Genomic DNA, 72,089 nt, shown 5'->3' with positions numbered 1-72,089 from the left:
AAAAGTCTGACTTTTTAAAGAAAAATTGACTGTTTTTGTGATTTTAGGATAATTTCCCAAGACGAAAAGGATACTTTAGCCAGGAAATATAGCACTGTTGAGAAAATATCTCAAGACTTTTATGTCAGCATGTTTAATTCTTGAAATGGCCTTAATGTTTAGTTTGAGGTTAGGACAAGGGTAAGTTATCTATAGGTCAAGTAGATTGTTTGCTTTTTAGTTGTGGAAACTTAAACTCTGATCCACAGAGACCAGTAATGAGCTGCTGTAGACAGGGAAAGTTCTTAGTTTCCTGTGCTCCAAAATCCCTCATTTTGAGTAAGCAAAATTTTTGAAATGTGTCTACAATGGAAGAAACTTTGGGCCACATTTTCCCCCTCCCCGAGATCATCCATGCAGGGGACAAGAAGCTCAGACTGCACAGATCAGCTTGCATAGTTTGCTAGGAATTTTTCCATAGGGGACCAGTTTTCTGCCATCCAACATCCCTGCACAAATAACCAGGGGCTCCACTGCCTTATCTCCTGTATCCACAGGTGACAGTAACTTAAAGGACTTACCGATTCGCCAGAGTCCTGAGCAGGGGGCATGGCCTCAGCTGGAAGAGACATGGCATCAACCGGAAGAGGCGAGGCCTTTAAATACCCAGGCCCTTTAAATCAAGATTTAAAGGCCCAGGGGCTCTGGCTGCAGCTGGGAGCCCCGAGGCCTTTAAATCACCCCCGGAGCTACCAGCTGCAGAGGTGACTGGGAGCCTCAGGGCTCGGGAGATTTAAAGGTCCCAGGGCTCCAGCCGCCACTACCACAGCAGAGCCCCGGCCCTTTAAATCACTTACAGAGCCCTGCGGGGATCCTCGGGCCCTTTAAAGTGCCACCCTAGCCCTGCTGCTGGAGCCCCGGGGTAGTGGCGGCAGGGCTCCGTGACTGATTTAAAGGGACTGGGGCTCCCCACAGCAGCTGGAGCCCTGGGCCCTTTAAATCTCCAGCCTGGAGAAGCTGGTCTGGTCCGGCATGGCGTACTGGCTCGTGCTGGTATGCCGGACCGGACCGGCTTGCTTTCACCTCTGCCTGTATCCGTCTACAAGGCAAGAATTTCCACTGATTTCAGTGGAAGTTAGATATGGTCCCTGATATATAACCAATATCTCACAAACTGTTGCAGTTATACCAAATTCTTGCTTTTGAGATGAGAAGGCTGAAAGCCAAGAGCCTTCCAATGCCAGAGAATTGCAGTGGCAGTATATAGTTTAACGGCACATCTCAGTGCAGCTTTGAAATGTTTTAGGTTACAACTGTTAATGAATTCTTACCAGTTCCTCACCCTGTTGGAACAGGGTCGCTAGTTAATGATTCCTCCATGTTATAATGCCTTTTAAAATACTGTGTTTTAAACACAGTATAGTACTGACCCTACCACCTGTGCTGTACAGAGGAAGAGAGAGCAGGTGTTTATTTTATGAGTGACTGCTTTGTGCTGTCCTTGCCTCAAGGAGCTTACAATCCGAATCAAATGCAGAGCGTACAGTTCAAACATATGCTACTTGCACTGAAGATCCCAATTTCATACAATGAAGATTTAAACCAAGCAGTGCAGTTTCTTTATTTAGATTTAACAATGGCAGGCCTCAAAAAAGAAGCAAACTTCATGGAGGGATCTGAAAGAGAGAAGATAGATACTTCAGGACAAAACAAAAATTATAAGGAATATAAACCTTTGTTTCAGGAAATAAGACAAACACTAACTTCTTGGGGTTAGGAGGAAACTTTCCTGAAGGAAAATTTCTTCTCCATCATTTCTTGGACCATCTTCTGAATCCTCTGATACCAATGGGCAGCAGTATTTGATTCGATAGCCTAGTGGTCTGATTTGGTTTCCCAGTTCTTGTGTTCCTATGGGCCTGTCTTCATAGCAGTTATCTTTTGAGTGTTGCCCCAGTTCGAGTCTCATCCACACAGGAAAAAAAACATTACCTTGAGTGAGGTGGTGCATTTAACTGGAGGTGGCTGCCCATCAGGGCTCAGGGTTACAGCTCCAGTTAGCACAATTTGTAAGCCGCTAACATATCAGCTCTGTGGAGCTCAAGTGTTATTTCGCAGTGTGGCTGCTCTCGAGAGGTGTTAATCTGGCTATAGATAACTCAAGTTAATTAGGGTAGTTAATCAGCACACACAGCATTCCACACAGAAACCTTTACATGGAAGAAGGTGTGAAGAAGAGTGGGAGTTCTGTTGTGTGCTTAAAATTTATTAAGGTATAACTTAATCTTAATCCTGCTGTTTGAAACTGACCCAGCCTGGCAGTCCCCCATTCAGTTTGGTGCGGAAGGGAGAAGGAAATGGTGATGTTTTAAGTCCTTGTGGTTGACCAAACTTGAAGCTATGGAATGTAACATTGTGGAGAATTGCTGAGTACTTTTTGTCAGAAACAGACATGATATGCAGGTCTGGTCTACTCATCCTCTTCCATAACTGCATCTGTTCTGGTGTGTAATATCTCCGTAAACAGTTATGCAAAAACTGAATCCTTGAAGAGCAAGTTATAATGCTCTGTTTAAAAGGTAAATTATAATACCTCTCACATAATGCGTTCCAGTAGTAGATCACAAAGCACTTTACAAAGGAGGTCAGTGCTGTTATCCCCATTTTATAGATCAGGAAACTGAGGCATAGGGAGGGAAAGTGATTTACCCAAGGTCACCCTGCAGGCCCGTGACAGACCTAGTCAGAGCATCTAGATCTCCTGAGTTCTTCTTCGAGTGATTGTTCACGTCCATTACACAATAGGTGTACGCGCGCCGCGTGCACGGACGTCGGAAACTTTTTCCCTTAGCGGCTCCCGTCGGGCCGGCGGGGCCCCCTCCTTCCCGCCAGAGCGGCACCCCGCTCCAGGGTATATATATCCCTGCCGACCCGACCACTCCAGTTCCTTCTTACCGTCCGTGGCGGCGTTGGAACAACTCTGTCTCTCGTCTGAGAGTGTCCCTTAGCAATAGTCAATTAGAGTTATCTAACAGTTATCAGTTAGTTGTTGTAGTGTTTAGTCAGTAGTTAACAGCTCATTAGAGTACTTAAAGTTCCTGCCGGGGTTGTTTGTTCAGCCCCGGCACCGGCCCCGGGCGGTGGGGTATGCCACACGCCCAAGGCTTCAAGGCTTGTGCCACATGCCGCAGGCCCATGCCATTGAGCGACCCCCACGCTTCGTGTCTTCGTTGCCTGGGGGAGGCTCACCAGAAAGAGTGCTGCAAGATCTGTAAGGCTTTTAAGCCCAGAACTAAAAAAGAGGGACTTTCGCCTTAAGCAGCTGCTCATGGAGACGGCGTTACAGCCCTCCACTTCGACGGCACCGTTTGCCTCCGTGCGGAGTGCCCCTGCCTCGGTGCGGGAACCGGCGCCGGTGGGTCACCCGAAGACCGCGGCACCGACCCAGCGGGGAAATACACGACGCCGATCGTCTTCGCCGGCGAAAGTGAAGGGCCAACCTAAGGCCCGAGGTCGCTCCCCGCACAAGAAGGTGGCACCGGTAAAGACCTCGAGTGCCCCTAAGGCCGATACGGCCCCAACACGGACCCCGGTAGTGGCTCCGGCGCCGAAGGGCCCGTCGAGCCCCGGGATGGGCGCGTCGAGCGAGGAGGAAGGGCTGGAGGAGCTCGTGGAACAGCCCTCCACTCCGGACACGTTTGAGGCAGCTAAGGACCTCATTGCCTTGTCCGTCGAGGCCCCGGCACGTGCTGAAGGCGCCCCGCCTATGCTGCCACGCAGAGGCAAGCCGGCAATGGTGCGCCCATCACGGTCGCCGTCCCGGCACCGTTCCAGGGACCGGTCCCGGTCGAGCTCCGCCTCGGTGGACTCCCGGTTGCCTTCGGCGCAGGAAGCACCGCAGCAGTCGGGCTTCAGCAAACGGTCGGCACCGACTCAGCAACCAAGCACGAGTCGGCACCGCGAAGCGTCGGCGGTTCGTTACCCGAGCCCGACCAGCCGTAGCCGTTCCCGGTCCCGAGATCACCGGTACCGTTCCAGGTCCAGGTCGGCAAGGCACCGTTCCAGATCCTGGTCGCGGAGGCGCTACTCCCCAAGACCAGACCGGCACCATCCGACGGCGCCAACGTGGCCTTCCAGATCACCGTCAGTGGTCTCGGGGACTGACTCAGACCGATACGGCAGGTATGCCCATAGGTCACAGGCCAGCAGGGACTACGGTCAGTCCCAATGGGGCCAGCCGAGCCAATGGCCATTCTGGACACCCTGGGCCTACCACCAACAAGGACCCCCATCGAGAGCCTCGAGATCCGGGCCATCCCGGTACCGCTCCCGCTCCCCGCGGCACGGCCCGCAATCGTATAGGGAGGCAACGGTCTCTAGACCACCGGAGCGGGAAGGAGTGGACTCGGCACCGAGTACGGTACCTTCCAATCCCACGCTGCGGGTCAGGCCGCAGAGGAACAATTGGCTGACGCAGGTTTACAGGACAATGAGGATGGGCAGAAGGCCCCGACCTCTTCCTCCTCGCCAGATGAGGCGTTAGCGGGCACACTGGTGTCCGGCCCTCCCCCGATTGACCACCGGGCACACCAAGACCTGCTTCGCCGGGTAGCCCTCAATCTGGGCTTGCAAGCGGAGGAGACTGTAGAGCAGGATGACCCCATGGTCGATATCCTGAGCCCAGAGGGCCCCTCCAGAGTCGCACTCCCGATTATACGGACAGTACAGTCCAACTTTAAGACGGTGTGGCAAACACCGGCCTCCAGTGCACCAACTGCAAAGGGAGTGGAGAGGAAATACTTCGCCCCATCTAGAGGGTTTGACTTCCTCTTTCTGCATCCGTCCCCCTGTTCTTTGGTGGTCTCGGCGGTCAATGAAAAGGAGAGGCATGGCCAGCAAGCTCCTGCCCCCAAGGGCAAGGAAGCCAAGAGATTGGACTTATTCGGGAGAAAAGTCTATTCTTCGGGGGGCCTTCAACTGAGGATCGCCAATCAGCAGGCGATTCTAAACAGGCACAACTTTAACTCTTGGGCATCAGTCGCCAAGTTTAAGGACTCCCTCCCATCTGACGCGCATCAGGAGTTCACGGCCCTGGTGGATGAGGGAATGGCAGTGGCCAAGACCTCTTTACAGGCCGCACTAGACTCCGCAGACGCTGCGGCTAGAACAATTGCGTCGGGAGTCGTGATGAGACGTTCGGCGTGGTTGCAGGCTTCAGGTCTCCCGCCGGAGGTGCAGACCACGCTGCAGGACCTCCCGTTTGAAGGTTCGGGCTTGTTTTCCGACCAGACGGATGCCAGGCTACATAGCCTTAAGGACTCCCGAGCGACCCTTAAGTCGTTGGGTATGCACACTCCGGTAACGCAGCGTAAGCCCTTTAAACCCCAGCCACCGCAAAGGCAATACCACCCTCGCCCCCGACACGAGCCGTACCGCCGTCGAGGCAGGGATAACAGGCGGAGACGTAACAATACGCCTAACCAGGGCCAGAGTCACGGCCAGGGCAAGCCACAGCCAGGAAATAAGCCAGGCTTTTGAAGTTACGCCCGAGGACAGCGTACCATATCCCACTCCGGATCCTCCTCTGTCTTTCAAAGACCGCCTGTCCCATTTCTACTGGGCATGGTCGCGCATAACATCGGACCAATGGGTCCTGCGCACAGTGAAGGCGGGCTATACCCTCCAGTTTTCCTCGCCCCCTCCCTGCCATCCCTCTTCCCCGTCCCTCTTCAGGGACCCTTCTCACGAGCAACTTCTCAAGCAGGAGGTTCAGACCCTTCTCGCTGCTGGAGCAGTAGAAGAGGTTCCAATAGACCTAAGGGGAAAAGGATTCTACTCCAGATACTTCCTGATCCCCAAGGCAAAAGGAGGCCTCCGTCCTATTTTGGACCTGCGCGATCTAAACAAGTTTCTGATCAAAGCTCGCTTCCGTATGGTCTCCCTGGGAACTATTATTCCATCCCTGGATCCGGGGGATTGGTATGCTGCCCTCGATATGAAAGACGCCTACTTTCACATCTCAATCAATCCGGCCCACAGACGTTTTCTGCGCTTCGTCGTCGACCAGCGCCACTTCCAGTTTACGGTCCTGCCCTTCGGCCTGGCGTCAGCACCACGAGTGTTCACAAAATGCATGTCCGTGGTAGCAGCCTTCCTTCGAAAGAGAAGGATGCGTGTATTTCCGTACCTGGACGATTGGTTACTCGCAGGCAGGTCGGAGGCCGAGGTCCGGTCTCACGTGACGCTGGCCCTGCAGACGTTCGACAAGCTCGGCCTCCGGGTCAATGTGCCCAAGTCCACGTTAGTCCCCACACAGAGGCTGGACTTCATAGGTGCAACCCTGGACTCAGTAACCGCACAAGCGAGCCTACCAGAGGCACGGTTCAGGTCAATTCACAGAGCCATAAGCACGGTCCTAATGTTCCCCACGACAACGGCAAGGTGTTGCATGCATATTCTGGGGCATATGGCAGCTTGCACACACGTGGTCAGACATGCCCGCCTGAGGCTTCGGCCCCTACAGTTGTGGTTCGCCCATACGCACCGCCCCAACAGAGACCCATTGGATCAGGTAGTCACGATCCCAAACCAGGTGCTCGGCTCGCTACGCTGGTGGCTAGATCACCAACAGGTATGTGAAGGGATCCCCTTCAATGCCCCACAGCCCACTCTGATGTTGGTAACAGACGCATCGGACTTGGGTTGGGGGGCACACCTGGGAGAACTGCGGACCCAAGGGCTGTGGTCCAGAGAAGACAAACTGCTTCACATCAATCTGAAGGAGCTAAGAGCGGTTCGCCTCGCCTGTCAGACCTTCCGCGCCACCTTAAAAGGTCACAGCGTGGCAGTCCTGACGGACAACACTACCGCCATGTTCTATATAAACAAGCAGGGCGGGTCACGGTCTTCTCCCCTCTGTCGCGAGGCGCTCCAATTATGGAACTTCTGTATAGCCCATGCGATACACCTCATCGCGACGTATCTTCCGGGGATTCAAAACGGTTTAGCAGACCGCCTCAGCCGGTCCTACCGAATGCACGAATGGACGTTGAGGCGAGACGTCCTGCATTCGATCTTCCGGAGGTGGGGCTTTCCCCGGGTGGATCTATTCGCCACCAGGGACAACAGCCAATGCCCTCAGTTCTGCTCGTTCCAGAACCTCAGCCGGGGGTCATTAGCAGACGCTTTCATGATTCCATGGGGAGGGAGCCTGGGATATGCCTTCCCTCCATTCCCACTCATACACAAGGTTCTCCTCAAAATCCGCAGGGACAGGGCGACGATCATACTTATCGCCCCGGCCTGGCCACGCAGCATTGGTTCACGTCCCTGCTGGAGCTGTCAATAGCCGATCCAATCACCCTCCCCCCCCCATCGCGACCTAGTCACGCAAGACAAAGGTCGCCTACTCCACCCGAACCTGTCTTCGCTACATCTCACAGCATGGCATCTCTCTGGCTGAATGATGCAGAGCACAGGTGCTCTCACCAAGTCCAGCAAATCCTCCTTAATAGTCGGAAGCCCTCGACAAGAGCGACCTACCTGGCAAAGTGGAAAAGGTTCTCCCACTGGTGTGAGCCTCAACGCATACAGCCTTTACAAGCCTCGGTTCCGTCGATCCTGGACTATCTTCTGCACCTAAAGAATCAAGGGCTTGCGCCCGCCTCTATTAGGGTTCACTTAGCTGCAATCTCGGCCTTCCATCCGGGAGAGTTGGGAGTGTCAGTGTTCTCCAACCCCACAGTGGCCCGATTTCTCAAGGGGCTGGAAAGGGTGTTTCCCTACTCGCGCCCGCCTGTCCCGACGTGGAGTCTGAACCTAGTCTTAACAAGACTCATGAGTTCCCCCTTTGAGCCCCTAGCCATTTGCTCCCTTACGCACCTCTCGTGGAAGGTGGCATTTCTCGTGGCCATCACTTCGGCCAGAAGGGTATCGGAATTGAGAGCCCTCTCTTCGGAACCACCCTATACAGTGTTCCATAAGGATAAGGTGCAACTGAGGCCGCACCCCAAATTCCTCCCAAAGGTGGTAACACAGTTTCACATGGGACAGGACATTTGCCTACCGGTGTTTTTTCCTAAACCCCATACGGACCCTCACCACCGCAGCCTACATACCCTGGATGTCCGCAGGGCGTTGGCTTTTTACCTGGAACGGACCAGGCCGTTCCGCAGATCGCCCCAGCTGTTCGTTGCTATTGCGGAATGTATGAAAGGCTTGCCTATCTCGTCACAGCGCTTGTCGGCATGGATTGTGCATTGTATACGCACTTGTTATGAGCTCGCCAATGTTCCGGCCCCGGAGATCCGGGCCCACTCGACTAGAGCCCAAGCGTCCTCAATGGCCTTCTTGGCGCAGGTCCCTATCCAGGAGATCTGTAAGGCAGCCACCTGGTCGTCAGTGCACACGTTCACAGCCCACTACGCGATCCATCATCAGACCAGAGAGGATGCGATGGTCGGTCGGGCCGTGCTACAGTCAGTTGTATCTTGACTCCTACCCACCTCCAATGGTAAGCTTGGGAATCACCTATTGTGTAATGGACGTGAACAATCACTCGAAGAAGAAAGAACGGTTACTTACCTTCTGTAACTGTTGTTCTTTGAGATGTGTTGTTCACGTCCATTACACTTCCCACCCTCCTTCCCCTCTGTCGGAGTCTCCGGCAAGAAGGAACCGGAGTGGTCGGGTCGGCAGGGATATATATACCCTGGAGCGGGGCGCCGCTCTGGCGGGAAGGAGGGGGCCCCGCCGGCCCGACGGGAGCCGCTAAGGGAAAAAGTTTCCGACGTCCGTGCACGCGGCGCGCGTACACCTATTGTGTAATGGACGTGAACAACACATCTCGAAGAACAACAGTTACAGAAGGTAAGTAACCGTTCTTTACAAACCACTGTACTAGCCACTAGACGATACTGCCTCCCATTATTTTTAGGATCAGGAATGTTAAGCTCCAGAAATAGCCTTTAGCAGAACTGTTCACACACTATTACTCATCTTTTAAAGCAACAATGAAGCAAGCTTGATCAAAATACCATCTTTTTCCAGGAATGTGTGTGGCTGTCTGTGATAGCTGGAGCGGTGATATCTACTAGGTCACTCCAATTCTCGACTCTGGGAGCCAGCCTTATCCTGCTCTAGTCTGAGAACCCCCACTCCTGGGCTGTTCACGCACAGCCTCTAGCATGTAAGCTGCTCCTAGCTATGTGAGTGAGCACTTTCGGCCAGCCACTGCTTGGATTGTGCAACCGAACGGCACTAGCCAATATCTCCGGTCCCAGACACAACCCTTGGAACCTCTGTCTTGCAGTCTCCAGTTAATGCTGCTGGATGCTGCAAGCTTATATGAGCTTGTCAGTTTAACAAAGGAATTGTTATGTACCAGGCTTGTTATCCCAAGGGGAGTCTCTGACACACTGCAAACCAAATACACTGCTTCAGGTAGAATAAACAAACAAATTTATTAACTACAAAAGATAGGTTTTAAGTGATTATAGGTCAAAGCACAAGAAGTCAGATTTGGTCAAATGAAATAAAACCAAAATGTATTCTAAGCTGATCTTAACACTTTCAGTGCCCTTACGAACTTAGATGCTTTTCACCATAGGCAGGCTGGTTGCCCTTGAGCCAGGCTTTCCCCTTTGATCAGCGTTTAAGTTGCTTGATGGTGGTGTCTGTAGATGGAGGTGGGAGAGAGAGCGCATGCATGGCAAATGTCTCTTCCTTTTATCGTGTCCTTTCTTCCCTCTTGGCTTTGCCCCCCCTTCAGAGTCAGGTGAGCATTACCTCATCATAGTCCCAAACTGACCAAGGGAAGGGGGGCGACACACTCGAAAGTACAACAGATCCTTTGTTGCTGCCTAGGCCAGTGTCCTTTGTTCCTGTGAGGCTGGGCTGGGTTTGTCCCATACATGCCTGATGAGGTGTGAACTGGCCCTCTGCTCCTGGAGAGTTTTTGCCTGGGCCTGTTTTAGGCCTCGAGGACACATTTTCAGCCTCATAACTATATACATGAAATTACAACCTATAACATTACTATACCAACAATGCTCAATGCATCGTGAGCCTTCCGAAGACAGCCGACATGACAAACTTTGCATTGGATACCACACAATCATATTATAAGGATGAACATGGGGGGTGCAAGGTGTCCCCCCAAGATACAGAGCATCACACTGTCTTACTGCATTTAACTGAATACAAAATAACTGTGATGTTTGTGTTTGTATTTATCAACAGCAGCGCAAGGGCACATTCTGGCCTCAGATAAGTATAAATTCAGAGTATCTTCACTGAGTATAGTGACATTCTTTCAGACTTACAGTGGTATAACTGAGAGCAGCATTTTGGCACAGAGAATTTTGAACCGCAAAGACATCCACTAATGAAGTTTAAAAAATGATGCTAAAATTGAATTTCCATTAAGACTGGCTGTTCTCCTGTTACACCTAGCTATAGCTGCAGAATGTTGGAAAGCTACCCCATTAGTTGTCGCTTCAGAATTACTTCAAAAACGAAGTCCTGAGCCTCCAGGAACATCTTTCTAGCAACTGACTAATCTCTGCAGGTTGTTGGCGAGAGCTACATTAAATCAGTCTATTCTCAGGCATGGATGTTGCCAATGAAACTCCGAGAGATACATTTTGTGCAATCCTGTTAAAGAAACCTTATACATATAAAAGCATATCAAAGGATAGGATTTAAATATATAGTGTCTTTTGCAAAGCTGTCTCTGTCATTGATTCCTGCACTTCAATGAACACCATGCTAATACAACCAGTCCTGACCTCTGTCTGTTTTCAGAAATAGCAAGGCTTAAATTGCAATGCTCTGGTATTGTTAAAGTGCTCCAGCTCAGTGTCATTTCTGATAAGAAAATGTTTCTCCTCACAACTCCAGAAGAAATTTTAAAATCTGTCAAGTTTGTTTCCCTTCAACAGGAAGAAAACCACCTACCAAGAGAACAAAATATTCCTTAACATGTTCCTACCACCAGTCCGCCTCTCCGTCTTTGCTAACAGTGGCTGAGACATAAACGACTATTGTTGTATAACTGGGTGTACTTGAGTAGCATCTCTCATGTGAGTTACTCCTAGGGAAATTCTGTGCAAGTGCAGAATTAATGTCCTCTGCAGATTTTTTCCCCCTTGCAGAATAATTGATTCTGATGGAGAGGTGAATGGAAGCAGCAGTTACACTTTTTCCCCACCAGATGGCACCAGAGAGGGCAGCAGGCTCACAGGCCAGAACAGCCAGCCACAGAGTGGGAGGGGGCAGAGGCTGTCTTCTTCACAGTGCCCTGATCACAGGACCAGGTGAGGTGAAGGAGATATGGGATATGGAGAGGACAGGGGTGTCACACAGACAGGTACAGAAGGGCTAATGGGGAGACAGATTGGGAAAGAGGCATGGGAGCCAGTGAGGAGACAGCATTGAGCCAGGAGCTGAATGGGAGTGGGGGTGCAGGGACACCTGGGGCAGGGCATGTATGTCTGACTGAATGGGAGCGGCTAGGAGTCAGCCAGGGTCTGCATGGGGGAGGCTCCCCAACTCACACTCCTTCCCCCCCTGCCCCCCCCCCAAAAAAACCCCAACAACCCTCCAGGTTCACTCCCGGGGTCATTCCCAGCAATTACTTCCCTCTCCTTCAGCTCCTCTGTGACCCCTGACTCCCTCAAGTCTTTGCACTGCTTCTTAGGGGTGCAGGAAATAAATTTCTGTATTGTAATTTGAATGAATAGTTACTCAAAGTTCTGTATGAATGTGCCTAGTAAGAAATCTATTTGTCAAAAAACATGTCCTGAATCTTTTTTGTCATGTGTATTGTTAGACATGGTTGCTGACAGGTATTTGAAACAAATTACCAAAATAATTTAAGGTGGTGTGATTATATTGTGTTTTGGCAATGTAAAGAATTTTGCAGAATTTGAAAATATTGTGTGCTGAATTTTTCATTTCTTGGTGCAGAATTCCCCCCCAGAGTATGACTGTACAAATACATAGTAGGAAGTGATCCCTGTTGCAAAGAGCTTACATTTTAAATAGCAAGACAGACATGGTAGGAGAGGAAACAGAGGTACATTGAGGTTGTGACTTACCTGAGGTCACACAACTGGTCAGTGGCGAGTTAGGAATAGAACCCAGGATTCCTGACATGTAAGCCAGTGCTGTATCCACAAGACCTCACTGCCTGCTAACTTACATGGCTCCCTGGAAACTTACAACAACAACAATAAAAAGCTATAGATAAAATCATCCCCAAAAGCTGCTCCTAAAACTCAGTCTGGTATCTAGGAACATGAAAAACTAACCTAATACTGTATTTACTTACTCTAAAGTGAAAGTAGTCTTTAATAACCGTAAAGTGTGCGCTATCTTTTTTTAATCCCCTTTATGTTTCTTTACTCCCTTTTCTCTAATTTTCCATTTTCTCTGTTCTTCTTTCCTTTTTATTTTCTATCTTCTTTGTCTGCCTGGCTCTTTACCATCTCTTTCCCTCTTCTAATGGGGCCCATCTTTCTCTCTAGTTTTCATACTGCTCCCATCCCTTCCCTTATCTTTTTCCTTTTCTTGGAGCTCCTGTCTTTTTCTCTATTCTATAATTCTTCTCTAACCTTCATTCTCCTCTTCCTCCCCCATTGCCCAATCTCACTTTATTTTCCCTGGGTCAGTCCCCAAAGTCATTCCTTTACCCCCCAATCACTCTGCACACCTGACAAGGGAGGGGATTTTGCCAAGACCCTCTGCCTTGAGGAGATCAATCTTAAAAATTCAACTTGCTGCATCTTTAGAGGTGAGTTTGAAAAGCTCCCTAACTGCAATGATGTCAGTGGGTCTCTGTCTCTTATGACCATTCCAGAGAGGTGCATTCTTTAAATTTTGTTTGAGTTAGAGATGTCAGCAACGGTTGCCAGGGAAACTTGACTTCTAAAATTACACTAGTAACACTTCCCATCAAATACCATATCAGATCTTCAGGAAATACACCAACAGCACAGGAATAGATTGAGAAAGCATCATAAAGTGCAAAACCAATGGATGTTTGGTATACAATATAAGAGAAAAGCCCTAAAACGTGGAGATAAAATTGGGTCCTCAGGCAGATAGTTGGGTCCAAACCTGCAACCTTGATTTAGGAAAGCAGTCACTTGAATTACAAACCAATGCTATTGTAATACTTGAGTGACATAATTGCTGTAACAGGATAATTATTGATACTCCCTATTTCATGTCCAGTAAATAAATACTTTTTTTTAAAATAGTAAGAAATAAACTGTTGTTCTCACCAGGTAATTCACCAAAGATGATCTCACTGCTAGAAACTAGGATGTTAAGCTATTTATAATGCATTCCCACACAAAATACTGACGTAAGGGTTGTAGACATGTCAATGGTTTGAGTGCATATTGACTTTCAAGAAAATTAAGAGTTAAAAATTATATTGTAGATGAAAAATCTAGGAAATGCAGAGCTAAGGCTGTACTTCACAAAAAGTTCCCCCAACTACTTTAATTCTACCTTACTGGTCTTGACAGGAATCATCTTTTTGTTTTGTTTGTACAGCACCTACCACAATACTTCCGGGTTCATGACTGTGGTAGGTGCTACTGCAAGACAAATAATAAATTATAATAATTCCTACTTATCTGGATGCAAAGTGTCAAAAACATGTACCACCGAACACTGGTTTTACAATTGTTTACTTACATGGATGTCTCTGACACTAAAGGCTTGTCTTTCTGAGGAAAAAGTATATTTCAACACATTAGCTAAAACTAATCTTAGTGTAGCCAAGGAAACTGTAGTTTTAATATGTTTAGCTGGTTAAGGTCAACCATAGGATCCACCAGGGATTACCTCAATCAGCTAACATATTAAAATTACAGTTATCTTGTCTACACTAAGATTTAAACATAGGTTAACTAAAACATGATAAAATACATCTTTTTTCCTCCCTGCCCTATTGTGGTCATAGCCCCCGTGTGATGACTTTGTACCACACTAACTTCTGCTATTTCATGTGAGTGCCCTAATAGCATGATTTGGACATATGAATATAGGCGCTGGCTTTTATTTTTCCCTAGGGGTGCTCCAAACCCGCTCTGCCCTTGCTCCACCTCTTCCTGCCTCCTCTCTGCCCTCCCCCAAGCCCGATGGCACTGTCGATTAGTTAAACGGGGGTGCTACCAAACAGCTCAGCACCCACTATTTTTTTTTCCCTGGGTGCTCCCCACAGCACCTATATGGAAGGACGCGGGGAACCTAAAACCCTACTAAAGCATGACACTTCACTGCACATGCTTCTCCTCCCTGGGGAGAGGATGAGAGAATAAACATGTGACATTAGTCACATTGATTAATGCACGACTGAAAGGTGCTCAGATACTCCAGTGATGAACATGATGTAAGAACCTATATAGAACAGAATGTGTCTAATGACAGAGACTTGGTTGCCACATAGGGTCTGATCCTGTGAAGAGCTGGTTGCTTCGCAGAATTAGAGCCTTAATGAATAGTGGGTAATAATTGCCTTGTGCATGCTGTTTGTTTAATTAAGACTTCATAAAGATATTTTGCGAAGTGCTACTCATAAAGAAAGCCAGGAAGCAGCCCAACCCTTACATGATTAAGAGGAGGGTGATCTAACAGCGGTGATCACAGATATATGAAACTGATAGGGACGGATAAGGCAATCTGTATTTCTTATGTGCTCAGGTTGCTGTTACGAGGACTGAGTTAAGGTAGTTCAGGCGCTTTATTTCACAGATGCAACCTTAAGCTTGAATTTCCAAGGTTTCTATTTTTTGCGGGGGAGGGCTGTACTTTTTATAAACCCTAATATTTTTGAAAGATGATAGGTACTCAAACTATTGATGAATGATGGGGCTTTGTGAAAGGACATGCTCTCCCACTGGTGGTGGGGGCGGAAGGCTAATGAGCTCCTCTGGGCCGGTGCTGCACTAACTAATGAAGAGCACCTGCACACCTTGTTTCTCCTGGAGGAGAAGGGGCCTAAATGGGGAAGCTTATCGTAGGAAGGGGGTCGTGACCAGGAAGAAGGCTGCTCCATGTAGAGACTGCTAGTTACAGAGGCAAGCCAGTAGAAGAGGAGACAGCCACCGAACAGGCTGCTTCCAGAGCTACCCGAGCTGATAGCCAAGCAACATGCCTCAGGAAGCTGGGGAGGAGGGAAACCCCATGAAGGGACAATAGGCTTTCAGAGACTGAGCCCATAAAGTCTTTTCTAGGGGCTGACTGATAGGCCAGCTTCAGTTCCAGACAGGTTCTCCTCCCTTGTAAGGGGAAGGGAGGAAGAAGAACCAGCCCTCTGCCAGGAAGCAATTCCTCTAGAGAACTCCTCCAAATGTAGCCACTGGGGGAGTGGAGAGGATAAATGAAGGACAATGGGACCTGGGGGAGGCGGGAATAGGGCATCTTGCCCTCTCCTACAGGCTTCTACCTGAATTTCATGTCCACAAGGGTTTTTTTGGGAGGGGGAGGGAGGAAGATCTGTTGTTACGTATGCATGCTTAAGTCATAAGATCTGCTGGAGAGGAGATTGCATCCAGTGTCCTAGGGATAGGAGAAAGAAGGTTGAGAAGGTGGGTGGCTATTTAGATCTAATATGCCTTGCAGCTGCAGAAGTAACATCAGAAAGTACTTGTGAGTTAATTCCATTTCTTTATGCTGCCCATCTGGCATCTTGAAGTCCTCTGGCTGCTATGTCAGATTCCCTCTAGTGGTGTGGCCCAGCATTTTTCTTCCACATGCCCCGTAGCTTATATGGTAGCTGCATCCCCATGAACTGTGCTGGAGACAGTGAGCTATAGTTCTGGGAAATACATGGCATTTAAGTGTGTGTGTGTGTGTGTGTGTGTGTGTGTGGCAGCGAAAGATTCAGTAGAATGTTGCTAATTTGTGCTCAGGGTGGATGTTGTCAATTAGGAAGCAAGGAGCAAAGCCTGCAGTGGTCTGGAGCGATGTCTATACAGTAGTCTGGAGCAGTGGCTCTCAACCATTCCAGATGACTGTACCCCTTTCAGGAGTCTGATTTGTCTTGTGTAACCCAAGTTTCACCTCACTTAAAAACTATTTGCTTATAAAATCAGACCTAAAAATACAAAAGTGTCACAGCACAGTATCACTGAAAAATTGCTTACTTGTTTTGTCTGCATGAAATAACTCCTTGCCTGACTGCAGGGCTGGGGGCCTCCCATATGGAGGCTCCCAAATCCTGCACTGTTGTGGAGAAAAAAGTGTACTTCAATCTCTGAGGTGTAGGGATTGATTTGCCCCCAAGTAAACAAAAACAACAAAGAGTATGTATTTTTCTCATTTGTCAATTGCAGTTAGGCTTCATTATTTGCAGTACTCTATAGTACACAAGGGATATCTTTTATAAAAATAATGGAAGCCATAATGTAAATGCATTTGCTTGATCTTTGCTAAGCGGTGGAGAGAGACTGCTTGTGTGTGTGTGTGTGTGTGTGTATTTAGTTAGTGCCTAGTGTAATGACTTTAAGTGATTGTTCTCCATGCACTAAATGCTACTTTTTCTTCTGCAGAGTGGGCTGAAGAAAGCTGCTCGAATTCCTGCCAGATGACTAATTGGGTAAGTGTGGACATTCAGGATATTTCTGAATCTGTAGCTTTATTTGTTGTCCTTGTCTCCATTAAGGGTTTTATTGTTTGCATTCCAGGAACCGTGAATTCTCCAGCTGTGGCTCTGGCTCTGATAATTTTGCATGCTTGGAAAATTTAACTTTGTCATCACTGAAAAAAAAAAATGGTTAATTTGCTTTTGTGTAAATTTTGATACTGGAGCTTTCTAATTCTTCTCAATGTTTGTAATGCAACTTTGAAATCAATGAGGCTTAGCTAGTAGATCTGATTGCAGGGCCGGGACCTAAAACTGTGGTGGTAAGCACTGTTCTTCATTGTAGTTTTAAATCCTAGCCTTTATTTTTATTTGGTATGTTTTATTAATAAGCCTGCTATTGCTATGTTCAAAATGAGACCTCTAATCAAGCAGCTGTGAAGTGTCTTTTTCTGAACATAGCCAAATTCACATGATGATTTATAGCCAAAAGAATGGCTCATGTCTGTCTCAGTTTGTGTTTTTGAAAGCAGAACCAGTCTCAACTGCATTGTCATCTCCCACCTGCCTTGGGTTATTTCTAGGGAGAATGCTCCACTCTGCTACAAAGTGGATGCAGGTCTGAGGTCTAGTACAGCCAGGCACTGTCAGCTGAGGATTAGAGAATGGCGCTCAGCGTCTCATGGGAAGCAAGAGCTGGTCTTCTGAACTAGGGCAGCCCTAACATTTCTAGGTGGGCCTGCAGTGTTATGTGTTCATACTACTGTGCACAGTGACAGGGGATGAACAGTTAAGGTTCCAGAGCGAGAAAAAGGTATTTGGGTCAGGCGGGGAAGGGAAAGACTGCTGGGGAGGGGGAAACTGAAGGGAGGGGACAGAAGTGATTTAGTTGAGAACACAGAATAGGTGAACTTGAAGGTTCCTGAGGTAGCTGCTCCAGTTGCCGCCTCGTTGTGGCTTCCCCCTTTCCCAGTGGGCCATAGGGCCCGCTTCTCTCATTTGCTAAAGCTGAACTGTGACACTGCGCTCACAAGAGGGAAAGCAGGCCGAGGCCTCATGAAGCGCCTAGTGAATTGCCTAGGAGAACCCCGGCCCAGTGGGTGGGCTGGGAGCTTCTTTTGATCATTTTGACCTATTTTAACTACTAGTCAGTTCTATTTACCTCTGCCACAGACCTCATGAGTTTGGGCAAGTCATCTAACCTCTCTTCCCCAGCTTCTCTATCTGTAAACTCGGGATGTGGTGGTGGGAGATATTTACATATGTAACCCTTCTGCCTGTCTGAGTTGGCAGCAACAAGGGCTGGGTTCAGCATCTATGGGTTCTGTTTCAATATCACAATGCAAAACCGGCTCGAGCCCCCACCCAGTGACCTGGGACAATTACATACCATTCCCCGGGCGCCTCTAAGAGGCAGTACTTCCCCTCTCGCAAGCACAGAGTCTGAGTGTAGCAATATCCTTTTAATAAAGGAGGGAAACAATGCGGCATTATGTTGGGGAAACACCACAAACAGGATTCATTACACAGACCATGAGCAAAAGCCACCCCCCCCCCAAGTAAGTTTGGCAGTGTCCTTTTCCCCTCAGGGTCTTAAGTCCAGCAACCCAAAAGAAATCACCCAAAGTCCCAAAAGTCCAACACCCCAAAAGTCTCTGTCCTTGGCCGGTGCAGCCCCAGAGTTCAAAAGTTTATCTGCAGAGTTTTACCTCCCAGCCTGGGTGGAAATGCCCCCCCCCCCACCCGCGCAGGGGCATTAAGGGGCACCTTACGTGGTCCAAGGCCGACTGCCCCGCCTCTCCGTGGGGTTCTGCTGCAGCCTCTACCGTGAGCTGCTCCGCCAGCTGCTCCGCTCCACCAGCCATCCTGTGAGTCTCTCCAGCTGTCCCACCAACTGCTCCACCAGCCGTCCCGTGAGCCGCTCCAGCTGTTCCACCAACTGCACTGCTCCGCCAGCTGCTCAGCCATATATCTCCAGGCCCCCTCACTTCCTGCCCCAATAACAGAGAAACTGGGGATCCCACAGCAGTCAAAGTGACCATTTGGGCTGCCATGGGCTCAGGCTAGGTGGGTGGGTGTGCCTATGCAAACAAAATCAGCCCCTGAAGTTCTTTTCCACAACTCACCACAATTCACCACCAGATATCAGGGTAGAGCTCATCCTGACTCTGCTTACACATACTTCACAGGGGTGCTAAATTCCTTATGTTTGTAAAGACCATTGAGATACTCCAGGGGGAAGGTTCCCTATCTATGCCAAGTATTACTTATTAGAGCTGGCTAGACAGTGTTGTGGGTGGTGTTTTATGGGGGGGAAGGGAACAGATATTGTGATTTCTCTCCCTCCCACTGTTTTCTTAGCAGCTCCAATAATGTCATGTAGCCTGAACTCCATTCAGCACTTTGAAAATGTGGCCCTGTAATGGGGGGCCTTCACCGCGGAGTGCCCGGAACAGCGACACCATTGCGTCTCTACTTCAATTTCCCCTACTGGGCTTCAATAAGTCCAATGAAACTTATGTATGTTGATCTGTGCTCCTTCAGAGTCTAGTTTATTTAACCTATATGTGGAACATGTTAAAAATAGCCTCTCCTCTAGCTGGAAGGGGAGGGGGCTGACTTAACCTTAGTCCTATCAACCCTCCCTTATGTCCGAGTCCCTTACCAGCAGAGCTTCTTGAGCCAGAACCATCTTCTGGAGCAAGGGGCCCCATGTCATCAGCTGGGCAAAGGGCCTCTAATTTTGGGTCAAGGTTCCGCATAGGTCAAACTGTAACAACCCTGCCTCAGGGCAACATATAATTCCTGTGCTCTTGTGGATGGTTGGTTGTCTAGATGAATGTTAAGGCAGTTCCTTTCCGCGCCCCCCCCTCCCCCGGTTAATCCAAATTGTTTGGTTACTTCTTCCTAGTATATTAACAGGATTTATATCTGAAGTGCCTTAAGGAGTCCTCATAGCTGTGATATCTGAAGTCATAAAGGATTACAGTTAACCTTCTAAAAGACTCAGTTTGGAGTTACATTCATGGAATCCATAGTTAGTTATTTCTAAATTCAAATTACTGCAGATTTACTTATTCCTTTGTAACCCATGATAATTCTATTTAATGACTGAATTCTTGAAAAAGAAACAAGCTGTAGTCTTTGCCACTTTTTATCTTTAAATAACATTTAATATTTATATTATCAAAGTAAACCTTCCTTGAGGTAATGGCAGCTGGAATCATTGTAAATATTTCTGCAAAAGGTGAACTGTCAAACTGATACTATGCTCAAACTGATTCTCTCTTTCGAGCCTGCCCTCCCTCTTTCTGGCTCATCTTCCTTGAAGGTTTAATCTCAAATGTGAATCTCTTATAGTCTACGAATTGTTATAAATGAAAGATTTTTTTTTTTTTTAAATTACTGGAACTTTAGGACCAAATTTTGGTGTCACTTTAAGCAATGGAGTGCTCTGAACTTACAGTGGTATACTTAAGAGCAGAATTTGGTCCTTTGTGAATGCATCTCTTAGGTATGCATTAACTTACATGTGTTCAGTTGCCACACCTGCCTCTGAAATATAAGATGCAAGACATAAATGTCCAGATGTAAATAAATCTTTACTTTGTAGTTAATTTGCTGCATTTAAAAAATAAATTCAGTGTAGTAAGATACTGAGGAATCCAGATGGAGTGGTTTGACTATTCCACAAGGATTTACAGCATCAGTACATTTTCTACAATTAGTTCTAAAGCCAAAGTCCACATTACTTACTTACTTTCTGGCAGCTATTTTGAAGTCTAAATTATGCACCAAGTCTTGCTTGCCATACTCATGTGAGTAGTCCTATTGGCTTCAGTGCAAATATTTCCATAAATAATATGAGCAGAATTTGGCCCTAACTGGGATTTTGACATACACCTTTTAATAGTTTCCCTCTAATGTTCAATGAACTGTGTGAGTTTGAGTGGTTCATTTATTTTCATAGCCCGCTGGGGCTTATGTTTCTTTGCATATTTAAGAGAAACCTCTAGTTTACATAGAAATGTAATAGCTTTAACAAACAATATGGCAAATAAATCTACAAGTGCTATATGACACACTAATTATTTACAGAGGTGTATTAAGTTTGCATGATGCGTAGTTGAAAAAAATCACCAAGAGCCCACTTTTTTTCTTAACAAAAGGTTTTCAAGAACTCTTAAGGATTAAAGCTGCTCTCAAGTCAGGTCCCTGCTATCCCACACAGCTCTGATGCAGACAAAGTCAGCCCTAGGATAATTAAATACACACAGCTTCAGGCTAGCACAAGCAACAACCATGTGTTTTCCTTTTACTGTTCCCAGGTACTTCTAGCCAACGGGAGAAATAATTGTGTACATTCATATATTTTTATAACTCATTAACCTTTACTTGCTAGAATAAAATATCATGCAAAGTGCATGTATAATGTGGCAATATCTAGAATAATTCACAAAGTTGAATACTCAGAAGGGGTCAATGTATTTTCACATAATACTTTTGTCTATTGACAAACAAAATCACAGAAACCAAATCATTGTTACTAAGCTGGAGCTGAATATTGGCAATTCAGTCTCCAAGTGGAACCAGCCCATCTTGAGCTGAGTGCCAGGGTAAACCACTAACATCTATGTCTTTGTCCAAATATTTGGCCTTGACCACACTACCGGGGTAAGTCGACCTAAGTTACGCTACTCCAGCTACGTGAACAAATAGTTATTCACATAGCTGGAGTCAACGTAGCTTAGGTCGACTTACTGCGGTTTCTACAACTTGCCTTACTCTTCTTCCTTCGGTGGAGTACTGGAGTTGACTGGAGAGTGTTCTGTGGTCGATTTAGCGGATCTTCACTAGACTCGCTAAATTAACCTCCCCTGCGTCAATCGCAGCAGCATCGATCCCTGGTAAGTGTAGACATGGCCTTTGTGTCTAGATTGGGGTTTATACATGCCTGAGCCCAATGGTAAACCACAAAACTTTTGTGTCCTGGAATAACCTCTGTAGAATGTCTAGACTAGCAATTATAATTATTAGTTTACTTCAGTTAATTGATTGGCAATTAACTTGAATTAAATCAAGACCGCACTATCTGAGTAAACAAACCCTAGGTGTTAAGTGATGTTTCAACTCATGTTATCATAGGCCTGGGGTACACGCAATACTTGCACTGGTTTAACTAAATTCAGTTTTCACATCTGTTTAGTTACCTAGTGCAAACCTTGTGAGGGGAAACTGAAACCAGTTTAAAACTCACCTCAATGTAGCTTAGTTCCACAAATTTATGAAATTCCCAAACGGTGTGCCCTCTGTTAATAGCTGTAGTAGTACGTGTTTTTATTCCCCTTGTAAAAGTTAGTCATAATGCACCATTTGTTTCTCTCCCCTCCCCTTAGTCAACAGCTATCTTAGAAACCATGTGGTATGCAAGTTTCAATGGATGTGTGTGTGTGTGTGTGTGTGTGTGTGTAATATATATATAATGTGTGTGTGGTTTTATATTTATATATAATATAATTTTGTTCATTTCTAACAAAACTAGAACTACTATTTTTTATTTTATTTTTTTTCTGGTGGTGGTTGTGGTATTTATCTACTTGGGATAAGTCCCTGGAGAGGTTACAAAATTCACATTACATATGAGATTCAATGTGAACAGCTGGTGTAGGCCATATTAAAAAATTAGGGGGAAAAATACCTTCTTGGTTTTCAATTTTCTCCCCACAAGTAAAAAGATCACATTTTGTTCTGCTCTAATTAGTATGAGTGCCAGTGCATGACTTCCAAAGCAGGCAGATGCTTTGAATGAAGTGTAATGTAGATTTTCATTAATCTTCTCTGGCACAAGGCTTTTTTTCTCTTATGTCTATGCAGCAAGTAATGACTAGAAAAGATGAGCAATCACATGCAGTTCTAACCAACTTAAACTGGCTTTTGTAAAGGGCGAGACAGGATCAAGATAAAACAGTTACTGGAATATGGATATGGGGCATCTGTTTTCTGGTTTTCCATTTTAATGAGCGGTTTGGGGCAATTCTCTTTTTTAATCAGAATTCAAAAAATTCAAATTAAGAGGACAGATTTCTAAGGAAATTAAATATCCATGCACTGGAGTGAAAGTAAATCTAAGTTTGGTACTGTGGTTGATATTCCCCTCCGTACACAATAGAGAATTTAAAATCTGGACTTCCTGAAGATGTATTGATTTCCTTTAAGTAAATAAAGGCAGATTTCCCATTCTGCTAAGGCTACTGATGAAAGCCCCACCAATAACCAGGGGCAGTCAGAAGATTGTATGTGGTAAAAACTGAATTATTTCCACCTCCATTTCAACAGTTTCCCCTTTGAGATGATTCTTTTAAAGAAAGCCAGAAGAAAACATGCTGATTGGTGGGGCTATGCAAACTTCATCTTGGTGCATATTATGATGGATGTAAGAGAATCAGTTTGACAACCTACTATAAGAAGAACCAAATTCCATTTTTAATTAGGATTTGTGGGCCTGGGTAAGAATTTAGGATGAGTTACATTCCTCCATCTACAGCAGCACTTTTGCTGATGTCAATGGGAGATTGGCACAAAGATTGAGGGTAAGATATAGCCTATAAGGCTATGTCTACACTGCAATCAGAGGCAAGACTATAGCATGTGTAGACATAGCCAAGCTGGCTTTGATCTCACTAGCTTGAATAACAATTACAGTGAAGCTGTGTCTACACCCAATCTTCTGTTTGTCTCCTTTTTTTTCCTTCTTCCTGCCTGTGTGCACAGAAACTGGAACCACAATAACTTAATTGGCTGTCATTCATGGCTTTTGTTATAGCAGTGCAAGTCTGTGTGTGGAAACATGCTTTTGTTGTTTTTTAAGTTATCTCCTATAAGGCACTCTTATTCCAAACCAAGAGTATCCAAACGCAGGTTTGCATCCGAACAATCAAAGGTGAGAATTACAACTGCTTTTGTTATTGTGTTTCCATATAGACTGTCTGTTCTTTCTCCACTTAACTTTTCCAACCCTACAGTGACTCCCAATCCCTCTACTCTCTCCCCACCAAATTCTCAGGCTTCATTCCTAATTCCTTTCCCCAGGGGCTAGAAAAAAGCATTGAGACAGTTAATGCTGACACATTTGAAGTGTCACATTAGACTTTAGGATTAATATCCAGTGAGACTGAAGGGGTATGGGTAAATTCACACATCCCAGAGCCAATGAATGAGGCTGTCTGCAAATTCAGGCAGACAACACTATGGATGTTGGTGTTAGCTTACATTTTCTCAAGGAGATCTAGAAATTTACTTTAATTTAAAAAAAAAAAAGTTGAGTCTGCAGATCAGAATAAGACAGGCAGGCTGCTTAAATCCACTGTCTAGGTTGGATCCAGCCTGCAGACTGATTGTTTGATACCTCTGTAGAAGAGGTCTGAACATTTAAATAAAAATTCTTCCTTTAACAAAAAATCCTTATTTATTACACAAATGGATTTCTGTTAACAGGTCAAGTGAAATGATTACAGGGCTATAAACAGTGTGTGTAATGCTGCATGTAGGGGAAAGGACAAATCAAAGAGCACCTGGAAAATGTGTTTAAAGTAATACTCAAAGCACTTTCAGTCTACAGAAATAGGTTTTTCAGATTGTGCAGAAACAAGAGTCCCATTATATTTCATCATTTTAGAAATAGAAACAGACCAGCATTCAACAATGTTGCCAAAGCAGACTTCTGGAAAACAACAGAGCCAAAAATAGGTTACAATGTACTGGAAGTATTAAACTATCTGAAGGCCACACGCATTAAGATGAAATGTCTTTCTGAAATGAGTGTGTTTTAAATGGTGGAAATGCTACAGGGAGCTAAAATGAAAGGTGAGTGTATTTAGCATTTGGCACCAGGAAGGAAATAATACACCATTTACGGGTTCTCTGAACTGCTCTGGGATCTGGGAAGAGTAGTTGTGCAACCTGGGTAGCAGAGAAACCCAGTAATTGTAGAGTAAGGAACTAATCCTAAAGTATTAATGAGGGGGTTTCCTTTGAATCCTTTAATCAGAGTGTAGTTTGCTCCTCAAAGGAGATACTGGGATTTCACTTTACTAACCTGCAATTCCCCAGGGAACCAAAAGAGGCAAGGTGTGGGAACCACAAGAGACACCCACCTATGTGCTCCTTGACTCCTCTCTAATCCTCAGCCCCACTGACTCCAGGAAAGCATGCTTGCAGAGATGCCCAACTAGCCTGGCCCCTCCCTAGTTCATCAGATTCATGGAGCCAGAGCCTCCTGGAAGGGATCTTACAATGTTTAGGAGAAGGATGGAGAATGGCAGCTGTCTAATGACACAGTTGACTAATAGTCTAAGACTGGCACAATCAGCAAAAAATAAAAAGACCTTGTGCCTGTGAAAACCAGAGAAAGTGGCTGATAGTGAAAATCCACCTGCTCACCCCAGCTGTACAGGCTCCAATTTTATATGTAAATTGGCTTCTCATGCATTCTCATTGCTGGTGCTTTTGGTGAGAAGGAAAAAAGAGCATAATCCTGATTTGAGTTTTTATATAATAATGAGGCTTTGTGCTTAGCACTCCATGTTTCCTCACAACTGGCGTGAGAACAATTGTGTATTTAAATGCTCCAAGTTACTTGTATAATATATTTTCTTTAAAATCCTTCTCTTTATTCCCAGTTCCAATAAAAAGTCACTAAGGAGCTGATTCCCACGAGGTTCTGAGTGCCCTTCATTCCCGTTGAAGTCAAAGCTAAACAATCTGGTCCCATTTCAGCAAACCACTAAAGCATTCAGTGGTTAACTTTAACCACTGGTATTTTTTGATCAGCTCTAGTTCTGAGGCCTGTATGAGGCATCCAAATAGTATCAAATCTCAGCAAGCTGATCTCGCAAGATTTTGGCCCCAAATATTGAAATTGACTCAAATCAGTGACACGCATGACATTTCTGATGTCTTGAACACCTACAATCTATACCCAGAAAATAAGTTGTGTGGTTCTGGATCTCAGCCATACCTCCAAAAGCAAAGAGGTGGCTTAGATGAGGGTGACTCTGAACCCTCTGAATTTGGAAAAAGTAGATGTTTACAATATTTAGGTTCCATTTCAGGCCCAGCTATACTTTTATTTAGCTAGCTCGCTATAGTATTACAACTAATCATTCTGGTTTTTCCTTTACATTAATCCATTGGTATCATCCCCCCTTAATCGGCCAAAACTGAAACTTGGGAAATGAGGTGGTACAGAGAGACACAATTAGGGGCATAAAAGCCAATGCAAGAATGCAGGATTCACAGATAATGTGTACTATATATTTCTTAATCAGCATTCTTGTTAATTATTTACTACAGTAACTTTCCTGCTAACCAGTATCATGGTAATGCAGCACGAAGACAGAGTTGGGTCTCAAATGAGGGACTGCTGAGAGGTCTGCTTTCCATAATAAGGTCAGGGTTCTCTTTCACAATGGAGAATATGGCTGTGTTCACGGGCCCTTTTAACAAGAATGTCCTTTGCTACTGAATTGGTTGCATGGGCTTAAAGCCAGTACTGTTTGAGGCAGATCAGATTAACACTAGTATCTCTGTGGACACAAGAAGATCTCATGATCTCTTCACCCCACATTTCAGATGTAGCCTTTATTTTTCCTGAAGTTTGCCATTTACAATTTATAAACATCAATCATGTGATTTTTATTGAGATGGTAACTTAATTTATCTCAGTCTCCTATAATTTGAGATTGATTTCCTGGTGGAAGAGCATTAGGTTTGTATTAAGTGCCAATGCCCACACTTTGAACTGTACCCTGTTTCTCTGACCAAATAAAAGTAAATAAATAAAGACCACAAGTAAAGGGATCATAAGAAAATCCTCATCCTCCTCAAAATTCAGAAATAGAATCCTACTTTTAGAGATGGAGATGTGCTTGTTACACTGTTGGTCCATCCCCTGGCTAAAAGAGGATGTATCCAAATGTTAAACACAGATACTATCTCAGATATTAAATTCTCATACTTGAATGAGAGAGGTTAATACAAGTTCCCCAGAGTCTTAAAATTAAATATGGCAAAATTGGCTGGTAATAGATAAGAGGAGAAACCATTCAGTGGCGCACAGAGTGCCGTTCATTGCAGATAATGCTAATAATACATATTAGGCTGTTCTCTGGTCTCTCTTCCCTTTTTATTTAGATTTTTATAGACAAGAATTATTTGTATCCTCAACTTGCAAACTTCCTCCATCTCCATTATAGCTGTAAACAAAAATTCAGGTGAACAGAACTGCAGGGAATGATTTATTTGGAAGGGAAGAAAGTCGCCTCCAACCCTCCCAGAAATGCTTCACCAATAGAGCTCTACGATCATTTACACCATCTGAGGATCTACACCCCTCTCTGTTCTTTGGGCCTTAAAGGGAAGGAACATATATTGGTTTCGTCCCTCTTTCCTTGATGCTCTGGGATGTATAAAGAAGGCTCTCTTCCCTGCACCCCCCAGTCTTTCCTTTACCTTTTCCTTGGAAATATTGGGAATATCAAGGATCATCTTCCCTGTTTTCCTTCTGAGGTTGCCAGTGGAGGACACAGGAGCGGGAGTGGAATCTTTCTCAGCCCTCTGTTGAAAGGATGAATGAGAGTGAATCTTTGAGAACAGCTTTTTTCCCAAATCTTTCTCCAGGGTTTGATCCCAACAGGTGTTAATGAAAACAGACCAAAGCCCAGAGTTTTAAACAGCTTTATTTAAAAATCTGTTCCCTTCGTGCTTTGCTCTTGTTTCTGGTGATGGTGCACTTCCCAGAGACACCGACTTTCTAATGTACTGGGGGGTGCTTGACCCCCACACTGTGCCACAGGTCCCGCCCTCACTCCACCCCTTCCTCTTCCTGCCCTGCCCTGACCCTGCCTCTTCCCACCCCATTTTGCTCCCGCCCCCAAGCATGTCCCATCATCACTTCTCCCCCACTTCCCTGCAGCGCCTCCTGTACGCCGCTGAACAGCTGATCACCGGCATGCGGCAGGCACTGGGAGAGAGGGGGAGGCACTGATTGGCAGGGCCGCTGGTGGGCGGGAAGCACTGGGGGAGAAGGAGCTGATTGGTGGGGCTGCTGGTGGGTGCTGAGTACCCACCGTTGGCTGGAGCACCCACAAAGTCAGCGCCTATGGGTGCAGTCATGCTCGTTCTCCCATTGAGCACAGAATTTGTGGGATGAGGGAGTAGCTTTAAGTCAGCTTTGCTCTATCTGGATTCTTTGAGAGCCAGCCTGGCCCCTGTTGTGAGTCAGAGCAGCCCTAGGATTGCTCTAATTTACGCATGCAAGGGGAATAACAAAATATAGAGAGGTCATGCCCACCTCCAATGGTCTCTCCCTTCAAAGGGCCTGGGAGCAGGCAGGTGCCAAGCTTCTTGGGCAGCTCTTGCGGATTCAAGATGTATTCCTGAGGGCTCCTGTTCTGGTCTGTTGTAAAGGCGCCTTAAAGCAATGAGGAATTGCCCCCTTATAGATTGATTAGCTTTGTGTAAAACAGTCAGTGTTGAAGTGAGAGGACCATGTCCATGCTAGCAGTTCAGCTGTTTTCAGGCTGAGGTGGTTCAGGGGGAGAGTTGAATTCGACATCTACTGTCAAATACTGCTCTTGTTTGTACTGTCGACACAGTGTAGAATTTGGATTTGAATTTCTCCTGCCATAGTCCATTTCTGAGACTTTTTCATTTATCTATTAATATTGTCAGTGGCTGGTAGACAGCAATACACAAATAGGGCTGACAATTTAAAAGGCAGTCTGTAAAGGGAGAAAGGTGCAGGTCTGGGTCTCTTCAACTACTTCATGATTTAAAAACAGACCCTTAAAGTCTGTGGGATTTTTAAAAAGGGTTTGTTTCCTGAGGATTTTTTTTAATCTTAGAAATAATAGGACTATCAAGGGGAAATTTACCGCTTTAGTTATAGTGATATAATTATACTGGTAAAGTCACGCTGGTAAATTTCCCTGTGAAGACAAGACCTAAGTCGTTTTGTCCCTGATTTTGCTGGAGGCCTTGTGGAAGGACTAGATAAACAGAACAGATGTTTTCTCAGGCCTTCATTAAAATCTGAGGTATATGTGTGAATCATTAACAATGAGATTTTTTTTCCTGCCCACATTCCATAATACTTTTGAGTTGAATAGGGATAAACAAAGACAAACGATGTTTGAAGCAGTCTGAGTATGAACTGCAGAGTTGACTGGTGTGATATGCACTGGAGTTACTTCTCTTATGATAGCCTCACCTGAGTGAGAGCAGCCACATAGCAAATTAACATTTGTTGCTGCATCCATGTGTGGTGCCAAGATTTCTGGGGACACATCCCATGGCTCTTAATGCTGCAGTAAGCTGAGCTGTGCTGTGTACTATTTTGCAGTGGATTGTAGGAAAATTTCTCTCTCTTTCTGGGCGCAAGGGCAGAAGCAGTGTTAGCCCGGCCACTCTAATTTAAAACCAAATTAAAATTAGCCTGTTCCAAATGTTGGCAGACCTAGTACCTGTCTTTAAAAAGGTGAACAAAGAGGAAATGGGGAACTATAGACCAGTGACTCTAACTTAAACACCTGGAAAGATACTGGGACAAATTATTAAACAGTGAATTTGAAAGCAACTAGAAAATAATAGAATTATAAGTAATAGCCAACATGGATTTGTCAAGAACAAATTATGCCACACCAACCTCATTTCTTTCTTTGATAGGGTTACTGGCCTAATGAATGGGGAGAAGTTGTAGACGTGATGTATCTTGATTTTTAGTACGGTTTTTCATGCAGTCCCATGTTACATTTTCATAAGCAAAATAGGGAAACATGGTCTAGATGAAATTACTATAAGTTGGGTGCAAAACTGGTTGAAAGATTCACACAATGAGTAGCTACCAATTGTTCACCCTCACTGAGGGGAGGTATCTCTTGGGGCCCTGGAGGGGTCAGTCTTGGGTCTGGTACTATTAAATATTTTCATCAATGACTTCGATAATGGAGGGGAGAGTATGCTTATAAAATTTGCAGATGGCACTGGGAGATTTTGCATACACTTGGGAGAGCAGGATCAGAATTCAAAAGAATCCTGACAAATTGGAGAATTGGTCAGAAATCAACAAGCTGAAATGTAATACTTCATTTCAGAAGGAAAAATCAAATGTACAACTACAAAATTGGGAATAACTGGGTAGGTGGTTGTACAGCTGAAAAGGATCTGGGGGTTGTAGTGGATCACAAAGTGAATAGGAGTCAGCATGATGCAGTTGCAAAATAGGCTAATATCATTCTGGATGTATTAATAGGAGTGTAGTATGTAAGATGTGGAAGGTAATTGTCCTGCTGTACTTGGCACTGGTGAGGCCTCAGCTGGAATGCTGTGTCCAATTCTGGGTGCTGCACTTTAAGAATAAGGTGGACAAATTGGAGAGAGTCCAGAGAAGAACGACAAAAATTATAAAAGGTTTAGAAAAGCTGACCTATGAGGAAACCCAATGCTTGGGCATGTTTCTTTTTGAGGAAAAGAAGATTGAGGGGGGACCTGATAACAATCTTCAAACATACTAAGAGTTGTGTTAAAGAGGACGATGATCAATTTTTTTTCTGATCAGTGAAGGTAGGACAAGAAGTAACCAGCTTAATCTGTATCAATGGCAATTTACGTTAGAAAGTAGGAAAAACTTTGACTATAAGGAGAGTAGGCTTCCAAGGGAGGTTAGGGAATCTCCATCATTGGAAGTTTCTAAGAACAGGTTAGACAAACACCAGTCAGGGATGGTCTTGGTCCTGCCTCGGCACAGGGGATGGGCTAGTGACTTCTTGAGATGCCTTCCAGCCCTGCATGCAGAGATGGAGGGATGGAGACAGCTAGGGAATAGTGGGAAGGTATTGAGCAGCATTCGAGTGGTTCTAGTTTGCACCCACACTACAGAGTGGTTGTGTGAGCGGCTGACAAGCTGTGCTCACTTGAGTTTTAGTCTATACCACCTCTCTGGCCAGCCAGCTTAAATGGTGGTTTTTTTTGTTGTGGACAGGACTCTGTTATAACTAGTGTTAACTTTGCAGTGAAGACAAGCCCTGTGATTGTAAATCTCCTCTCCTCTCAATTGCTTAGGTATCTTCACGTCCATGGTACTTAAGATGTCCTAGTGCTACTAGTTCTCCTGTGGTTTAGATCGTCTTCCAGGTAAAAGAGGATAGGCAGGACCTCAATTTCTAATGTAAAATTAAAGCAGAACCCTTACCAAACACACCTTAAACAGCCCCACACTCCCAAAACCTTCAGACTTTCTTTACACCTCACAAGGAAAGGGGGTGGGGAACAACCCCACATTTTTTTCCTTTGCAGCTTATGATTAATATTTTGTGTACGTGCACATGTTGCAAGTCACAATGCAGCATCTTATATTTACATAGCACTCTTCACTACAGACGTTCCCAAAGTGCTTTACAAATTGTACTTAAAGCATAGTACTTCATCTAGTAATTCAATGCAGCCACGGCTGGTGTGGAATAAGCCAATTATTTAACATGTCACTTGAATGTGACACAGTAGTTGAGGATAGGAATACAGAAGCATATACTATACACTTGGAACTAGAGGAGGAATTTAGGTAGACGGTATGTGGTTGTCCAACTGAAATACACCAGTTACATTGGTTTAACATCCCTGTGTTGTAAAAAGTTCTATAAATTCAAAATGCTCACAACTGGACAGGAGGGAGGACCTCAGTTTTGTCTGTGACAGTGTACCCCATAAGGCTTTATGGGGAGGGGGTATGGATGTATGGATGGCATAGCTGGAATATGTTTTGGTGCTGCCTGTGCCATGTAACATATCTACTCGAGGTTAAGAATATGGGCTGTATGCTGGCTTGGTTTCTAAGTAAGCTCTGTGAGGCATTTGGTCAGCTTCTTTAAGAAGGAATTCGCCAGGTTAAGTACCTGATCAGGAAACACTTGGGGAACAATGCATCTTGGAATGCTCCAATCCACATGAGAAGTCTTCCTGGAGACATGCAAGATACCATGTGGACAATGGCTTCAGCCTGTAAAGACTGAGTCATGCAGGGACATGTGACTTGCCCAGGTGACCCCAGAACTCCATCTTGGAGCTGGACTTTGCATAGGAGGGAGGGGGGGGGTCTCCACCCACAAGAGAGAGTCTATTTAAACCCAGGGGAGACCCCTCCATTTTGTCTTCAGCTGGCTAAAGAAGGAGCCTCTCCACCCCCACAGGATACTTGAAGGAGACTGAAACAAAGGACAGTAACTACAGGGGGTGTGAGTGATTGCTGGACCCAGGCTAAAAGGAAATTAGCCTGTAAAAGGGAGCACTCTGGAACTGGTGAGGAAATTATCTGTATTCAGTTTGATTAGGCATAGATTTGCGCATTTTATTTTATTTTGCTTGGTGACTTACTTTGTTCTGTCTGTTACTTCTTTAAACCACTTAAATCCGACTGTATTTAATAAAATCACTTTTTATTTAGTAATTTACTCGGAGTATTTATTAATACCTGGGGGAGCAAACAACTGTGCATATCTCTCTATCAGTGTTATAGAGGGCGAACAATTTATGAGTTTGCCCTGCATAAGCTTTACTCATAAGCTTTATGCAGGGTAAAACGGATTTATCTGGGTTTAGACCCCATTGGGAGTTGGGCATCTGAGTGCTAAAGACAAGCACACTACTGTGAGCTGTTTTCAGGTAAACTTGCAGCTTTGGGACAAGTGATTCAGACTCTGGATCTGTGTCTGGAGCCAGACAGGAGTGTCTGGCTCAGCAAGACAGGGTGCTGGAGTCCTGAGCTGGCAGGGAAAACAGAAGCAGGGGTAGTCTTTGCACATTGGGTGGCAGCTCCCAAGGGGGTTTCTGTGATCCAACCCGTCACACCTGTGTTGTAAAAAGTTCTATAAATTCAAAATGCTCACAACTGGACAGGAGGGAGGACCTCAGTTTTGTCTCATCTAAGAGAAATACGTTGATATATAGTTAAGTTACTAGTCCATATGCTATTTAATAGTTTTCTTTCAACACTCTTGGCATAACAGTGAGTTTTATTTGAAAAATACAGTATTTATTTCTCCAGAATCATGTGGTGTTCTACTACTCATAGACAGAGACAGTGCAGATGTTGTAGTCTGTAACAATGCAGCTATTTTATTCTCAGAGGACAATGACTTCATTTTTGATAATGCAGTAGGAGGAAGTAGGATGCCGCAGGATAAGTCTGAAAAACAGTGGTTTGAAGCCACATATACCAGTATTTGAAATGAAGATAGGAAAAATATTCTCTACTTAGGATTTTGTTTAGAAAATACATTCTTCTAAGTATGTTACTACCAGTAAGATTATAATAAATTAGTGTGAAATAATAATAATACATTGGACCTACATTACACCTGTCATGCGTGGCTCTCCAAAATGCTACCTATTAGTGCTCCAGATTTACACAGAGAGACATTGAAGGACAAAAGTGTCAGCAATTTTCCCAAGGTCACACAATGTAGTCTGTCCCAGAGTCAAGAGTTAGAACCATGGTCTCTTGAATACCAGTTCCCTGCTTTATCCTCTAATAACTATCTTCCCCCCCCCCCTCTAGTATTCATCACCGTAGTGTGACGGGTTCAGTCACAGAAACCCCATTGGGACTGTCACCTGATGTGCTGCGACTACCTCTGAGCCTGTTTTCTCTGCCAGTTTGGGCCTCCAGAACCCTGCCTTGTTGAGCCAGACACGCCAGCTTGCTGCAACACAGACCCGGGGTCTGAACCATGCCCCCAAAGCTGCAGACTTAACTGAAAACAGCTTAGCAGGTTTCCTATCTCCAGCACCCAGACACCCAGCTCCCAATGGGATCCAAACCCCAAATAAATTCGTTTTACTCTGTATAAAGCTTATACAGGGTAAAGTCATAAATTGTCTGCCCTCTATAACACTGATAGAGAGAAATGTGCTGCTGTTTGCTCCCCCAGGTATTAATCACTTACTCTGGATTTAATAATAAACAAAAGTGATTTTATTAAGTATAAAAAGTAGGATTTAAGTGATTTCAAATAATAACAGACAGAACATGGTAAGTTATTAAGTAAAATAAATCAAAATATGCAAAGCTAACTTAATACACTAAGGATCTAGTTACAAATACTAACTTCTCACCCGAGATGTTATCTCAGGTACAATCCTTTTCAGACCAACATTGTAGTTTATGGCCCAGGTCCAGCAATCACTCATACCCCAGTAGTTACAGTCCTTTGTTCCAGTTTCTTTCAGGCATCTCTTGGGGGTAGAGAGGCCATCTTTTGAGCCAGCTAAAGACAAAAATGGAGGGGCTTCCAGGGCCTTTTATATTCTCTCTCTTTGTTCTTCTGTGCAAACCCCTTTGTTCTTCTGTGCAAAATCACAGCAACAAGATGGAGTTTGTAGCCACCTGGGCAAGTCACATGTCCATGAATGATTCAGCTTTCTGCAGGCCAACGCCATTGTTTGCATGTTAGTTTGAACGTTCCCAGGAAAGCTCAGATGTGGATTGGCATCTCCCAAAGTCCATTGTAGTTAAGTACTCCCTATTATTTGAATAGACCCTTCACAATATGTTGGCCAAAGCTCCCTTATGTGTTTCCTACAGCAAACACTTCGAATACAAGCATAGAGCCAATGCTCAGAACTTCAGATATAAAAACGATACATGCCTACAAATAGGATGAATATATTCAGGAGATCATAACCTTTGCAGAGATATGTTATATGGTATATCTAGCACAAAGCATATTCCAGTTATGTCATATTTACATTCATAAGCATATTTCCATAAACATATAGAGTGCAACGTCACACATAGTATTTGAGCACTGAATAGGTACGTTACATCTGTCTTATTTTCTTGCTGAGCCATTGGGGTTATAATACAAACAGTTAGAACAGGAAAAAATAAGCAGTAACTTTTAAGATGGCATAAAATGCACACATTCATGAGAGCTAGGATTTGGCAGCATTTAGGACAAAAGGGAGGGCTCATGTCTTCAACCAGGCATTTTCTTCAGTTGGAGAGCTGTACCCAGGGGCTGTTCTCTTCGTAAATGGGGGTGATTTGCCCGTGTTTCTCTACCATTGCAGGCAACGTTTAACCGTAGACGGCTGCCTATGGGCTACTTCAATAGCCCAGAACCATGTAGTGCTGAATATTATGGGCACATCCTTTTGCACCCCCAATCTGTTCTGTCCCCAACCCTACTGTAGCACATCACCTATAGCAATTACATTGGCCCTGCACTGCTTCTGTAGCAGGGAAATTTTATTTCCTAAGCTCTTGCAGCTCTTATACGCTGCCCACAGCAGTGCATAGGGGCCAGTATGGGCTGCATATTGTTTTAAACTCTCTACCACAGTGGTTCTCAAACTTTTTTGATCGCCCCTCTTTCTTTGTGTCTGTAGTAGTTTACACTTCTCTCCCCTGCCACATATATATGTATACCAATACAGGCAGCAGTGGTGCTTCATTTGAATCAATTTCAGCTTCTTTGTTTTTTCACTTGAGTTAGTTTTTTTTTTCTGTTGCAAGAATGAACCAACAATCCATTTGTAATAAGAGCAAAACCAAAACTGATTGTGATCCATGCTTACAATTAAATGTGCACACTACAGTGTAGCAAACAGATTAACCTACAGCTGGCAACGACTTTGTAAAATGCTATGCAAGCTTAACAGAAATCCATCAAAATGCACAGCGCCACCTAGAGTTCAATGTACTTTGTCATCTGAGGACCTGATATGTCTGGAGGCGTCACCTTTAGTTATTCATTGCTGCAAGTAAAATATGTGCAGTAATTTCCCTCCTAAAGCTTCCTCTGCCCCCCCAAATACATTCCATGACCCACCCCCTCCAGTATGAGAACCTCTGCTCTACAGCACCCAGACCTCACAACCACTGCTGAGAAGTAAATATATATGTAAATAAAGTCTGTACCACCCCTATCTAAAGTCAAATAAAGTTAAGCAGTGTGGGAGCCCCCTACAGATGGCTGCCTACAAGAGAAACATCTCCTTGGAATGCAGGAAAGAAAATATCAAGGGGTAGCCGTGTTAGTCTGTATCCACAAAAACAACTAGTAGTCCAGTGGCACCTTAAAGACTATCAGATTTATTTGGGCATAAGCTTTCATGGGTAACAAACCTCACTTCTTCAGAAGCTTGGGTAAAAAACCTCACTTCTTCAGATGGCATTACAAGATCTCAATTTTTTATTTGCTAGAACACAAGTACAAATTTTCAGAATTTTGCCCATATAGGGATGGAAATTACTACTGTATAATGAGATCAAGAGACAGCAAAATATAAACAAATGGCTAAACCTCCTATTGAATTTATGGATAAAATGAAAAAATTTCTCGGCTGAAATGCAGATATGTTGACCTACCTAAGACTTTCATATTCTAGATAAGGTTTCACACCACTTGCAGCCTTTCTGGATTGAAGCCAAGGGAAAGTCATGGGAATCTTTCCATTGACTTCAATACATGTATCTATCTGGAACAACCAATTCAAGATCAAAAGCGACCGTCACATACTTTGTCAAAGTCTAAAACAGGAGAGAATCTACCAGTATCAATGCAGTCTCATAACTACAGGGACTGGAAAAACTTTATCAGCTATGATCTAAAGAAACAAGGCTTTACTTGGAAGAAGGAAAACAAATAATGTTTTAACAGGATTTCTCCACATTTCTGCAGAGGAATAAAAGCAACTTAAAAGTGGTGCAAGACAATGGCTGGTAAAACATAGAGTCAGGTAAACAGTCTAAGTATATATGCTCCTTGGGAAGGAAGCTCTCATTTGGCTGTAAAATGCCACGCACTCCTATGGCACTGTAGAAATGATAAATAATCACCACCACCACCAGGTTCCCAATGACTTCAAAGAATCTTTCTTAGACCTGAGAAAACACTGCCAAAACAGACAAATGCAATATAACTAACGTCATACAAACCTTGACAACTGAGGAAACTTGGATTAGCAAGTCGCTTTTCTCATAACAAATTTCATGCCATTTTTTTTTCTTTTTTTGGGACCATCATGTGGAGGGAATGATAAGGAGTCTTTATATTTCAAACAAGCAAAATCAAGCTAAATATAGTAGAAATGGTAGGGACAATTGATAATTAATTCTTTGCACATCTTTTAGCTTCTTTCAATCCAAATTTCTTAAGAGTTTGCAAACAATAACACTGGTCTACAATTTTTGAGAAGTCGTCTGCTTCAGAGATAAAATATGCTATTTATTATGTATTTTGATGTGCTGAATTCAAATATGACAATTAAATATCTTAGAAACAGTAGCCAGTTGTTTTAAGTTTTTACATTTTATGTCTATGTATATTGTGTAGATAGTAGAGTTTTAATAATAAATTGTAAACCTAGGTCTTTTCATGTGTTTATGGTTGCTTTACGTGATAATATTTCACCTGTCCTGTTTATGTAACACTTTTAAAATCAGCAAAAGGGTTATATAAATAAAATTTATTATGAAACAAAAGGCAAAAAACTATTATGTACGTAGTTTAGTCCTATTCAGTGTCTACTCGGCGCTTTTTGGCTTGTCTCTTGTATTCATTAAATGGAGCATCTCTTGTCACTGTCCAGCAATAGTCTGCAAGCATTGATGGGCTCCATTTTCCCTGATAGCATTTCTCCATTGTTGCAATGTCCTGGTGAAATCACTCGTTGTTCACTGCTCTGCAGTTTGGTGGGAAAAAAATCTAGATGAGAGTGCAAAAAATGTATCTTTAGTGACATGTTGCAACCAAGGCTTTTGTATGCCTTGAGGAGGTTTTCCACCAGCAACCTGTAGTTGTCTGCTTTGTTGTTTCCGAGAAAATTTGTTGCTACTAACTGGAAGGCTTTCCATGCCGTCTTTTGCTTGTCACGCAGTGCATGGTCAAATGCATCATCTCAAAGAAGTTCACGAATCTGAGGACCAACAAAGACCCCTTCCTTTATCTTAGCTTCACTTAACCTTGGAAATTTTCCATGGAGGTACTTGAAAGCTGCTTGTGTTTTGTCAATGGCCTTGACAAAGTTCTTCATCAGACCCAGCTTGATGTGTAAGGGTGGTAACAAAATTTTCCTTGATTCAACAGGTGGTGGATGCTGAACACTTTTTTCCTCCCACGCTCCAATGACTGTCGGAGTGGCCAATCTTTCTTGATGTAGTGGGAATCTCTTGCACGACTATCCCATTCTCAGAGAAAACAGTAGTACTTTGTGTATCCAGTCTGCAGACCAAGCAAGAGAGCAACAACCTTCAAATTGCCACAAAGCTGCCACTGATGTTGGTCATAGTTTATGCACCTCAAAAGTTGTTTCGTGTTGTCATAGGTTTCCTTCCTATGGACTGCATGACCAACTGGAATTGATGGCAAAACATTACCATTATGCAGTAAAACAGCTTTAAGACTCATCTTCGATGAATCAATGAACAGTCTCCACTCATCTGGATCGTGAACGATGTTGAGGGCTGCCATCACACCATCCAGGTTGTTGCAGGCTACAAGATCACCTTCCATGAAGAAGAATGGGACAAGATCCTTTTGACGGTCACGGAACATGGAAACCCTAACATCACCTGCCAGGAGATTCCACTGCTGTAGTCTGGAGCCCAACAGCTCTGCCTTACTTTTGGGTAGTTCCAAATCCCTGACAAGGTCATTCAGTTCACCTTGTGTTATGAGGTGTGGTTCAGAGGAGGAGGATGGGAGAAAATGTGGGTCCTGTGACATTGATGGTTCAGGACCAGAAGTTTCATCCTCTTCCTCGTCTGACTCAAGTGAGAATGATTCTGGTGCATCAGGAACCGGCAGTCCTTCTCCGTGGGGTACTGGGCGTCTAGCTGGTGGAATGTTTGGATAATGCACAGTCCACTTTTTCTTCTTTGACACACCTTTCCCAACTGGAGGCACCATGCAGAAGTAACAATTGCTGGTATGATCTGTTGGCTCTCTCCAAATCATTGGCACTGCACAAGGCATAGATTTCCTTTTCCTGTTCAACCACTGGCGAAGATTTGTTGCACAAGTGTTGCAGCATATGAGTGGGGCCCACCTCTTGTCCTGATCTCCAGTTTTGCAGCCAAAATAAAGGTGAGAGGCTTTCTTAACCACAGTGGTTATACTGCGCTTTTGTGATGCAAAAGTCACTTCACCACAAACATAGCAGAAGTTATCTGCACTGTTCACACAAGTACGAGGCATCTCTGCTCACTTTGGCTAAACAGAAATGTGTCCCTTTGCAAAATCAAACACTGTCAAATAAGAGAGCACGACACTGTATGATTTCTAGAGCTGATATAGGGCAATTTGTTCAGCAGAGTGATGTAAGCTTCGTTATGATTGCATCATCCATGACTTCTAGGAATAACATGATGCAATTCATATCATGTATGACGCAATACCAGCTTCAGATTCCATCATTCATTGTTTTGACTAAAAACCAAGTACTGTCCAAATCCAGTCATAGATTTATTCATAGATCCAGTCAAAGATGTATTTTAGTCATTTCTGGTTTAAATTGAGATCCCTTCCCTTTATAACTCACTTATCCTCCGCCATTCCTCCGCCATATATACAATCAAGGGTCGTATATACTGACCCAATAGCATATCTTGAAAACTAGAGCCAATCAACAATTTTAAGCATCATTTTCGTTCTCAGTGACCCAGAATTAGTAAAGTTTGACTACATTTATTTCAGAAGCATTTTGGCTGTAGAGCAGTGTAATGAACGTAGCCTCACGACAGCCGTATGGCATAGGGGAATATTGTCTTCTCCATTTTATATATAGGGCTGAGGCCCAGGAAGGCTTGCCTGAGGTCAGCATATCAGAACAAAGAATAGAAAGAAGTTCTCTCAACTCCAATCCTGTATTTAAACCACTAAACTATGCTTCCTTTCATATGCCATGCTGAAAGTAGTAAGTGCATAATAATAGCTAGATTCATAAGATGAGGCTAAGAATCAATAAGTGTTGGTGCAGATCGGCTGGGTGAAAATCCATATTGGTATAGAGACATCTTCAGGGATCTGGTTTCCAATAAAACCATTTTGATGGGCTATATTAACCAAATGATAAATCTGGATTGTATAGTGGCTTAGGGAAAGATTTTTAAAGATAGTGAGGGCCCTAATTCCCAATTTCCTGTGTGCCAGAAGGGCAAATTCCTTTCATAATTCCAAATATCATGTTCAGCTCAAGCCTTTGCCTGAGAACGAGAACCATCCTGGTTAACAGTCTAAACCCTTTTATATGTGGTTTTTATTTGTTCCGTCTCCACAGTATGAATTCTGGAAGTGCCTACTGGGATAACTAATTCTGCTCAGAAGAAGAAATGCCAATCATGATTGGAAGCTATTAAAAACAGCCCTATATCTAGTACAAGTTAGGACCTTGGGTCAGGGGTCAGACCCTTCAGAGAACTCAGCTTGGTGACTAGAACCTTTTCAAGCTGGTTTCTCTGGATGCAGGATCAGAGAATTTATTCCAATTTAGTCAATTATCTAATAATTAATAAAACAGTTGCCATTAAGGGTCCAATGCTCTCTACCCTGCCCACCCAAAATTCCTTCGATTGTCATGTAGCATTGGGCCCCAAATGGCTAAATAATGAGCATCCAGTGAACAGTATTACATTTCTCTTGCTACAGCTAGTGCTACAATCCCTATCTATTTATCTACATTGCCCTCTTTAATTTTTTTAAATTCATTTTAAAGGGGAAAAATCACCAGGGTTTTTAAAATGAGGAATGGTTGAAATCCCCATTTAGTGCCTGTTAAAATTACATTGCAACTTGCATTTGCTGATTCCCACTGTGATTCAAAATCTGAATGTTAGATAATGTATTCAGTCTTCTAACCAGTGCTGGAAGTGATGAAAACATGTCATTTTTCTGACATGTGTTCTCAACCAAGAGCTCTCTTCTTGTCTCCTAGAAGTACAATAGACAGCCTGTAATAGCTCAGATCCAGAAGCAATATTTTTGGGCTAGATTGTGCAATCCTTACTCATGTTACTAAGCACTGATTCACAAGAACAGTCCCACTGAAGGCAAAGGAGCTACCTGTGAGTAAATCCTTACTAACATGAGGTAGAGTTGCACAATCCAGCCCTTTGTGCTTTAATTTACATATATGTAAATATGGCAAAAAATAAAACCCCCTAAAGAAAAAATGTTAGGAACATCTTACTTAAATTGTGTGAGGCATATTTTATAGCTACCATTGCAGCTGCTTTTAGAAACAGTGACTTTAAACTCCAACAAACCATAGTCTGACACAGCCATACAAATCTATTTCAGCTGAGGAACAAGTTTTTTCTTTTTAATATAAAATATATTTTTGATTGCTTAAAAATTCAAATATAAATGATTGTTGATGTTCAGAATTTTTGCTGTTCTGTGCTGTGACAAAACCTTTAAATTGTAATTTTACATTAGTCTATAACGTGGACTAGTGTCCTTGTATATTTTAGGGGAAATGAGTGAGTTATTTAGAACAGTGGATTGACATTGTGCATGTCCAATAATTTTTTCTTAGTAATAGTGAATTATAAGTATCTGTACTGGAGACACTATTTTAGAAGTTGTCTGTCCCCATACTCTTGCCCAATGCACTGTGCTCATGTTGGCTCTTACCATCCATTATAGAAGTCACTCAATTTCAGATGGATTTAGGGCTTCATCCTGCAGACACTTACATTGAGCGTAATGCTCACCATCCCAAGTTCCCTGGACTAGATTGGGATCCAGATGCAAGATGAGGGCCTAACCGTGGACCCCTATGTCCACAGGAAGTATCACGGCACAGGGCTCTGTGCTAGTGGATCCCAATGCCATAGTTTGTAAAGTGCTTCAGGATGGAAGGTATTGTATAACTGCAAATTATTGTTGCTATTATTTTTGGAGCCTTTTTCTGACATGTGGTGTTTGGGAGTGGTGGTGGTTGTCATGGTTGTTGGCAGCTCATCAGTTGTATATTTGATATTTTCCCCTTGGTTGCTGGAAAGATGTCTTCACATGCTAAGAGAAGGATTTTGGTGGTTGTGCAAAATTTCAGATATAGTCATGGTTTTTTCTTACAATCATAATCTTATACACTGGGAGACAGGGTAGGGAAGACCTACTTCTTAGCAAAACTCACCTTCCAGCTGAGACCAAAATGAAAAATCTCAGCTGAGAAGAAGTTTCCCACCCTGAAAGTTGGGAGTAAATTGGAAAGGGCTCAGAAAAGAGTGACAAGAATGATTCCAGGTCTGGAAAACTGCCCCACAGAGACTTAAGAAGCTCAGTCTAGTTTAGAAGATTAAGAGGTGACTTGATCATCGTCTATAAATCCCCCCAGAAAGAGACAATTGTCACAGTATCTGGTATGGCTTATAGCTGAGAACGCCAGTCCCAGGTTGGACTGTCAGAAAACAGGGCAGACACCCCAAACTGGTGGTTATATCCTATAATTAGATTTCACCAAGCCAGTAAGAAACGTGCACTCCGGGATTACTATAGTATAGTCTTGCCCTGGAGCCACGGACAATCCCCTTAAATTCTCCAGCCCAAGGGGCCAGTCACTTACCCAAGGTCAATGGATACTCTTGATCTCACCAAAGATAATGCTAAAGCCAATTTCTCTAGTAAACTAACTAAAGATTTATTAGCTGACAAAAAGAAATGAGTTATTGAGAGGTTAAAGCAGGTAAAATATATTACAGGCGAGTCTTTTTTTTAAAGCCAATTGATAGTAGTGATGTGGTATCTGCTAGTTTCCCATAGGTCTTTCAAGGTTGCCCAAAATAGCTTTGGGGACCTCTGTCTTGCTGTCTGGGGACATTCCAGTTGCAGCCAAACAGATTAAAGATACAGGATCATTCCCTTGAATCAGTAGATCCTACTCACAGAAGGCACGCTGACAAGTGTCTTGCCAACTACAAAAGCAGTTTCTCCTCCCTTGGTGTTCACATCTCAACTGCTAGAAGAGGGCCTCATCCTCCCTGATTGAACTAACCTCGTTATCTCTAGACTGATTCTTGCCTGCATATTTATACTTGCCTCTGGAACTTTCCATTACATGCGTCTGGCGAAGTGGGTACGTCTGTTAGTCTATAAGGTGCCACAGGACTCTTTGTTGCTTTGACCCACATAGGTGCTTTCTTTCATGAGAAAGTTTAGGAAAAGCAGACTGGGACTGTGAATCCTTTGTTGCTTAATGGCCCTTGCTTTGAAGTTGACAACCTTTTCATTTACATTTCCAAGGCTCCGATCTCCAGGGGGTAAATAATGTAAACACAATGTGATAGCCAGAAACAATCCTTCATTAAAAGAACAGGAGTACTTGTGGCACCTTAGAGACTAACAAATGTATTAGACAAGTTTCAGAGTAACACGAAAGCTTATGCTCTAATACATTTGTTAGTCTCTAAGGTGCCACAAGTACTCCTGTTCTTTTTATGGATACAGACTAACACGGCTGCTACTCTGAAACCAATCCTTCATTAGTTTTTTATGAAGTTTACATATTAAATGAACTTGCATTTAAACTCTAATACAACCATTTGATCTAGGGGTGACTAGGTACAATATAAATTAACAAGTTTTTATATGAGCGAAGACAATAACATTAGCATTTCACTAGTTTTCAAACATTTAGAGCAAATGTAATTATGTGAAAATACCCCCCTTTGCTCTATTCTAATAAATAAATTGGCTTGTACATGTATGACCTTTTAAATAGTTTTTTGTTTCTATTAGCATGCGAGTGAGTTAGTCTGCTGCCTTGGTTTGAGCTGGCAGCCAGTTCGGCAGTGTTACAAATATTTCTAATAGTAGAGGGCTCCTTAATCTAACAGACACTGGCAGAACAATATCCAATGTCTGGAAACAAAAGTTAGATAAATTCAAACTAGAAATCAGGTGCACATACGTATGGATGTGGTGGAATCTCCATCACTTGAATTCTTTAAATCAAGATTGGATGTCTTTCTAAAGGACTTGTCCTAGCTCAACCAGAAAGTATGGGCCTGATGCAGATGTTGTAGGGTGAAATCTACAACCTGTGTTATACAGAAAGTCAGACTGACACAGGAGGTCACAGCTATGATCATAAATGGTTTCTTCTGGCCTCAAAACCTATGAATCTCTCAGAATGAGGTGTGTGTGGGGGCGAGGGGGAGTGAAAGGAGAGTATAAACTTATTTTGCAGCCTCCTATAGAATTCACTACCCAAGTGAATTCCATAATAACTATAAATTAAATGTAACTGGCTATCTTTCCCGCTTAGGATTTTGGACTAATCAGCTGAAGGTCATCATTAATAGCATTCAGAGGTAGTCAACCATGTAAAAAAACATGTATAGACCTCTTTGGACAAGAAGTGGATTGCAATGGTTATTCTTCTTCACAGTCAATCTGAACAGTGTTGAGGTTCCAAGCATCTTTAAAAGTGGTCAATGTTTATTCAAAATAAAATTATTTTTTATTCAGGAGATAAATTTGGAAATATGATGCCCAATTCTGCATAACATCCAGATGCAAATAATCTTGTTCAAATCAGTTCTAAGTTTTGGATGAACATGTCATTCAGAACTTGAGATAACCACTACTAGAGGGAAATGGTGGAATTATCAATAATAATGCAAGAAAGGCAGAAGTGTTCAATTTATATTTCTGTTTTGTACTGGGGGGGAAAAAACAAATGTAGTCACATCGTATGATGACACTCTTCAATTCCACTAGTATCTCAGGAGGATGTTAAACAGCAGCTACTAAAGTTAGACATATTTAAATCAGCAGGTCCTGGCAACTTGCATCGAAGAGTTTTAAAAGACGTGGCTGAGGAGCTCCCTGGACCATCAATGTTGATTAGCAAAAAATCTTGGAATACTGAAGAACTTCCAGAAGCCTGGGAGAAAGGTATTGTTGTTCCTGTATTTAACAAGGGTAAATGATCCAGCAAATCATTCCACTGTCAATTTGACGTCAAGATAATGGAGTGGCTGATATGGGACTTGATTAATAAAGAATGGTAATATAATTAATGACGATCAACATGGGTTTATGGAAAATAGATACTGTCAAACTTCATTTTTTTATGAGATTACCAATTAGGTTGATAAAGATAAATAGTGTTGTCAGAAGACTTGTCTAAGGCATTTGACTTAATAACACCGGATGTTTTGATTAAAAAAAACTAGAATGATACAAAACTTGCATGGCATATATTAAATGAACTAAAAGCTGGTTAACTGATAGGTCTCAAAAATGCAATTGTAAATGGGAGATCATTGAACAGGTGAGGATTTTTTAGGCAAGGTTCAATTCTTGGCCCTGTGCTATTTAACATTTTTATTAATGACCTGGAAGACAACATAAAATCGTCTGATGAAGTTTGCAAATGACACAAAAATTGTGGGAGTGGCAAATAATGAAGAGGATCTGGGTCACTGGGTGCAAGCAAACAATATGTTTTTGTACGGCTAAATGTATACATGCAGAAACAGAATGTAGTACATGCTTACAGGATGAGGGCTGTATCCCAGGAAGCAGTGACTGAAAAAGATTTGGGAGTCATGGTGGATAATCTCCAGTGTGATGGTATGGCAAAAAGGCTAAAGTTATCCTTGGATGCATAAACAGGGGAAGCTCAAGTAGGAGTAGAAAGATTATTTTATCTGTGTAGTTGGCACAGGCGTGACCACTTCTGGAATAATGTGTCCAGTTCTAGTGCTTGCAATTCAAGAACGATGTTGATAAATTGGAGAGGGTTTAGAGAAGAACCATGAGAATGATTAAAGGATTAGAAAACATGCCTTATAGTGACAGGCTCAAGGGACTCTATGTAGTTTAACAAAGAGAAGGTAAAGGGGTGACTTGATTAGTCTATTAGTACTTAAATGGGGAACAAATATTGGATAATGAGCTCTTCAGACTAGCAGAGAAATGTATAATATAATCCAATAGCTGGAAGTTGAAGCTAGATGAATTCAGACTGGAAATAAGGTGCACTTTTTTTTTCTCTCAGTGAGGGTAACAAGGGTCATGGTGTATTCTCCATCACTGACAGTTTTTAAATCAATATCAGATGTTTTTCTAAAAGATACGCTCTAGGAATTCTTTTGAGGAAGTTCTGTGGCCTGTGTTATACAGGAGGTCAGGCTAGATGATCACAATGGTTCCTTCTGGCCTTGGACTCTATGAATCTATAATATCATTGGAGCATTTTACACTTTTCAGCTGCAGAAAATGTCACTACATTCAAATGCATTGTACCTTGAGAAAAATGCTGATAAATTATTGCTATAGTGAGATATGTATATGTTGTATAAAAGTTAAATGCAAAAAGTCTGAGAGTGGAAAGATAGCTATGGAAATCGGATATCTTGTGAAGGGTTATTGTGTTTCAATTTGGAGACTATTTGATTGAAAAAATGAAACAGTATGATTTTAATCCTGTTTTAAGTGCAACTCCAATTGCAAACTTAATGATGCTAACTCCTCTGTTTTAAGCAATGCCCAAGACATTCTGAAAGAAAAGAGACATTTTATTAATTCACTGGACTAAAAATGCTTCTATTCAGGCACACTGTGAAAACTAGAGTTTTTAAAAATCCTCTCTCCATCACTATAGTGATTTCTGTTCCATGGTTTTAAGTCCCAAGGGGAAAAAAATGGACTTCTGCCTACAATTATCAAGCAGGCATTATTTAAAATCCTTGTTTTGAGCACAGAGACTGAGGCGAATGCAGATGATTGTCTAACTGTCTGTGTCTCCAGAAGGCAAGTATATACCATTACTTTTAGGAAGAGCTGACTGGCCAGCAATACATCTGTTTTAATGGTGACAGACCTGCTGAACTCTTAGAATAAATGGGTACAATGGTGCGCACCCACCATCATTGCACCCAGGGCCAGCTCCAGGCACCAGCAAAGGAAGTAGGTGCTTGGGGTGGCCAATGGAAAGGGGCAGCTCGTCTGGGTCTTCGGCGGCAATTCAGCGGTGAGTCCCTCACTCCCTCTCGGAGGGAAGGACCCGCCACCGAAGAATGAAGCGGCTTTATCTTTTTTTTTTTTGGCTTTGCCACTTGGGGCGGCAAAAAAGCTGGAGCCGCCCTGATTGCACCGCTATGTGTCACTGAGGTGTTGAGGAGGTTTTCATCTCTGGTGCCTCCTGCAGCCTGTCTGGCTTTGCAGGCCCCTCAGCCCTTTGGCTGAGATGCAGCTAGTCCGACCCCCTTCTCGGGTAACAAAATATCCAACTGTAAGTCCAAATAAATATCTAGACTAAGAATCCTTCAGCCCCTCTGAGGTTACAGTGAAACCCTCTGCTTCTTGGCCCTGCAGAGCTTCTCCTATGCTGCCTCCTTGGCAGGATCTTCCTGCTCCTTTCAGTTCCTATCTCTCATCCTGCCCGCATGAAGCTTAACCTGCTTCCTGTGGGTCTCTTCCAGCCTGATTGCCCCACACCCTTCCCAGACAGTGAACTCTCCTGGGTCCCCTCCCAGACTGAGTTCCCAGCTCCGTTTCAGTAGTACTTTCTCTGATCCCTTTTCACTGGGATCAGTCCTCACAATCCAGTCTCCACCACGCTCAGCTGAGGGGATAGCGATCTGGCCAGCCAGCCGGTGACAGGGAACTATCCAAATGACTGAAAGTAAAAATCAGTCCCACTAGACACTGTGAAATTTGGTGACAAAAAGAGGAAACTGGAAGTTCTTTTCCATCTCTTGAATAATTCCATTACTTCACATTAATAGAGTGCTTCATGTCTTCAAAGTGCTGTGCAGACATTAACGTATCCTTCTAATATTCCTGTAAAGTAGATGAGCATTATCTCTGTTTTGCAGACAGGCGAGTGAGGTACAGAGAGGTTAAATGATTTGCTTGAGACCACAGAGCTAGTCCGTGTTAGAACCAGAATGACAGCCCAGGAGTTCCAGGCCTACAGTTCTTCCTCAACACCACTAGATCATACTTCACCTTTTATGAGAAATGGAAATTAATTTTTAATATCCTTGTTACTAAAACAAGAATCTGGATTTTAGAAAGTTTAAATATTTATTGCATTATTTATGACTTCATAAAACCATAATTTGTACAAGAGAGATTTATTGGCTTTATTTCTCCATGACAATTCTATTATATTTCCAATCCTTATTGATCTAATGGGTTTGTCATTTTTAGTAATGTTATCTGTCTGCCCAAAGAAACAGCATTATTTGCCCACATAGATATTGGAATTGTATACACGTAACTGCAGTGTGATTTTTGTTAAGTATTAAAATGAAAGTTTTGTCATTTCAAAAAGCAAAATTAACACATTACATTCATTTGCAACCATTCTACTTTTGTAAGGAAATGCAATGTTCTGAAAGGTGCCAGACTAGCAACAATGAAGACCTCTATTTACACAGAAATTTGAGTATTGACAGTAATCTAATTTCTGATATATAGGACTATCATCTCAAGATTTGGGACTGCTTTACAAACATTAATTAAGCCTCAATATGCCCCTCTATGAGGTAGAGCAGGGGTAGGCAACCTATGGCACACGTGCCGAAGGCGGCACGCAAGCTGATTTTCAGTGGCACTCACACTGCCCGGGTCCTGGCCACCAGTCCGAGGGGCTCTGCATTTTGATTTAATTTTGAATGAAGCTTCTTAAACATTTTAAAAACCTTATTTACTTTACATACAATAGTTTAGTTACTGGTATATATTATAAACTTATAGAAAGAGACCTTCTAAAAACGTTAAAATATATTACTGGCACGCGAAAACTTAAAGTAGAGTGAATAAATGAAGACTCGGCACACCACTTCTGAAAGGTTGCCGACCCCTGAGGTAGAGCAATGTCATGTATATGTGCACCGCTGCCCTCTACAGGATGGTTAATAAGACCTGCTCAGTGGATGTGATGTGATTGACAGTGGCTGATCTATAGATCTAATACTACTACAACTAAGAGAGGTTTTCCTTTTAGCTCAAGTGCTAGAAGCCTGCACTTTTGCATCAGAATATCTTGAATTATATTCCTTCCGTCTTTGTAATACTGAAGTTTATGCAGCCATGGAATCATTCTAATGGTAGTATTATAGTCATATATAATAAGAATAAACTTGTGCACAGAGGCCCCAATTCAGCCGTCCATCCCTATTCAGCAAAGTACTTAAAGTTAAGCATGTGTTTAAGTGCTCTGTTGATGAAGGATGGACCCAAGTATGTTTGCTAAACTAGGGCCAGAGAGCTTCTGGTTTGCCCACAGTCACCGAGTGGCAGAATAGGAAATAGAGTCCTGTTTCTTATCCCTTCCCACCCTTCACAGCTATAACTATTAGACACTATTGCCAGTCTTTGGAAAAACAAAACAAAACTTGAAAATCTGTCAGTTAGTTAATGTGGCACTTATTCAGTTTGTGAGCCAGAGATTACAAGCAATATTAAAATGTACTCGCTTAAATACAATGGTGATGGGTCCTATATAAAATACTAAGCTAGATGGAGAGCTGAATTCCTTGTTCTGTAGCTGAACTGATTGTGTAACATGCATTTGTCTGCTAGCAGATGGACTGAGACTGACAAACACTGATTTTTAAATAAAGTCAAAAAGGAGTAAATTTTCCATACCTTTCTGTAATTTTATATACTGTATAATTGTGCTCACATGGGCCTAAGGGAAAACTGTGAATATGTAGTAGGATTAAGAACATATCTTTAAAAGCCTTAAATACAACAAGTATAAGCCATTCATAAGCTCATAAAAACCCCTATCTTCCAGGGACAATCACAAATCTACATAATATCCTTGCATCCTAGATTTTGCATATGAATCTGTGCTTCAGTTTGAAGCCATTTTGAAAACTTCATGTAGCCAGATAGCTTCATATTACCATAGCTACATATCTGACGAGACTCATATGAATAAATTATTCCATGAAAGGTCAGTTTTGTAACATATACACTTAAAGTTGGGTCTAAATCAACCTGGAGAAAATGGTAGCGTTTTCTCATAACCTCTCTTTGATATTGCAAACTACAGCCTTTTGAGCGAGTGCCTCCCATAAATGTGGGCATTATCATTCCGCATTTTTGATAGTGGAAGAATTCTGCTGCATTGTAAAGTAAGCAATGAAGCTATTTTCAGACCCACTCCTGTTTACACTAACACACAGTAACCAGACACACACGGTATGGACCTGATGGCAAAAAGTGGACCTGAATGTATAATTTACCTTGCGTTTTGACTCATAAGTAACAAATGCAGCTGAACTCCTGTGTAAAACATTTAAGGGCAGATCCTTAGTTAGTGGAAATTGTCATAACTTCCAGTGACTTCAACAGAGCTATGACCATTTTCATGCCCTGAAGACCTGTCCCATAGTAGAAAATGAGGAAAACCTTTAGTTGGCATGTATACTAAATTACACACAGAAAAGGATGCAAAGGAAGTCCTCAAAAGTAGGAAATGTTAGAATTGTTTGCCTATGCAACCTTAATTCTGCCCCCTTGTATGTAAGTATTATGATACAGTCTTTAATTACATGATCATATACTATTTTTTTCCACAGGCATCCTGCCTCATTCAATGTACAGGATGGATTGTGCTCAGTTAACGAGCAGCTATTCAGTATTTTGTTTTATCCTCATTGTTCAATGGGTTTAAGCCTTATTTCTGGCCACTATAAAAACCCTTCTCTGAATACAGAATTACTAATTTCCTCATGGGCTTTTCTCTGACACTCACCACTACAGTATCTGAGTGCTTCAAAAACATTAATGAATGTATCTTGGCCAATACCAAGGGACGGCACTCCGGCCGCTGTTGGGGTGGCACGTCCGAATCTTCGGCAGCAATTCGGCGGTGGGTCCCTCAGTCCCTCTCAGAGCGAAGGACCTGCCGCTGAATTGCCGCCAAAGAGTGGAGCGGCGCGATCGCGCTGCTGCGGCTTTTTTTTTTTTTTTTTTTTTGCTGCTTGGGGTGGCAGAAAACCTGGAGCCGGCCCTGCACACAGGCATCAAATAAAAGTTGTATAGAGTCCTATAATGGGAAATGTCAGGCAACCTTAATAATAAGTGATGCTATCAGCACCATCTATAATAATAGGAATGTCTTGCAATTAAGAGAGTGGCAGGCCAGTCTTATGGCTAAGGAAAAGGACTGGGTGACAAGTAACTGGGGTTCTTTTCCCAGCTCTGTGGGGCCTTAGGCAAGTCATTTGGGAACAAAATTTCAAAAGTGGCTATTGATTTGGCGTGCCTCTATTTTGGGATGCCCTGCAGCACCTTGACTTGGTTTTCAGTGCTTCTGAACACAGATTGCTGCTGATTTTCACATGAAGTTGTGGGTACTCTGAAAATCAGATCCTGGATATCTCATGTAGGACATCCAAACACAGACACCGAAACCTCAGTGGCCAGCTTTCACAATGTGGCCTTAAGCTTCATGTCTTCCTTCCATCATCTGTAAAATGAAAATATTACTACTTACCTACCTCAGTCAGGAGGAGTGAGGCTAGAATACACCGTGTGTGAAGTGCTTCTGAGATCCTTTAGAAGGTGCTATAGAAGCATAATTAAAAGAGATTGTATCAGTGAAAATTACATTTCCAACCTTTAAAATATTTTTTGTGAGCATTTTTAGCCAATTATTAATATTTTTCATTCTTGCACAGTCAGCCTCCTGATAAATCTCCTACTTTATACAAATGCATCCATCTAGGCAGTAAGAAAGGAGCATTACTGGAGAAACGTGTCCTTTAAAGGTTAAAGTATAATAAGTACAAATGAAAGGATGTCGGATTTTGTTCAATTATGCTAACATTTTAGAGATAGCATTATTGCTATATGGCTCAGGACAAAAACAGCAACAGGGGGAGAAAAGAAATGATACATCAGCCCTTAGGCATTTTATAAATACAGAAATTTGATATTAACATGGGAAAGATTCACACACAAGTAAATGGCAGCCTATCCCTCTGAGGACGCTGGCAGGTGCATGACAGGAATGCAGCTGGTTTGGGGCCTGGGATGATGACTTTGGTTTGTCCTCAACTACCCATTTTGCCCCCTCACACCAAACAGTAAGCCTAGGACTCATAAGAAACAGATGTGCAGTCATTTGTACAAGACGTGGACTGAAATTTCCACAACTATGATGCTTTGTGGCCTGTACCGTCCCCCCTCAGCAAGGTGATGTAGGGTTGGTCACTTAGTAAATAGCCTACTGATTTACTCAACACAGACCTTTTCTTATGCTCCTTTTTGACGCGTGTTTTCTTTATTAACTCCAAAGAGCTACCCAGCTCTTTGCTTAGCCATTCAGTCATATAATACACGCTGTTTAACTATTGGAGCATTAAAAAGGACATGAAGGATGCGAGCACATCCATAATACTGCAGAGCATGCTACTGACATGGTAGTGATTGGTCTACCAGTCCTAGCAAAAACCAAAAAAACTGCAAGGATTTGAGATGGCTGCCAAGTTAGTATGTGAAAATCAGTCAGTAGTAAATATCAGTCTGCTTAAATGTATGCAGTGTTGTTGTAGCCATGCAGGTGCCGGGATATTAAAGAGACAAGGTGGGTGGGTAGTATCTTTTATTGGACCAACTTCTGTTGGTGAAAGCTCTTCCTCTGCAAGCTTGAAAGCTTGTCTCTCTCACCAACAGGAGGAGGAAGCTTTACTCATAAGTTGGAAGGAGCAGGGCCATCAAGCAGAAAATTCTTGATTAAAAAAATCTTCCTCTAAAATGAGAATGGTCTGAGCATTATTATTATTATTTTATTATTTGTATTATTGTAGAGCCCAGGAATCCATTAATGGACCAGGACCTAATTGTGCTAGGCACTGTAAAAACGCAGAACAAAAAGACAGGCTCTGTTCCAAAATTGGGCTATAGAGTAAAGATTCAATTATGCAAACTTCTGAGACCCACTTCTGAGAGCCCATTGACGTCCATAGGGAACTATTTTTGATGTGTCATCCTTCATGGTTCCATTTCCTGATGCCACTGATGCAGCTAACATTTGCCCAGGGTGCTTATTTGTTGGACATCATGCTGAATCAGTAAACGGTAGTAATAAAGTATTTCTTTTTAAAACAAGGGGGGAACGGAAAGGGGTGAAAATGGTAAATCAGATGGGAAGGAGGAGAATGTTTTAAGATACTGGAACCCCTCCTAAAGTGATCTTCCATTTCCTCTAAAATATATAATATTTGTGTGTAGAATGAGGTATCTTTTCTTAACTAACCCAGAAGATGTTCTGGATAGAATTCTCCTTGTCATTTTGTATCACTTTTACTTTACAAGTCAATGTTTTCTGTAAGCTCTCCTCTCCTTTCTTTTGCCTGGTCTACAGTGGGGGGGGGGGGAGAGAATCGATCTAAGATACGCAACTTCAGCTACAAGAATAGCGTAGCTGAAGTTGATGTATCTTAGATCGACTCACCTCCTGTCCTCAAGGCGCGGGATCAACAGCTGCGGCTCCCGCGTCGACTCCGCTTCCGCCTCTTGCCCTGGTGGAGCTCCAGAGTCAACAGGGAGCACATTCGGGGATCGATTTATCGCATCTAAACGAGACGCGATAAATTGATTCCTGATAGATCGATCGCTACCCACCAATCTGGCGGGTAGTGTGGACATACCCTTTGTCAGTTTCTACTGTTCTGTTTTGTAAATGGATATAATTCAAGCACTACTGATTTACAGTTTCTAATAGATGAACTCTTATGCCAGCCTTTGGAAATTCCTCATATGATCCAGGCATGCAAGAGACCCAGTATCTGCTAAACAAATTCCAGACATGTTAATAAGGATATTTGGGGGATTTATTTAACTCTTTCCACTTGTGACCGGTTTTCTCTTGCTTACTATAACTAGCCACTCACATATCTTGTTTTATGGAGGGGGAAAAAAAAAAAAGGAGTTCTGGTGTTACATTTGCAGATAAATGCAATGCTTAGATAAATACACACATACTGACACTTTGCATTGCTCTAGTGACTTTTACTAGAGGTTCTCAAAGCTAAGTGGCATATTCCTCTTTTTCATGGCATGGCATGGCATGGCATGGAGAGGAGTACTTTGTAGTGACTTTCTTTGTAGTGACTTTCTATGAAATGTGACCAAGGCTTCATGCATGGGCAAAAATGTCTATGCAATATTCTCTCTGCAGCTGAAAAGCCAGCTGTCAGGCAGTATGATGCAGCTATATCTTTTCTGCAGCATCCAAATATGGAGGAGAGGGAAAGTATAGGGATCAGCAATTCAACAAGTACATACCTGCAGAAAAACAAATAGTAGATATGGGTATGCTAATGCTGCTCTGGACAGCTTCCACTTCCCCGTGTATGCTCTCAGATTCCCATCAGAGTTGTCACATGAGCACAACCATTGTGTGTAGGGAGAGTAAGTGGCAAGAGAATCACAAGTGCTGCCATTTCTGGTAAGACACAGATTGGTAAATGCCTACACAGCCTACTGTTATGCAGATTTGGTTTGGTGTCCGTTGTTTATGGGGATCCTCAGCACATGTGAATTTGGAATTTCTATGGTCATCTACCATCACCATCATATGAAGATGTTTTGTATATAAACATTAAGAATTTCTTTAGTCATTCAATAAAGATGCTGCTTGGAAAGGGTTGTAAAATCTTTCACAAACAAGGTCTTGTCAACTTTGAGGGACTGGTGACTGAATAAGCATAACTAGTCAATTGCACATTCAAGGAAGGAAAAGTCTGCATCTAGGTTCCGTTTAGAAGGATGTTTTGAAGGGGGGGTGGATGGTTTATATTGATACTGTAGTCTAATACCCTTTCTGTAGCACAAAATTCTGATGCAAAATATTCAGTAGATTAGAATAAAGAGCCTAAATTGAGGATTAGAGTCAGTAAACCAGAAGATTGATTGATATTTAAAGCTTGTTCATGGAGGGGGAAAAAGGTGTTTTTTCAAATAAATGTCACTTTCTCTAAACTGTAACATAATGCTACGGTTAAACACTCCAGACATCTACCGGGTATATTTCCATTTACCTATTGAAGAACCACTGCTTCTAGAACTACATTCAGCCAGCAGTTCTCTCAAGTTGATACAAACCAGGCCGTGCATCCCCAGCACTAGCATGCCATTTTGAGAATTAACCTGAGTAAACAACAGCATTTCCAGAGGATGATTAGCACAATGAGAAACAGGGTGCTGCCCATATGGGCAAATACAGGTGTCACCTCACTGCATAACTCGAGTAGCATTGCAAAGTATTAATACAGAGTAAGCTGGGGTAAGATACGTTAAACCATTTACTGACAATGGAAAAACAAAGTAAACATGGGTGAATGTCAAAACCGATCTAGACTAAGGTCCCCGATACTACATTGAGCCTTGCACTCACGCAAAACACTACTAACTTCGATAGTGCTCCGTGTTGACACACAACTCATTGGAAGATTGGAGTCAGACTTTTACTAGAGTCTTAACTCTACCAGGATTCCTCTTTGAATTCTTCTACCTGAGTGAACTAGAAGAGAAAGCAGCAGCAGCTGCTGCAGGGTTTTTCTGCAGCAGAATTTCCCATACTTTCTCAGTGTCTGTTGCCTGGTTATTGCTGCACCTGTGAGGCCTTAAATTAACCACAGCTGAGCTGGCTGGGATGTAATGGTAGCCAATTATGAGGCAGTAGCAGACAGATTCACGCTCTCTTTCTGGATTAAGCTGCCATGATTTCCACCCCATCACATAGGAGCTGTTAGTTTAATGAGCTGGAAAACAGGAGAATCCCACTAAATGATGGCCTTTTCCTTTCTTTAGGAGATTCTAATCTGTGCTTTCAATTACAGTTGAACTGCAGGCACTCTGCCTCACTCAGGTATTCAGTTAACTCCTAAAATAAGGAAATAACAGAAAAATGGCCCATTTTCTGCTCTGGGGAGGTATAATGAAAGACAACAGTGCAGAAAAGAAAGGAGCAGTACTACAATCACATATGATCCCTTTTCCAGTTGCCTAAACGAAGAAGGAGATGAAAGAGAAAATTAAAGATGAACCTGATCTGGGGTTGGAGAAAAGAGAAATCCGTGCCAAACTCAGTAGGTCCATTGTGAGGGCAGGTCATCCTGGCCTACTGATTAGTACCTGATTTCCCCCCACCCCCTGCACCACTGAGCCGCTCGCACTCAGACTGCCCCACACAGAACCCTCTCAACCCACACCAAGCCCCCCCTACAATTGGATCCTGCATTGCTGAGCTTGCCTGCTCACACCTGGTGCACCTGGCACAGAAGGGCAGGGCCCTGGGGTGTTTCTGGGGCAGGCCCAGTCCTTGCGCTGCTTCAGGGTTGGGTGCAGCCTCACCGCTGAGTCTGTGTCCTGGTGGGGAGCTGCACAGTGATCTCCCACCTCGGTGCAGCCAGTGGCCTATGCTCGCCAATGGCATGCTGGAGCCTCCATGTTTATTTGACAAATAAAATATGCAGAATTTTGCAGAATTTTAAAATATTGTGCACAGAATTTTTAATTTTTTGGTGCAGAATTTTTAATTTTTGACCTGCGTGGAGGGCTGAGTCACAAGAAGTGGACCACTGTGGGTCCAGAGTAACCACTGGTGGGCACGAGACAGAAGCAAGCAGCTACACCACACTAGACACAACAACATGTTCTAATGGTAAGTCCACTCTTCCACATGGAAGTACAAGAAAACAATGAGATGATATAGTTCATCATGATAGGCAGTGATCTCTGCATACCAGTGGCTTAACACTTGCCAAGTTCTTGGTAGGCATCATGCAAAGAAGAGGAGGAATTTTGAGTTTTGAGGAGGAATTTGAAGATGGATTTTGAGGATGTTTCTGAGGAATGCCTCCCAAGCATGTGGAGCAGCATGGGAGAATGCACAAAAGTGCTTGTTTGAAAATTTAGCAAATAAATTTAGCAATAAAGGCTCGCATCATGGTCCAAATTGGAGGTGAGCAGCAACTAGATGATAAGGTTATAGGTAGGGTATGAATTGAGCGCGTAGATGTAGCATGTTTTAGGAAGACTGATGTTCAGGCTAGAGATGAAGCAGTACAAATAAGAACTTGGAATATTGATCAGGCCTCTGCTAATGGGTAATATGCTTTAAGTAAGGCTTTGCATAGTTTCCTTCATTGAAAACTATTCCTCGTAGATTGCAGAGCTAAACTGTTGCCAGGATCTTGGTGAATTACACAGCAGAACTCAGTTTCGCTGAAAATTTCAGTTAGTGAAAGCTGACATTATGCATCACTGAAAGGCAAATAGAACAACCAGCAGATGTACCAGCGTATGCAAGGCTGAGCCCACTCAGCTATGGGTAACAATTGCTACCAATGTGGCATGTTCAACTGTTTTCTAAAGGCTGGTTGGTGCCAACAGTCCATTTCAGAGCAAGGGCAGCAGACCAACTCCTCAGATCACATTGTTTATAATCTCACTTGGGTCACTACTGCCAAGTTTGAAAATGTATGACTGCTATCTGTATCTGTATCAATTTGTCTGATACCAAGTTCCAGGAATATGGTATATCTAGGAAATAAGGCTATTATTAACTGATACTATTATTATTATTTAGGATCCTGATTAATTAAAGAGATGACAGCAGCTCTGCAGTTCTGTTGTAAAGAAAGTCCATTCATCTTCTAAATCATATCATGCCAACCTTGACCCTAAATCACATAATGCCACCTGAACTTTTTTTTTTTTTTTTTTTGGTAGCACAATTTGCAGCCAATTTACCAGGCCAAGTTTTGTTCCACTCTCTTGGTTTTAAAGTTGTTGAGGCAGCAGCTTCAGAAATACACACTCAGAATATCACGGAAGGATAAATCCACAGATGTGCTAGTTGTGCCTGATTCTACATGTGCTCATTTTGAACATTTACACTTTATTGCTCAGAAAGCAGAGGTCTAATTGTGCAGGTACTGCTCTAAATGTTTAGTTTTAAGCTACAATGAAATAGGACCATCTCATGAAGTATTTTAAAGAACGGAGCATGATTATAATTTTACCTTCCAAATTCAAAGAAACGATTCCCATTCTATCCCACTGGCCTCTCACCTAGAATACTGTGGGCCTGATCCTGCAGCACCAAAGACCGTTCATTTCAGTAAGCTTTGGATCAGGCTCACAGGTATAGTCGGGAAGGGTTGGGGCGGAGGGGGGGGGGGCTGATCTCAATATTTCTGAACCTATTCTTCTTTCACATGTACTCCTTTACCATCAGAAAAAATTCTATGACTGGATCGCCTGTTTTAATCTGATGAAAAGTGACGTAACACTGCAGTGCTGAAAAAAACTGCTATCCAGAATAGGGTTGCCAACTTTCTAGTCACACAAAACGGAACACCCTTGCCCCGCCCCCTGCTTTGCCCCGTCTCTGAGGGCCCGCCCCTCACTCACTTCATTCCCCCTCCTTCCATCGCTCACTCTCCCCCACCCTCACCCACTTTCACTGGGCTGGGGCAAGGGGTTGGGGTTTGGGAGGGGGTGAGGGCTCTGGCTTGGGGTGCGGGCTCCAGAGTGGGGTTAGAAATGAGGGGTTCAGGGTGCAGGAAGGGGCTCAGGACTGGGGCAGGGGGTTTGGGTGTGGGAGGAGGTTCGGGCTCCAGACAGGTGGCACTTACCTGAGGCGGCTCCCGGTCGGTGGCACAGCGGGGCTAAGGCAGGTTCCCTGCCTACCCTAGCTCTGCGCTGCTCCTGGAAGAGGCCGGCATGTCCGGACCCTAGGCGGAGGCACAGCCAGGCAGCTCTGCATGGTGTGCGCTGCCCTTGCCCGCAGACGCTGCCCCCGTTGCTCCCATTGCCCACAGTTCCTGGCCAATGGGAGCTGTGGAGTTGGCGCTAGTGGTGGGGGCAGCGCGTGGAGCTTCCCTTATCGCACCTGAGCCTAGGGGCTGGACATACCAGCTGCATCTTGGAGCTGTGTGGAACCAGGGCAGGCAAGGAACCTGCCTTTGCCCTGCTGTGCTGCTGACCGGACTTTTAATGATCCGGTCAGCACTGCTGCCAGGGTCCCTTTTTGACCGGGTGTTTCAGTCAAAAACTGGACGCCTTGCAACCCTAGTCCAGAACAGTCAAAATATAGAGGCTGCCAGGAGAGGTTTTGCTACAGTTCTGCCTCTGAAGTGCTGTTTTGTTCCAAACTCTAGTGTTCTCTGCTTGTAATAACACAACCATTTACTGCATTTTTTAAAAATAATGTAGCTTGTATATTGTAGTGACTGCTTTAGTTAAGGCTGAAAAACACTTTCCATTGTAAACCAGTTTTGTTAAATCTATACCTGTCAGGATGAAATTTTCCAGGCTCATTCTTCCTGTCTAAAGTTGACTTGAAGGAGGGAGAGTTTAATCTGTTCTTGAGTGAGAAGGGGAAAATGTTTCCATTATTTAAATAAAAATATATTGTAACATTATTTTGAACAGAGCAAAAGGCCAGAGAGTTGAATATGAGCTTGAGAGCCGTGTAGCCTGCAATCTTTTATCTAGCCATACAGTAGGCCGCATGAGCGGTAGCACTACAAATCTTCACAGTGCCTCACCAGCTGTAGGAATAAAAGAATAGTTGTCTCCAAGACCCATCACATCCTTAGCCCTTCTGCTGAGATTGTCTGTTTTGTGTCAATTATGGTGGTGATTTTCTCACATGGACTGAGGTCCACTGGAAATTAGAGTGAGACCTATTTTACAGGAACTACCCAGCAGCTATTAGTGGGAACAATCTTTGGTGACTAGCAAACTGTTTTAACAGTGACCGATAACAGGAGCTCCTCTCAGTCCTCTAATGCTTTTAAATTTCCCTGGGTGAAAATAAGAATAATGAGACATGTGTCTCTTTAGAACAGTATAATACAGAATCAGTATATGCATTTCCAGGACCCATTTGCTCTTATAAAGAATTATTTTAGTGTACTTTCCTTGTTTATTTGCCATTCTGTATCTGAAGTAGCACGAGGGCTCTAGAATGCCTTCTTTTGCTCTTTATTGATCTTTCAAATACATCGTGCTACAGGAGGTATAAATTTACATTAAAAATACATGCATGCTATTTGGCACAACTAAGAGATTCTTTTCAGGAAGGGACCAGAACTGGAACAGGGGATATTGCAAGTCAAAAAATAGGTAGATCAGAAGAGCTCTATGAAAATGTCCGTAAATTTTCCTGTTCACACTTTGCACTACTAATCCAAAATAATGAGCACTAGAATTTACCTAATTTGGCAAATAAAATAAATTAAGTACCAGACTTAACACAGATGCTAGTGCTACTGTTAGGCTAAGGGGTGACCATGAGGAAAAGGGTAATAAGTTAATATTGACTTCAGTTGAGGTGATTAACAAAATGTATTGACCCCATATGTAAATATTGATTTAGGAGAAACCTAGATGAATTCTTTTTTCTGGGGACAATAGATTTTGATGTTCCCTAAAACAAGAGGTCAATACATGTATTGTTACATAGATTCTGAGTGTCTTCATAAGTGATACAGTTTGAAATCCATGGCCATAATAAAGAGATTTCTAGGTAACATTCCAAAGAGGTGATAAAGTCAGAGATCCAGAAAGAAAATTGAAGAAGTCTTTCCACTGAAACAGTCACAGCCAATCAGATTCACTGGTTTGTGCATATGATTTGAGTGTTTACCATGGTTCCAGGTTTGATTTATTATATTTACTAATTCAGCACTCTACTCTCTTCAACCAGTCAAAAACAAAGATTTGTGTACTTACCTAAAAATAAAAATTATATTGTTCAATTCTGTTATCTCTAGTCTAATAGAAAGTATGTATACTAGTTAACACAAAACCCATTATACAAAATGCTCTATACCACTGGTAGTTCCAAGGCTAAAGGGATAAGTGAGTTCACATTAATAAATATGAAAAGAGTAACAGTTTTTGGTGTCTTTAATTAAATTATTTCTTTTGGGGTGCTTATGAATGTTAAAATTTTGGTCTGCTACTATGATATATTGGTGACAAACTATGGGTTTATGGGGAGGAAATGGGGGTGTTTAAGAATAGAGGAGAGAAATCTTTGATAAATATGGACATTTTAATCCTGAAACACGCTGTCTTTTGCAATGGATGTATTTGTTATGACTGGCTATAAAAAGATAATGATAAAGGGAATAATAAAATAAAAGATTTTTTCTTTCCTTTTGAATCAACTTCCTTTGATTCAGGGAGAATGCTTGTGAAAGTGACTTTTAGAACTGATAGGTTTAGGATAAACTGTAAAACATGAAAGGAATTAGATGAGGATCAGGGGTATCTCAAGACATCCCCCTACATTTAAGATAAATAAAAATAATTCCTGTTTAGGCCAGTCTGTAGACCATCCTATGGGCCTAAGGTGGGAAGTAAATGGGCATTTATACCCCCTTATTCTCAGGATGGAGGGGAAAGCAGCCTGGATGGAGTTATGTTTTTGCACACACACCCATGCATGTGGGTGGAAAAAGGGCGGGTCTTCAGCTCTGCTCCTGATGTTACATGAGTGCTGCATATATGTAAATAGTTTAGCTAGCACTCAAAAATATGTAACACAGTTCCTGGGTTTTGTTGGATCAGTAAAACTTGCATCCACTGCAAATGGCTTCCTCCAGCATCTTTTTATATATTGCCATCTTACTTTTAATATTTGTTGGGTTGCTGAAAACTATTATGATGTGTTGGTCTTTAAAATAATTGAGTCTTAAATGGAACTCCCTGCAGCACACTTGCACAAAGCCCAGCACAAAAAGGAAGAGAGGTGGGCCCCATCCTAAATCTGTAGGCAGGTTGTAAATCAATTCTGCAGCCGCATTGTGTTCAGGAGGAGGGAAATCAGCTAAATGAAGATACAGTAAGGGATAATGGGAAAATCTGAGAGCATGGCCAGCAAGGAGAAAGGAAGTATAAATATTGATTGGGGTAGTAGTCAGCAGTGTTACAGTTAAGGAAAGGACTATATCTAACCGGCTAGAAAACTGGATGAGGTCTGAAGTAAAAAATTGAAATGCTTGTACATGAATAAAAGGAGTCTGGGTAATAAAATGGAGAAACTGGAACTACAGGTCTGTCTCATCTTAGGCGCATTTAACATGTGCGATTTCAGCTTTACGCGGTCGGCAAAAACAAAAACAAAAAAAGAGAAAAATAACAATTTAAATACTGTTTCTGTAGTGCGGGCAATTCCGCCCGCCATTACACTCAATGTAATTTTGACTATACGCGATTTTTGCTTTAGGCGCTGACTGCAGAATGTAACCCCAGTGTAAGATGAGACAGACCTATATTTGTGCAGGAGGTCAAACCAGATATAGGGATTACAGAAACGGTGGAATAGCACGCATGACTGGAATACAGGGTTTGAAGGGTACATGCTGTTTAGGAGAAATAGGAATAAAGGTCAAGGTGACAGACTAGCATTCTACATCAATGAAGCAGCAAACTGTAAATAAATTCTGGGTGCCATACTTTAGGAAAGATGTGGATACAATAGAGAGAGTCCAGAGGAGAACAACAAAAATGATAAAAGGGTTATAAAACCTGAACTATGAGGAAAGGTTAAAAAATGGTCATGTTTAGTCTTGAGAAAAGAAGACTGGGGTGGGGTGGGATTTGATAAGTCTTCAAATATGTTAAGGGCTGTTATAAAGAGGACCGTGATCAGTTGTTCTCTGTGTCTACTGAAGGTAGGACAAGAAATAATAGGCTCAATTTGCAGCAAGGGAGAGTTAGGTTCGAAAAATTTTTTTTTCCAACTATAAGGGTAGTTGAATTCTGGAATAGACTTCCAAGAAAAGTTGTGAAAGCCCCATCATTGGAGGTTTTTAAGACTAGGTTAGACAAACACCTGTCAGGGTCGGTCTAAGTTTACTTGGTCCTCCTTCAGGGCATGGGGCTGGACATGATGACCTCACAAGGTCCCTTCCAGTCCTACATTTACGTGATTCTATGATAATATGGAATATGGGCATGAAGGCAGGACAGCTGATGGAAATTAGTGTATAGAAATGGAAATTATAATGTCTGAGGTGGAATTAAAACAAACAGCTTACTATGCTCAAATAGGGGGGACCAGATAATTTCCATCCCAGAATACTGAACTGGCACTTGAGATTGCTATTCCTTTAGCAAGGCATTTCTAGGAGAGAGAGAGAGGTATTAATGCCAGTGTACAAGGCACTGATAAGACCTCATTTGGAATACTGTGAACAATTCTGGTCATCCATGTTCAAGAAAGATTAATTCAAGCTGGATCATCATTATAGGATGATCAGGGGAACTGAGGGCCTATCTTATAAGAGGAGATGAAGAGATTGGTTTGTTTAGCCTAGCAGAAAGAAATCTGAGAAGGGATATGATTTCTCTCTGTAAATACATTTAAGCTAAAGGACAATGCTGGCACAAGAACAAATGGGTATAAAGTGACCATGAACAAATTCAGGCTGCAAGTTAGAAGCCCACTTCTAACCATCAGAAGACTGAGGTTCTGGAACAACCTCCCAATAGTCGTTGTGGGTAGCTTTAATTATTTTTGAGAGAGAACTGGACAAATTTATGAGTGTGATTGTATGATGGCGTTGATTTTGATGGTTGGGGGCAGGGGCTCAGTAGCTGTGTGGCTCACTTCCAGTTTATAAGTTTATGTTCCTAAAAGCTCACCCTTCAGGCCTTTAGCCAGCCACCTGCAGAGTTCAGGAAAGGATTCCTCCTCCTCCCCCCAATGTATTCTGGGTTTCTTTTTTGGGTCTTCATCTGAAACATCGGAGAAGGCCACAGCTGGATGGGGTGGGCCGGAGTTCTGAGGTGGTACTGAACATTCTTTCACTCAGGTGCTCGGTTTGCTAATTTTTGCTCACATTCTCAGGGTCTACATGATTACCATATGTGGGGTTTGGAAGGAATTTTTCCTCATGTCATTCTTGCAGTGACCTTGGGGTTTGTTTGTTTTTTTGCCTTCCTCTGCAGTGTATGGGTGCAGGTCACTTGCAGGATATCTGGGTGTACCTCACTTAAACATTCCCCTGCCACTGCAGGGGCCTCAGGCATCAGTGCTTCTTAATGCTTCCTGTTTTCTCTATGTGGCACATAATAGTCTAGTCTCCTGTGGGCTTTAATACTCTGGTCTAATTTCAGTTGTTGGATTCAGTGTATGGGTGCTGGGTGGCGTTAGTGGCCTGTGATCTGCAGGAAGTCAGACTAAATGATCTGGTGGTCCCTTCTGGCCTTAAACTCTGTGATTGTTCCACCTCTTAATAGAGGCTCTCCACAGCCCCTGTGCAGAGGTTCCAAACCACAGGAACTGTGTAAGTGCTATTTGTATTTATGTTGTTCGTTTGTATTACAGCTGCACCTAGAGGCCTCATTTTACTAGGTGTATACATGCACCATAATAAGGCATATTCCATGCCCTGGGGGGATCACAATCTAAAGATGTAAGACAGGTAAAGGCTGGGTAAAGGCAGTGAAATGACCAGTCCTAGGTCACACATAGCAAATCAGTAGCAGAATCAGGAATAGAACCCAGTTCTCTTGTCTCCCAGTCTGATGCCCTACCCACTAGAGTACACTGCCTCCGAAGTGTTGATACAGTGGTACCTCTCTTGGCTGTGTCCAGTTATTCTTTCAGGGTATTAAACTGATGTAGAGTCCACCTACTTAGTATGCTGCTGTTTAGTCTACTCCCTCCCCATCTCCATCAGTGTGAAGTTACCATGGGGTTCTACTGTTTGTAGGGTCTTGTATAGGCACTCCCTCAACAGGGTTCACATTTTAACTTATTTTCAGAGCGCAGCAAAAATACTGTGGATGCAGAATTGTTAGTGGTTCCAGCTGTTTGTAGAAAGCAATGGTCCAAAGGTAATTTTTTCCATTTTAGAAAAACAATACCAATACATAGTGACTACAAGACACTTGCTATGCAGATCCATTGTACATATCTAGCAGGTTTGTTCTCACTTGTATATTTTAACTCCAGTGTCCTTTAGACATTACATGGAATGGGGTTATTTTAAAAATACATTAACGTTTGATTGCGCATTGGATGCTAGCCAACGAAATTTTTGAATTTGAAAAAATGTGCTGCATCAGCTTCTTTGGGAACATAATGGACAGACAACCCTCCAAGTACTCATTAAAAGGGTTTCTGGTAACTTATATCTAGCAGAATTAGATGAGGTGTAAATCACTGACCTGGCATACATGTATTTGAAATGGAATATTCAACACCATAGACTCCAAACCTGAAGTTTAACGACATCAGAGTAATATCTTGATGGTAGAAGGCATATTTGAAACACCAATGTAGAGATTGTATATTTAATTTAAACATTCTTATTGAGGGAATTCCCCTGATATTTAAAATGTCCTCTGGTGGCAATGGGAAAATGTTTGTGTTATAACGATAACATACAGTAACACTTTTCCATTGTAGAGGCTCTAAGTGCTTTACAAATATTAATATCAGGTACTATTTATATAATCCTGGTCATAGTGATGTTTCTTCCCTTAGCTTCTTCCTGGCTGCATTTTGCTCTTTGACACAATCCACTTCTCTAGGAAGTCTTCCATTGCCCCTCAGATCTCTGAAGAACTGCAGTTTTGTTGTGGTTGCGGAGGTGGGGTGGGTTAGAGACTCTGGAACTCCCTTCCTTTTGGGGTTATCCATTGCCACATTTTCCAAAAGTACCTGGAAAATGCTATTTTTCAGTAATAGTAGTAGTAAATATTTATACTATGGTAGCATCCAAGAGGCCTAATTGGGATTGGGGCCCAGCTGTCCTGGGTACACACACACACGAGGCAATCCCTGCCCTGAAGGGTTTACAATCCAAACACAACTGAAGGTAAGGTAGGAGATGTGGATCCAATATATAAAAAATGAGTATGGTGAGGAATTGCCACCTCATTGTTACGTGTATGGTAGGTTTTTTATTTTTAAAGATGTGTTATCAGTTTTAATCTCTATTGGCCTCTATTTGGATCTTCTGCTCTTATTAATGGGCCACATTATTTGGTTTATAATCTCTTTTCCTGTTGTTTAAATTGTTGGGCAGTGACCCATCACCTCAGTGTGCCTGTCAGAGGGTGGATGGGGTGAGGTATATGGTATCATTGTTATTTATGTCTCCAAATACCTCTGTGAAAGTACATAAAGGATCATTTCCCCTCTTATGGAAATGTAGTTCCCTCAGACATGGAGAGCCGTACTTCTTTTAATAGCAACACAACAACTTTATCTCTCAATAAATTCGGTGTAAGAAAGTGGAAAAGATTTGTGTGTACATATATAATTTACTGTGACAGGATGTCAGGTCTAGGATTTTTCAAAGAGAAAACTATTTGGCTGATTCACTTCAGCACCTAGACCAGGTGGGCCTCATTAACTCCAGTTCAGGAGGAATACCATCTAAGGCAGTGTTTCTCAAACTTTTGTACTAGTGACCCCTTTCACACAGCAAACCTATGAGTGTGACCCACCCCTTATAAATTAAAAACACTTTTTTTGTATTTAACACTATTATAAATGCTGAAGGCAAAGCAAGGTTTGGGGGTGGAGGCTGACAGCTCGCGACCCCCCCCCCATGTAATAACCTTGTGACCCCCTGAGGGGTCACGACCCCCAGTTTGAGAACCCCTGATCTAAGGCAAGAGAGGTTATGTAATAAGACTGAAGCGCGAGAAAGCCCAGGCCCTGGTTTAATATGTTAGTGATCTATGAATAAAGGAAACCTTAGGAAGGTGAATGAGTATTGGGCATAAACTCAGTATGTGAGTGTGTTGTGCTGAGAATGAGGTGGAGCTTTGGGCCCTTATCATTAAAGGGACCAGAGGAGAGGAGCTGTTGGGACCAAAATGTTGTAGGTGATTTATTTTGTGTCCTTTCCTATGGATGCTTTGATAACCTACACATTAAAAATAATTACTCCTAGATATTGTGGAAAAATATGGTGTGTTTGAAAACCAATGTTCAAATGAGCTGGAGTTAGTCTGGCTTCTTTTGTAATATCTGAGCCAGCAATGACTTCAGCTTGTGATAAGGGCAGGGAGACAGCTTAATTTAAAAGGTTTTCAGTGTATTTGAGACTGGGAAATCTGAATGTTTTAATGGGTTTAAGGCAGCTTTTAATTCAATTCCAAGTTACTCATTATTTCACCTTTCAGCTGGGCCATAATGATAATTTAATCATGTTCCCCTAGATAAGGCATCTAAATTGCTCTTATGTTTCTGTGCAGATGTGAAATTCACCCATCATAGTAGGGGCGACAGGTTCCCCCCTCCCCCTGAACAAAGCAGTGGTACTCCTGTGGTTTATGGCTCTAATCTGCTGCATCACAGGCATATAGAATTACTCAGCAGGCCCTGTACCCAGTATAACTGTTCAGTGTCAGTCCTCTGTATGATATCATGGAGGAGGGGAGGGCCAGGGTATGCTCAGTGGTTATGGAGATCTACTGCTCCCAAACCCCATGTTATGGGGTGCACAGGGATAATGGCCTCTTTTCTAGCCCAGGGACTAACATAGGGTCTCAGAGTTCTGCCCCCTTCACCTCAATTCTTTTCCACAGAGACCCCATTTACTCTGTGTTCAAGCATGGGGATGATTTCACTGTTGCTGCCTTACCCATGTTCTGAGCACACACTCAGACCCAAATGTACCTTTACAAGGCATTTCCTGACAAAACTGTTTAAATGCACCATATAGAAAATATGAACGTTTTAGTGCTTTGCGGTTTTTTCATGAAAGACTTTACAAATTCATTTTTGTGTGTGAAAGTACTTCTTTTGGAAGTATGCCAACCTAAGTGAAGCATTTCAGTGAATACGTGGTAAAATGAATATCATGGCATGCCTGTATTCAGACAGGATATTTCTTGATTTTAATTTTCCTTTCTAGATGGCTAGATGCTACCAACAATTTTTCTTCCAAATTCATTTTATCACCTCTGTTTTTATGTTTACACTGAAGGTCCAGCCAATGAGAGATGTAGTGGAATTAGCTATTGTTGAGTTTCATGTTGCTTTGCTAGTGACCCACAGATGTAAACAACCAGTACTATTCCACAGGGACCTTTCTTCTTTCCTATGCATTGCTGAGTATGTATCAGTAGCACCTTTCCTGGCTAAAGGCAAATAAACATCTAAGCCTTTAAAGTATTTTTTTCCCATTGGTTGACTAGCTCAGGATGTCTGGGAATTTTATCTTCCCTCAAGATGGTCATTGTCAGATGGAATCTCAGGACGTAAATGCACTCATATATTCATTGCTATCATTGCTCTCCTGCTGCAACTTTATGACGTTCTTCAGAGAGATGTGAAAATCCATTTTATACCCAATATATCCACAGATGTTATCACTATTACAATAGTTATTTCTATGCAGATGTGGCATCCATTATGCACTTGGCAAGTGTTCATACACAGCATTGGACATCAATGAGTTTTTTTATATAAAAAAATTCATTGGAGTATCATATTAACATAGCCTCTGATGGATGATGCATCTAACAATACTTTTTGTGTAGCACTGTCATTATGAAGAATGAACCCAAGTCCTGTTGTGGGATCTTGATCCTGTAACTTTCTTGTTGAGGTAAGAGTGCTACCAACTCATTCATATAAAGAATGTAATTATTTATTTATTAACAATACATCAAATTTGAGGGTTTTTTTAAATAACTCAAATAGAGAACGTTGGATGGGGAAATAACTATTTAAAAAAAATCGATTATATACAAACATAATAGTTACAGAAGTGTAGATTATTCCATTAAACTTACCTTCTTATAAACCTATAAGCAACTCTTTTCCCAAATATAATAGAGTATTTTATGTATAAAGATGCCGTAAAGGGACTCTTAAAAAAGTCAATATTCATTTTATTGTAGAAACCTCTGCTTGTTATGCTGTCATTTCAGATAAGTGTGCACCCCTAAACGCTATTCAAATAAAAGTGAACCATCCTATTTTGAAATAATTATTTTACATACTTATTCACAATTCAGAACTTTTCTACTGCTTCAGACTTGTCAGAATGCCTGGCTATTTACTAGGTTCAATATGCAGAAAAATTTGCATATAAAATATACAGAGTGATTAACATTGTGCATTATATGGGCACTAATATTTAACTGAACGGTGGTACCAAAGTTATTTAAACCACTAAATAAATCTAACTGATAAGTCAGGATGAAAAATTAAGTCATTGCATTTTAACTTAGACTATGGTAGCTCCTCAATCGGTAAATTATGTCCCAATGAATGGTGTCTCTGCTTATGACAAATTATTTCTGGCAGTTTAATTAGGCACTTGGGTTATTTAAACAGATGGAAGGTATCTCAGCCCAAACTGTGACTTTTTTCTTACACTATCATAAATGACAATTAAAACAGTTTGCCTTAGCCTGGAAAAATGGTAGGGTGGACAAAATATATATATAAAAAAAACTATTATATTGTTGTGTGTGGAAACTCTTGTTACAAAAATAAAATAAGGAGAATAAACATCCATTAAAGCTAGTACATCAATGTTATTTTAGTAAGCCTTCCAATCCTCTGAACGCCTTTTTATGTAGATTGTGTTATCTGTCCACGTGGCATAACAAAATGACTTATCTGTAGTCAGTAATATAACTGATCTGAAATGTTACCTTTAATCATGTGTCTCTTGGTTTTGACACTGCCACACAGCTAGTAACTTTCCTTGGCGATGAAGAGGATACAAATCTGTTCCCAGTGTTTTATAGCATTATTTAGAATCTCATGGGAATAGTTATTATTTTGTAGTATGATGGCATGCAGGTTTGACAGAAAAGTAAAGTGTGTTGCATTAAATTAATTTCAGTGGGCCAGATGCTCTCCTACACTTGTATTGATGGAAGACAGATAAAGCCAGCATGTCTGGGAAGGGAAGATGAGGAACTGAGGTTCCACCATATGTTGACTTTGCCTTAAGCTTGCACAATCTCCTCTGCAGGACTGAACACAGTGTGTCCTCAGTTTGAGAGGAAGCCTTCTGGGCGCAGAAGGTGTCAAGCCCTTGGGAGAAACCACTGTATGTGGCATAATTCCCACAGGAAGTGACCTCACAGGAGCAATTGCTTTTTCAAGCACAGGCCTCTAGCATTTGTACTTAAGGGGAATGATAACAGTACAGGGCTATGACACACAGTTAAAGTTAAGTAACTGTGATTCAATCCAGAGGAGAGAAGTGTTAAATGTCTATATTAATAATTTAATTACCATATCAACAAATGGTGGAGAGAACTTTTTTGGATATTTTGTAATGATATACAATTGTCTGTGTGAAATGCATTATTGCAGGAACAGAGCAATTCTTAATACTGATTATTGGAACTTGAAATAATTGTAGAAAATATGGCAGTTATTGTTTTATATTTTCCTGACGTTTAATTTCTTAAGAGGCAATTAAATGATGGCTTCTTTGGCTGTCAAAATGTTATATTTATACATGAGAATTACTTCTCTTATTGAAATGAAAGAATCTTCATAACCTATTGAATTACTGAACAGCTAGAAGAATTTGCATTACTTCAGTAATCACACATGGCTATTTAATTTCTCATTTAGGTCCCTACCATACAGCATGTAGTTGGAATTAATCAGAAATAACTTTCAGTACAAAATGTTAACTTACTGAATTCATTTTTGAAATACATGGCTTAGAAAATTAGTTACACAAGCTAGCAATCATATTTATGCACAATCCCCCAATTTCTCAATTTAATGAAAGCGGAAGAGCAAAAAATTAGCAGTATTTTATTCCACTACGCTATTTTTTTCTGCTGTAGTCCTTATGATGCACTCATGTTCCCCTGCTTTGCAAGCCCCACCTTCAAAATCTAATGTCATGACTCCTCAAGCATCCCAGGGAATTGAACTGCATTCTCATCTTTCCCAGAATCCCTCCCACAGGTTTTAAGTACCTCTATATCAATCTCATCCTGTGCAGCCCCAGCTAGTGAGATGTCCAGCCTGGGAAATGTTCCCATATCACCTGCATCACAGTTCCAGGGCACCACAATATAATAGATTTGAGAAGAAAAAAGAATCACTACTCTGAAAAACTCAATCAATGGGGGAAAACCCATGTAGAATGATGGCAAAAATAATACTTTTGTCTTTTTTATACCACCTTCCTTCTAAGGATCTCCACACTCTTTACAACAGTTAATGAATTAAGCTATTGCAGCATCATCCCCATCATCTATTTAACTTGAATAAGTTACACCCCCACCTCCATCTTTGCCTTTCTTTGTAGTCTCCCTGGTTCCATAAAATGCACATACAGACATTAGTGTATGTGAGCTCTTTAAATACAAAGAGCTGAAATATTTGTTTACACCTTGGCATATATGTCAGAACTATCATTTTGTTCAAGTCCTGTGGACCCCAGTGGATTACCCCAGGAATTTTATTACTAACTTTAAACCTGTTTCAGTGTCTTAACATCTACTTCGTGGGAGATTAAAAAGGGGGAGGGATTGCAAAAATTGACATAGGTTTTAAAACAACAACTCCGCAAAGATGGCATCTCAGTCTGACTTTCGATATGTTGAATCACTTGTCTACAGTCTGAACATAGCTTTCATACTTCCGACATAATACTTTAATGTCCTGCAAAGGCTATACTTGCATCACAGAAGCCTGGAGCATCTCTCTTAATTTTCTGTTGATAGTAGATCCCAAAAGCATACATTTTCCTCCTGAGCATATTTTCTTTTTTCCGATACCAAATATAATCTGGTTGAATGTCAGATTGAGAAATGGCTAGGAGAAATTCCAAATATTGTAAATAATAGCTTCTCGGAGCTTCTCATTCTGAACCATAACCGGCTACCCTTGAGTTATTCTTCAATAATATATATATTGGTTGGTTTAAGAAGTGTGGTTACAGCAAAATCATAATATATGTATAATTTTAAATTATACATTTTTACAGGGACATATGCAAGAGTAGATGTGTAGGAAATCATATAGAAGGGCCCAAACCATGAATGCCAGAACCAGACCAGATGTTCCCTAAAATTGGATTCTGCCCAGTTCTAGTACTGACACTTAGCTTCGGAAAGGGAGATTTTAAAAAAAAGGGGTGGGGCAGGGAAGGAGAGATTTTAATTTAATAAGAGAACATTTGGATTGTAGCTTTCTTAAAATCAGCACAGAAGCTGCTTAACAATAATTTGAGCTACAGAAAGGATTCTATCATGTGACCAAACCCAAGGAAAAAATGTATGGCAAAATGACAATGTATGAGAGTTGATTTAGGATCAAAAAGGAAAGTTTTTAAGACGATGGGTAAAAAAGGAAATCCACCCCAAGTGATATCAAGAGGATGGAATATAAACTGTACCAAGTAAAATGGGGATTAAGAGTAAATTTGAAGAACAAATAACTGAAAGTACAAAGACAAATAATAAGAGACTTTTTAAAAGTACATATGACATAG

This window comes from Malaclemys terrapin, chromosome 7 (assembly GCF_027887155.1).
Source record: "Malaclemys terrapin pileata isolate rMalTer1 chromosome 7, rMalTer1.hap1, whole genome shotgun sequence".
Classification (NCBI taxonomy): domain Eukaryota; kingdom Metazoa; phylum Chordata; order Testudines; family Emydidae; genus Malaclemys; species Malaclemys terrapin.
This window is presented reverse-complemented; position numbering follows the sequence as displayed.